General features: G+C 46.6%; 2 protein-coding genes, 1 long non-coding RNA gene and 1 pseudogene across 5 annotated transcripts; 2 read left to right on the top strand and 2 right to left on the bottom strand.

The window, feature by feature from the left end:
- The first annotated feature begins 5,139 nt into the window (after nucleotides 1-5,139).
- Nucleotides 5,140-9,701, top strand: LOC136520953 (heterogeneous nuclear ribonucleoprotein 1-like). Of its 3 annotated transcripts, XR_010775451.1 has the most exons (5): nucleotides 5,140-5,464; nucleotides 5,620-6,889; nucleotides 7,587-7,655; nucleotides 7,736-7,786; nucleotides 9,313-9,701. XR_010775451.1 is itself a non-coding variant. In XM_066514654.1 (2 exons), the coding sequence occupies exons 1-2, from the start codon at nucleotides 5,243-5,245 to the stop codon at nucleotides 6,751-6,753; spliced, it is 1,356 nt and encodes a 451-aa protein (XP_066370751.1). In that variant the 5' UTR covers nucleotides 5,140-5,242; the 3' UTR covers nucleotides 6,754-7,208. The 3 variants fall into 3 exon arrangements, 1 of the variants encoding a protein (XP_066370751.1); XR_010775452.1 differs by lacking the exon at nucleotides 7,736-7,786; XM_066514654.1 differs by lacking the exons at nucleotides 7,587-7,655; nucleotides 7,736-7,786; nucleotides 9,313-9,701 and having other exon boundaries at nucleotides 5,620-7,208.
- Nucleotides 9,702-34,081: 24,380 nt separating this feature from the next.
- Nucleotides 34,082-43,926, bottom strand: LOC136520948 (uncharacterized). The gene is made up of 4 exons (XR_010775450.1): nucleotides 43,678-43,926; nucleotides 35,638-35,775; nucleotides 34,878-34,972; nucleotides 34,082-34,491 (listed from the first exon to the last, which is right to left on the bottom strand). It is a non-coding gene; the product is annotated as an uncharacterized lncRNA (long non-coding RNA).
- Nucleotides 43,927-44,443: 517 nt separating this feature from the next.
- On the top strand, nucleotides 44,444-48,108 carry LOC136538325 (protein unc-13 homolog; annotated as a pseudogene).
- A 3,056-nt stretch (nucleotides 48,109-51,164) lies between these two features.
- On the bottom strand, nucleotides 51,165-58,807 carry LOC136520940 (very-long-chain aldehyde decarbonylase GL1-5). Its single transcript, XM_066514634.1, has 9 exons — nucleotides 58,649-58,807; nucleotides 57,648-58,104; nucleotides 53,921-54,140; nucleotides 53,391-53,766; nucleotides 53,146-53,253; nucleotides 52,143-52,343; nucleotides 51,952-52,050; nucleotides 51,659-51,835; nucleotides 51,165-51,573 (listed from the first exon to the last, which is right to left on the bottom strand). Exons 1-9 carry the CDS (start codon nucleotides 58,706-58,708, stop codon nucleotides 51,412-51,414), a joined length of 1,860 nt encoding a protein of 619 aa, XP_066370731.1. The 5' UTR covers nucleotides 58,709-58,807; the 3' UTR covers nucleotides 51,165-51,411.
- Between the last annotated feature and the right edge of the window lie 12,717 nt (nucleotides 58,808-71,524).

Raw genomic sequence — 71,524 nt, 5'->3', positions numbered from 1 at the left:
ACAAGATTCATGCTTCATCTTTTAGTAGGCTCGGGGACTAAGTGGGCACACTTCACCTTGCGGTGAATGTGCTTGTTCTCATCTCGAGGCTATGCCCGGAGACTGGCTGTCTGCTCGACTGGTCTTCTACTTTCTGACCCTAGCACCACGCGACTACGTCACCTACTATCAGGCTCAGGGACTAGCTATGGGGGTATGGCCTCCGGTATCCACAAGACAAGACATGTGCCACACCATCAGAGGTGGCCCGACCCACAAGATCAAGGCGTGCACGGCGCTGCTTGGCATGCACCGCAAGCTATTGTATAGTACCAAATATGATACTTTACTTATAACCCTACCCCTCTAGAGTATATAAGAAGAGGCAGGGGTCCCCTAGTAGCAGTAGGCGTGCACCGCCTCTGCTAGAGCAATGAGCTCACTTAGTCTGTTAGTATCGTCCTCTGCCTCCTCCGCCTACAAGCCCGTCTCAGCAAGAGCGATGAGATCGCTCAACCTGACAGTGTCATCTTCATCCTCGTGCCCCTCATTAGACAACACAATCGGTGATTGAACGGTACGATCAGCTCACATTCTGTGCTCATCTAACTTTTTTTCCTCATACCTTGCATGAGCCACCTCTATGACATGGTCCTCGCTGCATCCAATCCCTTCATGTATAAAATGCAATTAGTTAGCAACACGATTATATACATTTAAAATCAGGCAACAAAAAAGGCTTTCAAGCACTCACTGGCACATAATGCAACAACAAGCTCGTTCAAGACCTACATCTGTACTCTTGTCTCCTCTGAAAGGTCCTTGTTTGGTTTTGGTAATTGAGTGACAACTTAGGTGGACTAATTGTGTTTATGTGAGATACACAGGTGATTAGTCCACAGGTACATGTGTGTGAGCAACATATGCCATGAAGGTGAAAATGGCTTGGAGATGTTGCAAAGCTCACACATGTGATGATGAAGGAGCTTAAATGCACATGAGACATGACATTGAGTCATGTGATCAAGGTGGAGAAGATCAAGACAAGACTTGGCTTGATGGACCGGTTGCAAGCGTGAAGGGCAAGTCGAAGGCTTTGGAGTGATGGACCGCGTGGCGGTGAAGCTTGAGCAAGACTTGGCGCCGATGGACGATGGCAATGGTGAAGAGCAAGTAAAGTCAAGATCGATGAACCAATATGATCATGTGATGATATGAAGTGGATCATATCATTGTTGATCGTGTTGGTGCATGTGTTGCATTGACATTGGAGGAGATGGAATGGAATGCACAAGGCAAAGGTATAACCTAGGGCATTTCATTTCACCGGTCATAGGTGTGTAGAGAAGTTTATGACCGGATTTAGGATAGATGGCCATACTATCAAGAGGGGCAAACTTGTTTGCATATCGGTCATCTAGTGCCACTCGAGTGATCTAACTTTGCATTGTCGCTAGGATCGAGTGGCGTAGCAAGTTGAGTGGCTAACATCCTTTGGGAAATGATTGTGAAAATGCTAACACACATACACATGGTGGTGTACACTTGGTGGTGTTGGCACATTTACAAAGGAGGTGGTGTTTGCAGGGGTGAGATGGGTTTTGGGTCCCTCTCTCCCTCCCGCCGAGCAAGCTCGGCGGGATTCGACGCTTTCGGGAAAATGGAATGCCTGTTTTCTATTGCGTCGGATGCAAATTCTTGGTGGTTATCTCATTGGAGCAAGGGTGAAGAGAATGGAGGAGATGCCAGCGTTGGTCAAGTGACCGGACGCTAGATCCAAAAGCACCGGACGCTGCCTGCCTGCGTCCGGTCGCGCTGACGTGGAGTGTAGCAGTAGCTGGAGAGTGACCAGACGCTGGTGCTGCGTCCGATCGCGTTTGACCGGACGCGTCCGGTCATGCTCGGGAGCTTACTGGAAATGACCGAATGCTGAGGGTCCAGCGTCCGGTCAATTGAAAGTTGCTGCGTCCGGTCACGTCAAGTGACCGTTGGAACCAGGACACATGGTCGTCTGTGAGCGACCGGACGCTGAGGTCCAGCGTCCGGTCAATACGACCGGAGCGTCCGGTCGGCCCGACCGTTGCCCAGTGAAGGGGTAACGGCTAGTTTAGCCCTTGAGGCTATAAATAGAAGTGGCCTTCGGCCATGGCTGGTGCTGAGCACCTTGGGGGACTTTGTGTCCATGCTTGAGAGTGCTTGGGAGCCCTCCATCACACATATACTTGATAGTGATCATTCGATTGTGTGAGTGAGCGATTCTAGTGCGATTGCATCGTGAGATTGCATCGAGTGGCACTAGGTGATCGAGTTGCAAGCCGGTGGTGCTTGTTACTCTTGGAGGTTGCCACCTCCTAGACGGCTTGGTGGTGGTCTCCGTCGAAGCGCGCAAGAAGCTTGTGCGGCGCTCCGGAGAAGTGCTTGTGAGGGGCATTGTGCTCGCCCCGTGGGAGCCACAAAGAGCAACTCTAGTAAAGCGTGTCATTGAGCTACCCTCACTCAAGGGGTAGGTTCTTGCGGCGCCCGACGTGCGGGCTTAGCGGGTGATGCTAATTAGCCGCCGAACCACCAAGTGAGCGGTCGACACAACGGGGACTAGCGTGTTGGCAAACACGTGAACCTCGGGAGAAAAATCATCGTGTCAACCTTGTTCTTCCCGTTGGTTTGCATCCCCGTTACACAAGCTTGCGTTTACTTTCATATACATTAAGCTTGTGTTGTTGCTTTTGTAATTAGTTAGCTTGTGTAGCTTGCTAGTTACCTTCATGCTTGTGTAGCATAGAAGTAGCTCCATTGCGTAGCTAATTTTGTTTGTGTAACCTTGTTAGTCACATTACTTAATTTGTGTAGCTAAGTAATTGCGCTCTCTAATTTGGCATTGGTCGCCTTGTTATTGAGCATTGCTAGTGAGCTTAGTTAACTTTGTGCTTTTGCTTACTAGCAAGTGTAGGAGCTCTCTTGTTGTTTAAAGTACTAGCGGCATAGGTTTGTGTGACCTTACTTCTAGAATTGGTTAGGAGAGCTCTAGCTAGCCCGGCACCTTTGTTGCATAATTGTTATCTTTGCAAGGTGCTAGCGAACATATATAGTGGGGTATAGTCTTGGCTAGATCGATAGTTTTAATTCCGCATTTGTATCGGTTAGCCGACGCGATTAATTTTAGAAAAGACTATTCACCCCCCCTCTAGTCCACCATCTCGACCCTTTATCCTCCCTTGCCTCCTTTCTTGCCCTCTCCTCCTCTAACATTATCTGTCTCTCTAATCCCTATTTGTCAAGCCCAACATCAATCGGATCATGAATACCGCGCTGTCTAGTAAACTCACGCATCTTATTTTAACGAATATGTTGACGTATAGGTTGACGTAGTCAGGTCCATATCTCCTCTTCCGTGCAATTACTTGCCTTCCCTTCAGTTTATCCAAGAACTTAGCTTGACCCTCATAACATTTTCTACCTGCATTTTCTAGTGCTCTGTTTAAATGAAAAATTATATCATATATGTCTTAGCAAAAGAAATAAAATATGATTTCATATTTACCATAAAAATAATCAACCTCATCATAGTCAACTATATGGCCGCAATAATGGACTATTCCAAACTTCGAAGGGACTAGACCATAGTTGGATTTAACACCATATTCACACTTGACTAGAGGTGCTTTGTAAATTAACCTTTCTTTCTTCTTTTCCTTTGCCTTTGGTGGCTCCGGCCATTGATTCTTAGGACCGTAGAGCCACTAATTAAAATAACACTTCGCAAATCCATAATGCTATAAGAGAATACATTAGTACACGCACACCTATAGAGATAAACATTTAAACAGATACACTTTTCACTTACTTCGTGTTTGTTCGGACACACAAACTCCAACGTATTCTTAGGGTTTATCACAGCTCGATCTCCGCATTCGCACAGAGAAGGTTTCTCGAGTCGTCTAACTACGGCTAGGTGCTTCTCCTTAGTCGTCATTGGCGGAGGGTTAGGGGGGTGGAACCCACCTCTTGAAGTGCTCACGTGGATGTCTCTATCTAGGGTCAAACTTGTCTGCACCGTCAATCCACTGAAAGAAAAAACACCTCTCATGGTTTTACACAATAAGATTCCAACAAAATATTAGTAGCCTACTTACACAAATAAAAAAAAAGATAGTGGAAATAATTACTTATATTGAAATGTCTGCATGTGTAGAAGCAACGCGCCGCGGTGTCTGGATGTCTCAATTGAAATACGTCGGCCGGGAAACCACAGCCACAGTTAGGGACAGGGAGGTTAGGAGGGACGGGGACATCTTTGCTAGACGCGTCGGGGTATAATTCTCGAGGACGACCCCGTTTTCGCCAAAACTCCTCCCGATACATTTCTTGCATCTAACAAAACAGTTGTAATTTAACAATCAAAAATCAAAACATCATAAATTAATGTCAATGAGAACAATAACTACAATACAACCAATTTTGTTCTATGACCCGAAAGCAATTAACATTAAACCCTAAACCTAGGGTTGTATAATACAAATATTAAAAATTGCATGAAACCCTAAGTAACGACGATTCTTAAGTTAAAAAATCCGACTAATATATAGCGAATCGATGCGAAAAAAATTAAGAGGAGAGTGAGGATACCTTACTCTCGAAGATCTATATATCAAATTAAAATTTTCAAGGTCCAATATGCGATTCGTGAGGTAGGGTGAAGTGGGGAGAGAAAAAACCCGAGAGGGAGGAGAAAGAAGAGTAAAAAGGCTCGGACAGGAAGGTTGGGGCCGAAGTTAAAACACCACCTCGGCGCCATAGATCATGGCGCCAAGCTCGGCGTAAGATCTATGGCGCCAAGCTTGGCGCCGAGATCTATGGCGTCAAGCTGCCTATCAAGTCATCGTCACGTCTGCGTCGAGCTCAAGACCTCAGCGCTAGCAACGATGACGTTGAGCCTGACGTCGAGCTAAGGGTCTAGATTTTGAAATCTTTAACTCTATGGATATATTTATGATTTTTTTTTAAAAAGCTAAAAAATAAAAAATTCGTGTAGGTGTAAAAACTTGTCCAAAGTCCAACCGGAAAAGCCCACGAAAACCCTCCGGGCCGCGGCTCCTTCCGCCTCCCGTCCCCACCACGCGCCGGACCTAAAATATCCCCCCCCAAACCACCCTACCTGCCCCCAAACCCAAATCGGCACCCCGGAATCCCCAATTCCGCTCTCTCCCTCTCTCCTCTCCCCTACCGCAGCAGCAGGCGAGCGCGAGGCGGAGGCGGAGGAGGAGAGATGGAATCGGACCAGGGCAAGCTCTTCATCGGCGGCATCTCCTGGGAAACGACGGAGGAGAAGCTGAGCGAGCACTTCTCCGCATACGGCGAGGTTACGCAGGCGGCCGTCATGCGCGACAAGATCACCGGCCGCCCCCGCGGCTTCGGGTTCGTTGTCTTCGCCGACCCCGCCGTCGTCGACCGAGCGCTGCAGGACCCCCACACCCTCGACGGCCGCACGGTATGGCAACCCCACCTCTTCGCCTGACGCGAAACCCTAGGTCGAATATTCGCAAACCAGCGCGGAATATTCGCCCCGGTCGTCTTCTGATCTGCCCCACCGTCCGAGCTTGACCAGGATTTCTCTCGGTTTTGCTGGTAATTTTGTTGCCTCAGGTCGATGTGAAGCGGGCACTCTCGCGGGAGGAGCAGCAGGCCTCCAAGGCCACGAACCCTAGTGGTGGGAGGAACACTGGTGGTGGTGGAGGAGGAGGCGGTGGCGGCGATGCAAGTGGTGCTCGGACCAAGAAGATCTTTGTGGGCGGGCTGCCCTCTACTCTGACTGAGGATGGGTTTCGGCAGTACTTCCAGACCTTCGGCAGCGTCACTGACGTTGTTGTCATGTATGACCAGAACACGCAGCGCCCGCGTGGTTTCGGATTCATCACCTTTGACTCTGAGGATGCGGTTGACCGCGTGCTGCACAAGACCTTCCATGATCTTGGTGGGAAGCTGGTTGAGGTGAAGCGTGCATTGCCCCGTGAGGCGAACCCTGGTGGCTCTAGTGGTGGGCGTTCTGGGGGAAGTGGGGGTTATCAGAGCAACAATGGCCATAACACCAGCTCAGGTAGCTATGATGGTAGAAGTGATGGTGGCAGGTACGGGCAGGCACAGCAGGGTAGTGGTGGCTATCCTGGCTACGGTGCAGGAGGCTATGGTGCTGGGGCAGCTGGATACGGATATGGTGCTAACCCTGCAGTTGGATATGGAAATTATGGGGCTGGAGGATATGGAGGTGTTCCTGCTGCTTATGGTGGACATTATGGAAACCCCGGCGCAGCTGGTTCTGGTTACCAAGGTGGACCTCCAGGCTCCAATAGAGGACCTTGGGGCAGTCAAGCTCCATCTGCATATGGAACTGGAGGGTACGGTGGTAGTGCTGGCTATAGTGCTTGGAACAACTCTTCTGCTGGTGGCAATGCTCCCAGTAGTCAAGCCCCTGGTGGACCTGCAGGCTATGGAAGCCAGGGCTATGGGTATGGTGGATATGGAGGTGATCCATCGTACGCTAGTCATGGAGGATATGGGGCTTATGGAGCACGCAGTGATGGTGCTGGCAATCCTGCTACTGGTGGAGCATCTGGATACAGTGCAGGCTATGGAAGTGGGGGTGCCAACTCTGGCTATTCAAGTGCTTGGAGTGATCCTTCGCATGGTGGTGGATTTGGCAGTTCAGTCAATGGAAGTGCTGAAGGGCAATCAAATTATGGCACTGGCTATGGCAGTGTGCAGCCCAGGGTTGCTCAGTAAAAAGAGGCATTTTGAGTGTCTGAAATGAACCAGCACATCTGGGCAGTCTATGTATTGATTTGTCATTCCAGTCTCTCTGATTGCTCTCAGCATTCTGAAGATTGTCCATTTGCTGGTTAAATCAGTATTTCTCCGGGTTGGAATGCTTGATCCTTTAGTGGCTTACTACTAGAACTTCTAGTCAATAAGTAGCTATAATGTGGAGTAGCAGTATCTTGCAGAATGCTTTTATTAATTTTTACATTTAGCTTTATACATCTGTGTGCTTTGCCGTGAGTGGAGTTCAGCTTGCTTCATCTCTAGTTATAAGCTAGAGTAGCTTGACTGCTTATGGACAAAATTATCTAGTTGTACCTCTATTCTAAAGATCATATATTTGTGTTTGATGGTAGTATTTATGCTGGATCTTGCTCTACCTATATTCTGGAATGTTCTATATTTGGTGGTTGTATTGATATGTGGTATTATCAACATTGATGGTTTGAAACAGGTGCAAACCCTGAAATATGCAGTAATAGTTGCTTGATGCTGTAGCTGCTTCTAACAGTATGTTCAACTGTAGTGCAAGTGTTTTTATGTAGCTGGAATGGTACATTCTTCAAGTATATCATCAAGCTATGAATTCCATCCATTTGGCCCTAGATTTCGATATTTTCCAAGCAGCAGTAAGCTTATTAGCAGCAAGATTGTAGCGCCAAGTTTCCTGAGGTAGTATAGATAACCGGGTTATCTGTGAAGCTACTTGAATGTTTAGGTGTAGAATTGTATTGTAGAACAGTCAAGGCTCGGCAAGTAAAGTAATTCTCCTTCCTCCTACCTTCCTTTATGTACAGGTTGAATGGGATGACATTCCTTTTTAGAGATGCCCAAGCAAGGTCTATGAAATCAGGCATCTGAATAAGGTATGTGACACTGTGATTTACATGACGAGCTGGTGAAAAGTTTCAATATCGGGGTGCTGACAGAATGCATGATATACCAGCTTAAGTGCTTCATTTTCTGAAGGGTCTTGTGCTGTGCTACAAGATAGTGGGTATGTGGAATCAAAGATTCTATATTCATGTTTTGTCTGGCAAAATCTTTTTGACTCTGGTACTTGTCAAAGTGAAACTCTAGATGATTCTTAGCTTCGTTCATTCAGATTTACTGTGTGCCATATCCATCGGTGACAGGAAAATTGACTGTAAACGTGCCAGTTTTAACTTTTGAGCAATAATATTGCGCTACACATTTAGATTGACCACACAAACAATGTTCAATGTATTTATCATGAAAAGTATTATATTTGTTTTCCTTATTACAATTTTTGCAAAATTATTGATTTTTAAGTAAAGAAACTTGACGAATGAGGTAGTGTGATTAGGAGGGTTAACTTTGCTTGTTTATTTCTTAATAATAAGGCTGTGTTTGGTTCGCCTTCTGGAAAGTGCTTGGCTACCAAAAAAAAACCCTGCTTTTCTGGAAGCAGCTTTCTGCTTTTTCCAAATGGGTGGAAATAGAGACGTTTTACAACTGTTTCAAGGGAGATAAGAGGGGGGGGGGGGGGGGGGGGGGGGGGGGGGTAGGTTTCATACTTGTTTTACCAAACAGACCCTTATCGCTGCTTATAATCAGGCATACACAGATGGGCTCAGCATCATAATTATTTTCCCTTTGCTCTGTTTACTTTGTTGATGACCAGTTGACCTCTGATTTAAGTTAAGTTGTTATGAAGTGCATACTTTTTTTTTCTTTTTTTTTGTAATAATGATGCCTTTTATCACTTACCTTGTGCCCAGTGGTATATTATAATATAAAATATGGTTATATCCCTTGACACGGAATCTTATTCACATACGTATATAGGTTGCTGATCTTCTCCCCTTGAATGTCAGATGAGCATTGTGAATTGTTGAAACAACTTATTGCTATGTACTATAGAGGCCTGGGTTAATTACTTAATTTGCATGAGCACTTGTCTCAAGCACCTAGATCTAGTGCGATACTAGATCATGTTGTAGAGACGACTGATCTAGTACCCATAATCAAAACTCTGAGATGCTCAATAAAAAAGTTGAGAAAACTTCAAATGTGATGAATTGCTACAATCTGAATCAATATTTTTTTATCCCACTGTGCTTTTTATGTTTCTGATACCAGAATGCATCATGTAACTCTTTTCCATAGTAGGGGAAATGATCTTGCATCCCTATTTATTAGATGTGTGTTTCCCCTAAAACTTGACATTCAGGGATACATTGGTTGGATTCTTTCAGCATATCTAGCACAGGTTCGTGAATTTGAGTCTTCTCTTGGAAATAGGTATAGGTATATGATGGTTCTTGCCATCATTAATAAGTTGAAGATTAGTTATCCTATTGTTTTTTTCCTTCAGGTTTTGCTAAGTTAAACTAGGATCTTGAAACAAATGTGTTATAGCTTTATGTGCATGTGGTACCTTTCTTGGTGTGATCTAGTTCAGATTTGTGGTTAGATGTTAAACTTAAATTTGAGTTTTAGGTGCAAGCTTACACTCCCTTCCCAAAGTGGATGTTTTAATGGCAAAACTTATGTCAGCAGACTCAGTGCTGGAGCCACTATGGCTTGGTCTGGGGGAGCATGGGCAAGGTTTCGGCTGTGCGGCGCAAGGGGTGGCTTGTCTGCATACTGGTGATCGTGGATGCTTGTGATATAGCAATGCCCCAATGTATAGGTAACTTTTAGTGCTAGAGGCTTCCTTTTGTTGCCATGATGTGTATGCCCTATAAGTAGTTGCATAACACATAGTATACTCAATATAGTTCTACCCCTTGGTGCGGAAGCCATTGGCGCTTTTCTTTTTGTTTAGCATTAATGCCATACAATTGTACATTGAGTTGACTATTCAGTTATTGCTAAATCACACTCCAGTGAATTCTGTAAATGGAATGGAATGAAATGAAATGCTTATATATAACTCCGATTACTCACACCGTCGTGATTGGAGAGTTCTGATATCTCTGATTTGGTTCAATTTCATGTAAAATAAACACCGGATGGTTTGTTTGACTTGTTTCTTATAGTGAGCAGCTTTGCTGCTCGCTGTTTGTGCGTTTCCCTTCTCTGGTGACCTCTAGCTTCTCCGGTGCCTCTGGCGTTGGAGCGAAGGGGAACCAGGATCTGGTGGCTGGTGTATATCATCTTTCTAGCATCCTACATCTAGGTTGGTTTGATTAGTTTCTTCCTCGTTCTGGTGTAGATTGGGGCTTTTGGCTTCCGCTGAATCCTCTCCGAATATGGTGCCTGGTGCTACTGCTCCTTATGGTGAGGATTTTACTTCTGACTTGAAACTGAACCGGCGCTGATGAAGGGGTCGTTTTTCCTTTTTCTTTTTGAAAAAAAAAACTGATGAAGCGGTCTCTGGTGACGGGTTTGTGGGATATCTGGTCTACCTTGCTGCGAAGCGTGGGGATCAGAAGCTGTCCTCGTCTATAGGTTGAGCTTTCGGGCCATCCGATTCTTTGCCAAGAGATGCAGAAGTTGTTTATGGTTCATCACAATTGGTTGAGCTTAGGAGGATGGTGTCAGAGATGTATTTCCTCTATTGAATCGGCTGGGAAGGCTGCCAATGTTTCCCAATGTCGACCGAACCAAACTCTGGTTCGGTCCCCACGAGAATCTTCGAGCGAAAGGCCAGAAAGAGCACCTTCGGCCCCCTTCCCTTATCTCGTGCTAGATATGCTGAAAGAGAACCTCCGGCAATAGATAATACGTAGACCGACGACAGGGCCGGTGCCGAGGGGAGGCGGCCCGGCCCTGTCATCGGTCTACGTATTATCTATTGCCTAGTAGTAGATCTACCAGCTTCGAGTAGTCCCGTCGTCTTCACCTCATCGTTCTCGTCAACGGCGGCGAGGTTAGTACAATAATCTCTCTCGTTAGCCTGTGGATGTTTCCTCCTGCTGTTTGGGTCGATCTGGTTCTCCCTTCCTTAGTTTTGGCCCCTCCGACGGCCGATTTGAGGGATTGGAAATCGTTTCAGCCTCTATAGTTGGAGGATCTGTTTCTCATGTCTCGTTTGGAGACGGGGAACGGAGCTGGTTTCTTTGGTTTTGCAGCTCGGTGCCAAGTTTCTTCAACTGCATCAAGCCATGGTAGCCGTTTTCTTCGTTGGTCCGGCGGTTTTGTCTCCACTGTGGGTTCCGAGGGGAGCCTACTTTGTGTACTCCATCGGCAGTCCAAGATTCATCTGAGGTCCGCTGGAGAAGTTCGACATCAAGGTCCCCCTGCCCCTGCTTTACCGACGCTCAGCGCGGTCAGTCCATCTGGGACCATGCGTCCATGACGCCTCTGGTCCCCCTCGTCGGTGTTATGCTCTTCTCCGGCGTTGACAACGGCGATTCTTTGGCTCTAGTACACATGCCTTCTGTTGGTGTTTCAAGTAAATACCAATGAGTAAATTTGTGTTATTGCGCGTCTGACCCGGATGGTGTGCTAAAAAGACATAAGGCTTATACTGGATCGGGCTGAATGTCTCTACGTCCATTTCATGACTGCTGCTCGTGTTATTAGCACTGAAAGTTCGTAGTAGGGGTTACGGACGAGAGAGGGACAGATCTCAAGTCTCTGATGGAAAGGTCGAATGGGTGTGAGAGTTTGATTGCTGCTCAGCTATGTGTGATGTGATGTGTGATGTGTTTTTTCGATCCTCTTGATAGGGTGACATGCTTTCTCTTTTATAAGCCAAGGGGGAGCAGTGATTATAGATGGGAGAAAGAAGAAAAACTAGAGGCAAAGGATGTCCTTCAAAGATGCCAGGTCTTCATTTTCCTCTGTGCGAGCCCAGCTGACATGGCAGGCGGTGCCAGGGATAGCCCCACGCTGGGTGCATGTCTGCTGATCCTGATAGGGCTGCGCTCGGCGTCTGTCCGCTGATGATGCCATGTCCTGGTATTGTTAGCAAGTTGTTACGTCCCGTCCCATCTCGGTGGGCGGCGCGGTAGACCAGGGTGCTGATCCGCGGCCCTACGGGGAGCAGACGACGCAGTGACCGCACGTCCGCTAGTGTAGGTGATGCGATTTTCCTCCTAGACCATATTTGTTGTCGTGTGCTTCTGTCAGGATCCATGCCCGAGGGCAAATGGCGGCGCCCACAACACTGTAAGACAAATGTCGGCGCCTACAACACTGTTTGGGCTCTGACATGCCTGGAAGGTCTTAAAGCGTCCGTCTTGTCATATCATGACGGTACTTTTCTGCAGGCATGCAGGGTATGGTCCTCGATATTGCAGTTGACTTGAGTGCCCTGCTTTATCTGCGCGCGTCGTTAGGAAGGAGTCACGTGCAGACGTCGGGCTAGGCAGAGCCACCCCTCGAGAGTCGGGCGAGGCGGAGCCAACCCTTGGGAGTCGGGCGAGGCGGAGACAGCCTTCAGACATCGGGCGAGGCGGAGCCACCCCTCGGGAGTCTGGCGAGGCAGAGCCATCCCTCTGACGTCGGGCGAGGCGGAGCCAACCCTCGGGGGTCGGGCGAGGTAGAGGCAGTCCTCAGACGTCGGGCGAGGTGGAGCCATCCTTCATACGTTGGCGAGGCGGAGCCAACCCTCAGGGGTCGGGCGAGGCGGAGCCAGTCCTCAGACGTCGGACGAGGCGGAGCCATCCTTTAGACGTCGGGCGAGGCAAAGCCAACCCTCGGGGTTCGAGCGAGGTGGAGCCAGCTCTCAGGCGTCGGGCGAGGCGGAGCCATCCCTCTGGAGTCAGCCTGAGGCGTTCCCAACCCTCGGGGGTCGGACGATCGGACGAAACAAAGCATGCGGCCTTGGTGGTTTGGACGAGGTGGGGCCCACTAGGAAATGTAGTCGCGTTCTTGATCGCTCTGACGAATTAGCCTTGATGGGTATCAACTCTTCTTCGGGTACCCTAGTATTGGTCCCTGACACCTTCTGACTACGGTCCTCATGTGACGCGTGGAGGTGTACGTGTTCGATGCTCGACCGGGGGTATTGATGTGGTCCAACCTTCTCTCGAGGGTTGTTTTGTAATTTAGCTGCTTTCTTAATATATATATTTGAGTAGTTGTCAAAAAAATGTTTTCCAATGTCAGACTCCTCTTGATGCGTTCGAGGCGCTGGTTCTTGTGGCATTAAGGTCTATTTGGAAGGAAGGAATTGAAAACCAGTAATTAGAGAAAATACAGGGATAAGAAAGGAATGTAGTAGTAAAAAACAGGAATGAGAAAACACAAGAATTTTATGAATGAGCGTTTGGAATGGAGGAATGAGATAGTAGAAGAATCTCATTTTGTTTAGACTAATGATGTGCATGTTTTGCTAAACTTGGTAGCTTGAGATTAGCTTGGGTAGACAAATGATGTGAATAAATAAAAAAATGTTTCTTTGACTCTTGCCTCTTTTCTCACCGATGCTATAATAGAAGTTCACGACAATATTGTTGGCTAGCTCAGACAACAATGCATCATGTCATAGGAAGAATTCCTTTAGCAACAATGCATTATGTCATAGGAAGAATTCCTTTAGCTTAGAATGGATGGTTCTTTTCCTTCAAAATGCATGGATGAGGAAACTTTCCACAGGAGACGTGCATGCTTCGTTCCTAAAGGTTTTATTTTTTAGCCCTTTTTTCGAAAAATATTCACAAATAGACCTCTAGTGGTTTGATTTTTGTTTATGGACCCTGACCTCGACGCCATGGATTTTGGCGCCGAGGAAACATGTCTCGGCGCCATGGCCAATGGCGCCGAGGTCTTGACGAGGCGTCGGATGTGGCGGTGACCTGGCGTCGACGTGGACAAGGCCTTGGCACCATAGATCTTGGCGCCGAGTTCGACGCCGTAGATCTTGACGCCCCCGAGCCTGTGGAGGAGTAGAATACTCCTTCGGAGTTTTTTTCGACTTGTCAACGGTTGCGCGCGAGCGCACCCGGTGGCTGTAGCCCTCGAGCCTGCGGAGGAGTAGAATACTCCTTCGGAGGGTTTTTTCGAAAGGGAGGACTCTGTGGGCCTTGGCTTTCTCTTGTCGCCCACGGCGTGCCCTGGGGATGGCGATTCCCTTTTTGCCGAGGTCGGACCCTTCGTGGGTGTGGTCGTGAGTTTTGATGGTTGTTTAGCTGGATAGTTTGATTGGGGTCCCGGTATCCCGTTTGCGGGGATCCGGTTAGGGTAAGCCTGGCTGAGACTCAATCGTGGGCCGATATGCCCGTGGCGCTCGTGCTCCTGGGCGCTGGGCGCTTGCGGGGCCCAACTCTTCCCACCCTTTGTCGTAGGGGTGTTTGGAGCGGCTGTTGGACCCGTTAATGGGCCAACCATCAGACTCCTAGGCCTAGACGGGCCGTAGATGCGCTTTTGATCCATATTCCTCTTACTCGTAACGAGTCCCAGTCCAACCGGGGAGGCGAAACGTCCGGCGAGTTTCCCGAAGGAAAGGATAGGGATTGCGTGCGCGTATCCCGCGACGTGACATTGTGGTAGATCGTGGGAGGCGTGGAGATCTAGGCGGATGGTTGGTTTCCTCGCATCCGTCGCCCCTATAAAACCAAAAGGTTCGCCCCCAGGATTTCATACTTTGCCTCTTTGCCTTCGCATTTGCCACCTTCGCCACCAATCACCTAAGATCCCTGCATCCACGTCTTAGCCGTCGTCAAGTTCGCATCCACCCACCCCCATCTTCCAATGGAGCTGTGGTGCCGCTCTGAAATCACCCTCTAGCGCTTGGAGGGCCTTGTCCGCCGCGGTCTTCTCTGCGTGTGGACCACTGTCAAGGAGTGGCGGCTGCCCGGCGAGGAGGACGTGCCATCGCCGCCCGACGGCTATGTCATCTCGTTTGCGCGCTTCCGTGAGCGCAGGCTCGCCACCCCCACCCACAGATTCCTTCGAGGATTGATGTTCTATCACAAGATAGAGCTGCAGCACCTCAACCCCAATAGGATCCAACACATGGCGATGTTCGTCGCCCTGTGTGAGGGATACCTGGGGATCAGTCCCCACTTCGATCTATGGCGGCACTTCTTCGCCGTCACCCTCCAGAAGAAGAGGGAGAAGAGGCAGGAGCTGAATATGCCAATGGGATGCACCGACATCCAGCTTCGAAATAACCGGGTCGGCGACTACCCGGCGATGCGGCTGTCGACCTCCAATAAGGAGTGGCATTCGCATTGGTTTTATCTCAAGAAGGATGCCGCTGCCCCCTTGTCGAAGTTTACCGAGTGCTTAATCGAAGAGGCCCTAGATTCTTGGAGGAAGTGGGGTATCCTAGAGAAGGACAAGAAGAGGATCTAGGCCCATCTCGCCGCCATCCACTTTTTAAAGGAGAAGGGGCTGAAGGGGTCGGGAATCATCGGCGCCTACCATGCAACGAGGGTGGCGCCACTGATGAGGCGTGCGCTTCCCCTGTACGCGATGGAGCCAGGGCGTCATTCGACGGGACGGAGCTTGCCGAGGAGGAGCTCTCCCCATATGAAGTCGCGCAGCGCATCGAGGCGATGGAGCCTTCTCGGGACAGCGCGGGCGCCCTTCTTGATTTTGTGTACCCAATGCCAGGGCATCCCCCGATGCGGCCAGAACCAGGGTACATTGTCCTTCTAAGTTTTCTCCTCATCGTGCCTTCTTCTTCAATTGAACTTTCGACCCCTTAATAGTAACATTGAGATTGGGGGACCAGCCGAGGGACCTCATCCTCATGGATCTCCCGGCTCCATTGCCGAGGGATCCATCCGTGAGGGCGGCGAACCGCACCGAGGCTGAGCGGTAGAGGAAAGCAAAGGAGGACAAGAGGAAGAAGAAACAACAGAAATTGCGTGCGTGGGAGCGAGGGGAGGAAACTGAAAGTGACGACGACGGCGACGAGGAAGAAGATGATGAGGTAGTTGATGACACCGAGCATGATGGCCTAGAGAGCGAGGACATGTTGATAGGCACCCACTCATCCTTGCAGGGGTCAGGACCTTTCTTGTTTCATGGAGGGGAAAGCGCATCTGCGAGGCCGGCGGAGACGGGTTGGACCATCGGCCTTCCCTTAGAACCAACATGGGTGGGCAGATCTATCACCGCGCCTGAGGTGCCAGCGGAGGGGGGTGTCCCTGCTGTCGCGCCTCACGAGCCAGCAGGGGCGGGTGGATCTGCCGCCGTGCCCGAGGTGCCGATGGAGGGGGTGGCCCTGCCGCCGTGCCCCAAGAGCCAATAGGGGCGAGCGGGCTTGTCGTTGCGTCCGAGGCGCCAGCTAAGGGGGGTGGCTCCACCGTCGCGCCCCAAGACTCAAGAGAGGCAAGCCCCTCTGTCCAGGAGCAGGGGGAGGGCTCGAAATGGCCCCGCCCTGACGAGGTGGAGCAGGAACCTAGGGGTTCGTCCCCCAAGCGTATCCACCACCCAACAACGCAAATGTAAGTCACCAACTCCTCTATTTTTTCTCCGCTTTCGGCGTGACTTATGCCTTTTGTTTCTTGCAGCGTCTTAAGGCGGGGCCACTTTTTAGCGCTGGCACCCAAAAAGAGCGTCGCCCTTCAGGTGAGGCGGCGGCCATCGGTCGATGTTGCTCCTGTTTCAGGTGGGAGCAGCACCGATGTTACTGCCTCGTCGGTCGATCAGGTGGCGCCCGTGCCCTCGGCGGGACAAGCAGACATGGGGGTCGAAGGAACACCCTCGGAGGTTGCTGAACAGCCAGCGACGGAGGTGATTCCGCTGCCGACATCGGGGCAGATAGATCTGCCGCTTGCGCTTGTGGCACCGACCGCTATGGGCACGTCTCGCCGGTCGAGGCCCTGTCGATGCAAGCGAAGGCGGTGGCGGCTGTGATGGTCGAGACAGTCTGGTGCCGTTGTGGCGGTGCTCAAGGCAGCAGCGCTATCCGCACCTCCGATGGTACAAGTGACGGTGCCCGACGTGGGCCGGACGGAGGGGGACGCGACTGAGGGGTCCCCGGGCGTTGTGGTGGTGGCAGAGTGAACCTATGGTGAATCATCCATGGGCTTGACATCGAGGGGCAGCCATTCGCCCACACGGGGCGAGCCCCTGCTCCAGTGGATGAACCCGCAAGACCCGACGTCGACACTCTTTGCTCTCGACGATGCTACTGAGAGCATGGAGCGAGAGAGTCTTGACAAGGGGATTACGACCGCGCTAAAAGCCTTGGTCCATGCTAGGGGCGCCCTGCGCGAAGTCATTGTTCCCATTGGTCGGGTATTCACTCGATCTTACCTCTCGTCCTCCTTTTTCTTCATGTATTTTTATGTTCTTACCATCATCTTTTTTCAGTCCCTTATCGCTCGTAGCCGAGAGAAATATCGGTTCCTTTGTGAGTGGAAGGAGAGTTGGGACCGCCTCGTCGAAGAGGCCCGGCTGCGCGGGGATGTGGCCACCTAGCTTGCTACCGCCCAACAGAGGGTGGCCGAGCTGACTCCTCTGGTCGAAGAGGCGGCCAGTTTCTGGCTGTGGGAGGCCAAGGCCCGTCGGCATGAGGAGGAAACTGAGAAGGCATTCCAGGCCCTGTCGGCGAGGGTACGACAAGATGAGGAGGAGGCCGCCAGAGTCAGGAGGGAGCAGGACTAGCTGCTCTAGAGGGACGCTGAGATCCGCCAGCGGATCCTCGACCTCCTGGCTAAGGCTGAGAAGGAACGGGACCTGAAGCTAGTTGCCGAGGAGATGCTCGTAGCTCTAGAGCGGAGGGCGAGGCAGGATGCCGAGGCGGTCGCCCAGCTACGCAAGGACCGAGACGAGCTACTCCAGACCACGGGGAGGCTCTGCTCAGAGCGTGGCAAGGCCCATGAGGAGCGCGACTAGGCCGTTCGAGAGCGCGATGAGGCGCAGCAGAGGATCGGCTCCCTCTAGGCCGAGCTCGGAACCGTGACGACCCGGAGGCTGGAGGCCGAGAGAGTCTCCATTGGGTTGGCCATGGAGCTCGCTGAGGCGCGAAGGAACCTTCAAGCGGAGAGCAACGAGCACTATCTCCTGAGCACTGCCCTTGGAGTGGTCTGCGGTGACCTAGAGGTGGTACGGTCGGAGGGGACCAGCTCGCTTATGGCTCATGCCGTAGATATCACGGCGTGGGTGTGCCAGCTCGAGAGGGAAGCTCTTCGCACCGGGATCACCCAAGCGTTCGCGATTGCTCGTCGCATTATGCGGATAGCATCGACTTGATTCTTGTCCCAGACCACGTGTATGTACTCGATGCCATAGAACCTGCCTTCCAGCTTTCTGATCGATTTGCAGTATGCATCCATCTTTTCGTTGGTCGTGTCCCAGTCCTTGTTGAGTTGGTTGATGACCAGAGCCGAGTCTCTGTATACATAGAGACGTTTAACGCCAAGCTCGACCGCAATGCGCAAACCATGTAGGCATGCTTCGTACTCGGTGGCATTATTAGATGATGGGAAATAAATCCTGAGGACGTACCGGAGCTGCTCCTTGGATGGTGACATGAAAGGACTCCTGCTCCCGCACCGTCAATGTTGAGAGAGCCGTCGAAGTAATCGTCCAATACTCGTCGGATCCCGGGGAGGCAGGCGTGCTTAAGTCTGTCCACTCGACGATGAAATCGACGAGTGCCTAAGACTTGATTGTAGTATGGCTTGCAAATTCCAAGGAGAAGGGGCATAGCTCCATTGCCCATTTAACGATGCGCCCGTTCACATCCTTGTTGCTAATGATGTCTCGCAGAGGGTACTCAGTCATGACCACCACACGATATCCATTGAAGTAGTGTTTCAACTTTCGGGATGTTATCAGTATGGCGTAGATCAACTTCTGAATCTGTGGGTACCTGGTCTTGGACTCATTGAGTACCTCACTGATGAAATAGATTGGTCACTGTACCTTGTAGACGTGGCCGGGCTCGTCGCGCTCGACCACCATGGCCGTGGAGACCACTCGATTAGTAGCCGCAATGTAAAGCAGGAGTGTTTCGTCTTCTCTAGGAGCAGTGAGGACCGGAGGTGACGTAAGGTATTGTTTCAGCTATGTGAAGGCAGCATCTGCTTTCTCCGACCACTCAAACTTTTCGGATGCTTTGAGCAGTTTAAAGAACGGTAATCCTTTTTCGCCTAATCTTGATATGAAACGGCTGAGGGCGGTCATGCATCTAGTAAGCTTCTGAACATCCTTCACCTTTTTTGGGCGGCTTCATGTCCAAGATAGCTTTGACTTTCTCCGGGTTAGGGCGTATGCCGTCGTGGCTGACGACGTTGCCAAGTAGTATGCCAGAAGGAACACCAAAGATGCACTTTCTTGGGTTTAATTTTCACTGGAATGTGTTAAGGGCTGCAAAGGTGCGTTCTAGGTTGTTAACAAGGGTATGCGCTTCCTTGGTTTTGACAACTATATCATCAACATAAGCCTCGATGAGGCCGTCTTTTATCTCGTCGTTGAGACAGGCCTATATAGCACGTTGGTAGGTAGCCCCGGCGTTCTTGAGCCCGAATGACATAGTCGTGTAGCAGTAGGCGTCGAAAGGCGTGATGAAAGATGTCTTGATCTGATCATCCTTTTTGAGAGCGATCTGGTGATAACCAGAGTAGCAATCGAGAAAGGAAAGTAGCTCGCAACCGGCGGTTGAGTCTACGACCTCGTCTATGCGAGGTAAGCCAAAGGGGTCCTTAGGGCAGTGTTTGTTGAGATCAGTGTAATCAATGCACATTCTCCATTCATTATTCTTTTTGTGTACAAGAACCGGGTTGGCTAACCACTCCGGATGATACACTTGTTTGATAAATCTGGCTGCCAAAAGCCGTGTAACTTCTACCCTAATCGTCTCCTTTTTGTCGCGAGCGAACCGTCGTAGCTTCTGCTTGATAGGTTTGGCCTTGCCGTTGACATTCAAGGAGTGCTCGATCAAGTTCCGAGGTACACCGGGCATGTCAGCAGGTTTCCATGCGAACACATCCACGTTGCTCCTCAAGAACCTGACAAGCGCGTCTTCCTATTTGGGATCCAGATTGGCCCCGATAAGGGCCGTTCTGCTGAGATCACCGTCGACCAGCTGGATCACCTTGTGCTCCTTGGACTTGATGTTCTTACGTGGAGCCTCGAGCTCTGGGATCTTCAGATGGTTGGCTGAGGTCTTCTTGGCGTCGAGCATGGTCTTGGCCATGCGAATAGAGAGGTCGTGAGCCTCTGCTATTTTGAAACTGTCGTCCTCGCAGGTATAAGCTGCGTACACGTTGCCTCGGAGGGTTAGAACTCCTTTCTCGGTAGGCATCTTGAGCACTAGATACCTGTAATTAGGTATGGCCATGAACTTGGTGAGCGATGGTCGACCAAGAATAGCATGGTAGGTGCCGTCAAAGTCAGCGACCACGAAGTTGACGTAGTCGGTGCGGAAGTGGTCTGGAGTCCCAAATTACACAGGTAACGTGATCTGCCCGAGAGGTGTAGAGCTCTGTCCGGGGAGAACACCCCAGAACTATGCCTCGTACGGCTTGAGGTCCGCCTGGGCTATTTTCAGGGCGGGCAGACTGTTCTTGAACAGTATGTCGATGGAGCTGCCGCCGTCGATCAGTACTCTGTCGAACTGAACCTTGTTGATACAAGGATCGAGGACCAGGGGAAAACATCCTGGCTCAGGTATTGCGGCCCATTGGTCCTTTCTGCTGAAGGAGATTTCGCGGTGAGACCACGGAGGGAGCCGTGGATCGGTGAGGAGGTTGTCGGTGTTGGCCACGTTCAAGCAAGCGCGGGCGAGCAGCTTGCGTTCTCGCTTGGTCTCGATGGACACTTTGCCTCCGATGATGGTGTGCATGTGATCGGTTGGCTTGACATACTTATGACGAGGGTCTGCATCGTCGTCGTCGTTATCCTCGTTGCGCTATTCCCCTACGTCGTTAGGCTTGTTGGATGTATCCGTAGCCTGTTGACGCGTGTAGATAGACTTGAGAACGCGGCAATTCTCCATGGTATGGTTTGACTTAGGATGGAGCTGGCAGGGCCCTTTCAATGCTTTGGCGTAGTCATCTTCGTAGTTACGATGTCCGCCACCCTTTTTAACGGTGTTGACCTCGCCGTCGTCTTCCCGAGCACGCTTGCTCCTGTAATCGTTACGGCGGTTATGCCGCTGATTACGTTGGTCACGGTGGTCGCGGGAGTCGTTGCGCTGGTTGCGGCGGTCAAAATTGTCGTTCCGACCACGGTTGCCGTGATAGTCGTCGCGGTGTGGGGGGTGGTCGGAGCATGGAACCCTTGCTGCTTCTTCAATAATTATCTTTTTAGCGTCGTCGGCGTCTGCATATTTCTTAGTGGTGGCCAGGAGCATTGAAACCGATTCGGGCCTCTTGCGCAAGAGCTTGTCCCTTAGGGCGTCGTGGAAGCGGAGGCCAGTGATGAAAGCCTCGATTGCCTCGTTGTCGAAGATTGACAGGACCTTGATGCGCATCTCTGAGAAACGCCGGACATACTCGCGCAGTGGCTCATCTTTCCGATCTCGAATCCGTTGCAGATCATATTTGTTTCCCGGTTGCTCGCAAGTTGCAATGAAATTGTCAATGAAAGCCTGCTTGAGCTCTTGCCAAGAATCAAAGTAGTTCGCCGGCAAGCTGACCAGCCATTGGTGACCTGCATGGCCAATAGCGATTGGGAAGTAGTTAGACATGACGTGCTCGTCAGCCATGGCTGATCTGCATGCAGTTTCGTAGAGCATGACCCATAATTCGGGGTTCTCCTTGCCGTCGTATTTCTGAAGTTTCTCGAGCTTGAAGTTCTTGGGCCATATGACTTGGCGAACGTGTGGAGTAAACTGCTTCAGACCCGGCAGGTCGTGGGCAGTGTCATATTCCATACGGCGATAACTTTCTTGGGATGCTCGATCGTTGGCTCTCTGGTTGATGCGATCGCGCAAATCGCGTTCCCCGAGGTAGCGGCGGAGATCGTTATTGCCATCACGGCGATCCCGGTTGCCATCCTGATTAACCCTGCGACCACGGCAATTATCGCGGTTATCTCGGCGGTTATCATCCCGAACGTCGCGGCGGTTGTCCTCCCAACGGCGGTTGTCGTCCCGACCACCATCATGACCGCCGTTTCCGCCTTGACGGTTATCTGATGGGTCGTTGTTGCGCGAGCCATGTTGGTTGAGTGGCTGTGAGCGACTTGAGTATTAGCGGCTGTGGCTTGATTCGACTGAAACGGATGGAGCCCGGGCTTGATTCACCATCTCTACGGTCTGAGCCATAGCAGCCGTCAGATAAGCTTGTATGTCATCGCGAACTGCCTAGGTTTCCGGGGTGTTGGGTAGCCGTTGCATTGTCACCATGGCGACGGCTACGTTGGCGCTTGGAGTCCTGAAGACCTATTTGTCCCCCACCCTATCGAAAGCATTGTTGAGGTCGCGTGGCTAGACCCTTATGCGTCGTGCCTCCTCTTCTGCTTCAGCTTCGATTTGTTGGCGATTAAACCGGTCAATATTGCGTGTCTCGCGTGCAATCCTTTCTTGTTCTGTTTCGCCAACCGCTGGCGGTTCGTCATTGCTAACAACATTGATCAAACCCCCTCGCCTTGGTGGGAAAGAACGGAATTGCGGGAAACCCGGGGCGTGGTCTGGGATATCCCGATCGTATTCAACGCCTTCATCGTCGTGATGCTGGGGCTTGGTGTGGACGGAGGCATTAGATGTGATGCCAGACGAGGAGCTAGAGTCACCCTCTCGGACCGTGTGGACGGATCCTTCTTGATAATCCTCAATCCGGATCATGTTGACGAAGTTGCTTGGCCTCGGCCGAGGCTGGTGCAAAAAACACAGATCCAAGCGGCGTTGTAGGTTATACGCGTAGCTGGAGGCAGCGTTTTGCAGGCCGTAGGGCTAGACCTGGTGGTTCTCCATCGAGGCTTCATACTCGGAGAGCCGGAGACCCGTCGCGAAGGCTGGCCGGCGACGAGCGGAGCGCCCTTTAGGAGTAGATATGACCACGAGATCTGTACCAAGTCATGTAGGACGACTGGTCCGAGCTGGTCGGGTAGATCTGTTGTGGGGAGCGGTTACCTGCTCATTAGGTTGACTTTGAATCGTACTTACCAGAGCTAGGGTTTCAGCGAGTTTGGTGCCGACCCGATCGATGGAGTCGAGCAGGTCGGTATTGTCGATCTGCTTCCCTTTGTAGCGGGGAAGCGGATGACGGGTTGTCGGCGTGGCTGAAGATGATGCAGGCATGGTCGGAGCCAGATGTACCGTGGTCGGAGCCAGATCCATAGTGGTCGGAGCCATATCCGTCGTGGTCGAAGCCGTATCCACCGTGGTCGAAGCCGTATCCGCCATGGTCGGAGCCGTAGCCGATGCAGGTGAAGCAGTGGTCGGCGCAGACTGAATCCATGCCTCCTCCGGGGTCATGGCGATGAAGTCGTCGGAGCCGGTGGTCCAGGTGATCTGGCCAACGGTGAACGTGAGGCCGTTCGGCGTAGCCATGGAGCCGTGGATGATGACCATCTTGTTTTCTTGGAGAGCAGTACGCACACCCCCTACCTGGCGTGCCACTGTCGATGAAATATGGTCGGCAGTCTACCTAGGGGTATGCCCAAGGTAGTAGATTGTCGGTAGACAGATGCGCAAGCCACAAACAAGACGGTGACGCAAGACAGACACGAGGTTTTATCCAGGTTCGGCCGCCAAGAAGGCGTAATACCTACGTCATGCGTCTGATTTGTATTGCTGTATGTCAATGAGAGATGTTTTTTAGAGGGGTCCCCTGCCCGCCTTATATAGTCGGGGGGTAGGGTTACAGATCTGGAAACTAATCCTAGACAGTTACAATTGCCATATGTGGCCGGATAAGGATTCCTATTCTAACCGACCAGGATCTTGCTTGATCGCCAAATCTGCCTTGACTCCTTGCGCAGGACTCCGATCAGGTTGGCCGGGCTGTGCGTCATCTTTTGGTGGACCGGACCCACTGATCCGGGCTGGCCCAAGCCTAGCCGTAAGGGTATAGGGGTTAATACCCCCACATAGACCCAAGCAAGGTGCAGGACGCGTAAAATTAGAAATATCCCAAGTCAGTGCATTAGATTCGTTGGTTCCTTGGTCTTGCTGGTTATTATCGACGCTTCAATCCTGACTTCTCCAAAATAGCCCAACCCATGACCAGGTTGCTCCAAAAGGATGTCAAGTTTGTATGGAGTCCGGCTTGTGAAGAAGCTTTCCAAGCTCTGAAGAAATTTCTTACCACTGCTCCTGTTCTTGCCCAACTAGATATTGACAGGCCATTTGATGTGTATTGTGATGCCTCAAGGATTGGATTGGGATGCGTGCTTATGCAGGATAGGCGTGTGATAGCTTATGCTTCATGCTAGCTAAAAAGTACAAGGTGAATTATCCCACCCATGATTTAGAGCTGTCCGCTATGGTGCACGCTCTAAAAATTTGGAGGCATTATTTGTTGAGAAATAAAGTACACATTTTTACTGATCACGAGAGCCTCAAATATATTTTCACTCAGTCCGAGCTAAACATGAGGCAACGGAGATGGCTAGAGCTAATCAAGGATTACAATTTAGAAGTTCATTATCATCCTAAAAAAGCTAATGAGGTAGCTGATGCTTTGAGCCGGAAGTTGTATCAAGTTGAAGAAACACCCTTGTCTCTCAACCATACTGAGGTGCTAGCCCATATTGCTCTAGTCTCAGATTTACTTGAGCAAATTATTATAGAGCAAAGGCATGATGTTTTAGAAATCCAGCATATCAAGAAGTTAATTGTTGAATGGCGTGGTCCTCATTTTAGGGATTCTGATCAAGGTGTAGTGAGGTTCAAGAACAGATTGGTTGTTCCCTCAAGTGATGAGCTTAGAAGAAAGATTTTGGATGAAGATCATCATTCCAAGTTGTCCATCCACCCAGGAAATAACAAGATGTACCATGATTTGCGCCACTTGTATTGGTGGTCAAATATGAAGCAGGATATCACCAAGTACGTCATGGAATGCGACACTTGTGGATGAGTTAAGGCAGACCATATGCATACACCAGGATTTTTGTAGCCCTTGCCTATTCTTGCATGAAAATGGGAGGATATTGCCATGAACTTTGTTGTGGGTTTGCCCCGCACGACAAAGGGGTATGACTGTATTTGGGTCATTGTGGATCGCCTTACTAAGTCCACTCATTTTCTCCCAGTAGATACCAAATATTCAGCCAAGAAGTATGCAAGTTGTATTTTGACCGGATTGTGATCCTGCATGGAGTTCCTCTTACCATCATCTCTGATAGAGGGTCAATCTTTGTCTCTCATTTTTTGGATCAACTTCAGGAATGTCTTAGTACTAGTCTCCTCAAAAGTTCAGCTTATCATCCACAAACTGACGATAAGACAGAAAGAGTCAATCAGATACTTGAGGATATGTTGAGGGCTTATGCCATTTCTTTTCCTAAAAAGTAGGACAATTGCTTGACTCTAGCTGAGTTTTCTTATAACAATAGCTATCAAGAAAGCATTCGTATGGCACCTTTTGAGGCCCTCTATGGTAAGAAATATAGAACACCTCTTAACTAGGATGAGGTGGGTGGTCGTGGATATTTTGGGTCTGATTTTATCAAAGAAGCTCGAGAGCAAGTCAGTATTATTCAGATCCATTTGAAGGCAGCGCAAAATCATCAGAAAACTTATGAGGACAAGCGAAGAAGGCCCTTGCAATTTGAAGTTGGTGATCATGTGTATCTCAAGGTATCCCCTATGAGAGGTGTACATCGATTTGGTGTCCGTGGGAAGCTAGCCCTCGCTATGTTGGACCTTACAAGATTTTGGCCCAGTGTGATTCTGTTGCCTATCGTATCCAGCTCCCGGATATTTTATCAGTAGTACATAATGTCTTCTATGTTTCCTAGTTAAAGAAGTGTTTGTGGGTCCCTGATGAAGCTGTGGAAATTGAAGGACTTCCTCTCCAGCCTAACTTATATTGAGCATCCTGTTAAGATCTTAGATGAAAAAGAAAGAGTGACTAAAAACAATGTGGTGATGTTTTATAAAGTTCAGTGGCAAAATCACTCAGAGGACGAAGCAACGTGGGAGCAAGAAAGCTATATCGTGAAGCATTATCCCCACCTTCTTTCTTGTTCACCGAGGTAATTGTTTAAATCAGAATTTATTTCTTATCTCTTTTCCCCGCACTAGGCACATGAAATCTCAGGATGAGATTTTGTTTAAGGGAGGTAGATTTGTAACACCCTCGGTGTTATACCGTAAATCACTTACTAAAACATGTCATAAGCATCATGTTTAAATGTTATTTCATGTGATAATATGAACAAGTAAAGCATTGTGATTTAAACTAAAAGTCATTTTGCGACTGAGGAAATTAGCAAGTAAGGATATTCACAAATTTTTATTGAACAAGAACACTAGAACATGTAGGTGACACTGAAATAAAGTTGGGAGTGCAAACTTTGTAGAGGGAGATGAAATACTTGCTATTGAAAAACGATATGGCTAAGTGGTATTTCTAATAGCTTAGAAATGCAAGCTGAAATAGAGTTGATTCAAGACTTAGAGAAAATCACGTTGGGAACAGCTTGACATAACCATGTTTGTCAATTTATTTAGGAGAATTGGGTTAGGGAGTGAAGGGGTGTTTTAGCTTGGCTTAGTAGACCTATGTGCCAACTTGGGGGTGGCAGAGGTGGTTTGGAGGTAGGAGTAACGGTTTAGGATTTTTTGCACTTTAAAAACTGTGCATGCATTGTTCTCGGCCGTCGCCTTTGTCTGAGTACGGTCACTGGGCCAGGCGAGATCAACGTCGTGGCCCTGGCGCAGCTGGCGCATGCACTCGCGCTGCCACGCGTGGCTAGCCATCGCTGCTGTTGCCCTCATGCCAGCTATCGCGCCCATGTGTCCCTGCGCCCACTGCCCCGACGTCGCGGCGCTGGTGCATGGCCGCCTGCTGCATGCCCATCGCTGCCGCTGCCGTCACATCCCCTTGTTGCGTGCTGCCCTGCACCGCACCATGTGCTTCCACACGTTGCACTATTGTGTGCTAATCGCTGTGCCATGGCCCTGCTCAGCGCTGCGTTTCTGGCTCGCCTAGGCTCTGCACGTGTGCAGCCGAGCCACCGTTGCCTCATCATTAATGGCGTTGAGGCGCGCGGGCCGCACCAGCTGTGGGGGTGTGCCCATCGGCTTGTGCTTGGTCGCGTAGTGTTCCCATCGCGCCATCAGCGTCACGCTAAGCCACGTTGAGTCATGGCTACGTTCCCACTGCCGTCCATTCCCTCTCTGCCCGTACCCCGCCCCCGCCGTTGTTGTGTCATGCCTGTGCGCCTAGGGCAAGATGTCCCATCCCACCATTCATTACGCCACTGCTTCACCACCACACCATCTCCTATCGCCCCACTTGCTTTGATTGTGGCTCTATCGATCCCCAATTTGGAGCGGCGCCCGCCACCACGCCGTTAAGACCCAACCCCCCCCCCAATGTCGTGGTTAGCCGCCGCACTGAGCCCCGGTAAAATTGACTGCACCTTTAGCTCCGCCCTGAGCCTCTTTATGCCATGCGCACGCTAGCCGTAGCCCTAGGTTGTCTCCTCGTCATGGACACGGCTGTGCCATTGCGGCCGTCGGTCACCCCCGCCTTGCGCACATGGCCAGCTTCGCTCAGGTTGGCTCCAGCCAAGCCACCACCCCGAATAGGTCTCAAGTGAGTCTTCATTGCTCGCCTGCCCACCAATCACCTTGTGGTTGTGGCGGCTCACCGAAATGCCTTTGTCGTTGCCGTAGGATTCGCGTCGACATGGCCAGGCCATGCTACGGCGTCCCGGCCCATGCTTTCACCACCCATCGATTCGCGTCGACGTCTAGGTGAGCACTGGTCCCTTAGATAGGGCGGGGAAGGTCCTGGTTGGTCGGCGGGGGTCGCCAGCGCCATCGGCTGCCGCGCCGGGGTGTGCAGCCAGGGCAAGGACCTCTCCGTTGCGAAGGAGAGAAGGAGCGAGGGTTTTGTTGCAAAGTCATAGTCTGTTGAAATAGTGCATATAGTGTTAGTAGTATTATCAAAGAACGTGAGGGCATTTTTGCAAGTTGGTCGGCGCGCGTAGGCTCCCCCGTCGTGGGCCTTTTTCGCACGCGGGCCGAGTTTGGCCACGCGGGAGGGAATCTTTTTGCTTTTTAAGGATTAGAAATAGCTTATTATTTTATGTTGTAAGTACAACTTTGAAAACTAATATCATTTCGCATAGATGTCCAAAAATTATGAAATAAATTTTGTTTAGTTCCTAGAAATGTTGTCTATCTGATGGCATAGTTAGTTTATGCATGTCTAAGTTGATACTGAGGCCTATTAAATCAATTGCGAGTGTTTAGTATTATTTAGGTTAATATTTGTAGGAATTTTTGTGGCAAATGGGTAATAGTTTTGTCCAAGAGATTTTTACAATAGGTTCATTGTATTATTATGTGCTCACTGTAATTTTTGTAGCCTTAAAATAGATTGATAAATAGGGCAGCTAAGTACTCCTTGTTTTAGTATATATGAAATCGTAAATAAAGTAAGAAATGCATTTTTGGTTGCTAAGATAATACTTGAATGTTTCATACCTATTTAGTGGAAAGGATGGGTAACTTAGCATCTTAGTCATTAGAGTTAGCTTAGTAGCCTGGTAGATGCATTGTTATTTTAAGAGCTGTTGTTGCTAAAATGCTAAGTGTTGCATCATCATTGCATGCATGTAGAGAACGCGTTGGTGGAGTTCGTGACTGCTAGAGAGCAGGAATACGAGGAGGTGATTGATGAGTACGAGGAGGAGGTCTTCGTACAGGAGGAAGCCTCGGAGCCACCGATGACTGACATAGCTGACCACCTGCCTGCGCAAGGCATGCCCCGGTGCATAACCCTTATTTTGAATGATCACTGGATATATACATGTGATGTGCATTTATGTTACAGATATTTTATGGAAACTACATGCATAGATAACCTACCTATGAGTCCTACTAGCATAGGACAAGTAGCTGCTATGCTTAGGCTATCAGTAGCATGAGTAACCTGCCATTACTCACAATATGTGATTATTATTATTATCACTCATGATAAAATGGTGAAAGAAAATGGAGACTGGGCAGAGATATGATATGGGTATTAGTGGGTGTAAGAGGTTGTGTCCTACGGCCAACGGGGCATAGCTTGATTACACTGTTTTCCCTATCCATGTTAGTTAAGGACCGGCCATTGCATTGGATTCTAGTCAGGTCACAGACTTATTATCTTGAGCACATACTTGTTTATGGGAGCAGGGAAGGCTCGTTGCTCTCTTGTCGTGGATTCTGGCTCTTTCCAGACCGACTGATTGGAGACAGAGATGGTGGAGGTCTAAGCACCACACTGAGTCCGGGACTCAGGTGTGGGGGCTTGGAGTCCAAGTTTGGATGAGGACCTGGACCCCTTGACAGGAGAGTGATGGGTTGGTCCTACTTGTGCCTGGGGTACAAGCAGGGCATGTGTTTCAGGGTACCTCGCTGGGCACATTGATTTGCGAATCGCCGGATAATCTGATATGACTTGTCTATGATCTAGCATCATAGTAAGAACTGGAAGATGAAAGATGGTGAAATGGATCTGATTGCTCAACTCTTGCTTGAAAGTATTATAGGTGCTTACATAGAATGGTTAGCTAGTAAACTAATCATGACTGCTAACAAAACACATACATAAGGATTCACTACTAGTATTGCTTTTTTCAAAAAAAACCCAGCAAGCCATAAAGCTTATCATATCCTTCGGAGTCAGAAAATTATTTCCACTAGTCGGGTAAGTCTTGCGAGTACATTGTGTACTCAGGGTTTATTCACCCTTGTTGCATGTGCAACTTGAAGAGTAGCTGTTGTGTGGAGGATTCTTCTAGTGGGCACAGGATGGATCCTTGTATTCTATCGTTAGATGTTTATTGTAATTCCACTGTTTAAATTCTACACTCTGAACTTAGTATTGTAATAATGTATTTCTAAGAATTCTTGTTGTATGAAATGGACTAAGTATTGTAAACTCGTTCTCATTATTGGATCCTGGTGAAAAAATGTGGATTATTCGAGTTCTCCCTTGGGGTGTGCTCGACGAAATCCGTCTGATGTAGCTTTCTTTTGGGGTGCTTAGTGTCTGGTGGAAGACGAATGCCTCCGAAGGTGTGTTATTTTGGGCGATTCTGCCACAAGGTTGAAATGGATTCCTATGGTTTTACGGTCTAAGGATAGATAAACACGACTCCTACTTGCTCACTCCGGGCGCCAGCTTACACTTGTTTTGCCAAGCGATACCAGCCTTCGCTCTACGTCGAACCTAGACATGGGGGAGTATGAAAGACGGACAGGGGCTATCACCACCTGAACTTAGTATTGTAATAATGTATTTCTAAGAACTCTTGTTGTATAAAATGGACTAAGTATTGTAAACTTGTTCTCATTATTGGATCCTGGTGGAAAAATGTGGATTATTCGAGTTCTCCCTTGGGGTGTGCTCGACGGAATCCATCCGATGTAGCTTTCTATTGGGGTGCTTAGTGTCTAGTGGAAGACGAACGCCTTCGAAGGTGTGTTATTTCGGGCGATTCTGCCACAAGGTTGAAATGGATTCCTATGGTTTTATGGTCTAAGGATAGATAAACACGACTCCTACTTGCTCACTCCAGGCGCCAGCTTATACCTGTTTTGCCAAGCGATACCGGCCTTCGCTCTACGTCGAACCTAGACATGGGGGAGTATGAGAGATAGACAGGGCTATCACCACCTGCCGCCTACCCCTCAACCATGGGGAACAAAGCAAACGAAGATAGCTTCTAGCCTAGACACCATGTCTACGCTATCAACTAATACTCTAGCGTGCATGTAAGGGTTATCCGTCTCTATCAGGGCCCTTCTACTAGAGTACCCGCCACAAGGACGGACGACGAACCTGTGAACAAATAAGAGTATAGCTTAACTAGTCAAAGACTTTATACCAAAGGAACCATGAACACTCACTTAGCAGGAGAACCCATTGAAGTAAAGTTGCTCGTCGAGGTACAAGTTGTGGAGACACCGACAAGCCTGGCTCTTCCTCGAACTCTCCCTTACATCTCTCCCTTACTACTCTACTAGCTACTAGGGCCTTAGCCCTTTGGAGTGTTGCTCAAAAGTGGAGAAGCTCTTTGCCTTGTGGTGTGTGGAATGAGGAGGGGGAGGCCTCCTTTTATAGGTGGAGTAAGGTGGTGTGTGCGTCTATATTCAGCGTGAAGCCTGTTCTCCACCGCCTCTGCATGGCGCCATGTGACCGCCATTCGAAGAAGCGACAGAGGCGCCCGTGGGGGGGTCAGGCGCCCCTTGGGGTCGGCTACCCCCTGACTAGGCCCTCTCGCCACCACCTTCACGTGGTGGGCCTCTGGCGGTGTATAGGCCATGTCCGTGAAGTTTTACGCCAATTGGAGATCATTTGATTTGGGTTTGGGGTCTCTTTCTCCACATGGTTGGGCCCTAATTTGGCTTGGTAGTGGGTCTTCTTCTTCTGGGCTCTTTTTACTTTGCACAATACCGTGTCATACTTTGCTTCTTTACACATTTTGAATATATTTTTCTATGTATTCCATGAATGCACTCCTGCAAATGGTCAAACACCAAAACTTGTGGAGATTGCTAGTTCTAAAACCCTATGTCTAAACTTGTTGTTTATTTCAGCAGTTTTTATATGATAGTTGGCGGTTAGAAATGTGAGCTAAGCACCGCCAACAACCACCACTTCTATTTATAGCCTCAAGGCCAAATAGAAAAGATACCACTTCACTGGGCTGACTGCGCAGTGACCGGATGCGCCTCTAGACATTATCGGACGCGTCCGATCCTACGTCTGATCATGGTAACACCGCCATGTGACACTAGCCATTTGAAAGTAGCCATTGCCGCCAATGGCAAGCTCACTCACGCGCTCAACACCAACTGACCAGACTCAATGGTCCCTTGACCGGACGCACCACGCTCTAGAGTCTGATCACAAACAGAGAGCTCCCAGAGCTACCAAAATAGACAGACTGACGAGCCACCGCGTTCGCTCGCACACTGCCTGCTATCTTGGCTGAGGAACAGTAGCAGAGTCGCGTTCGGTCGCTCCTAGGAGGCAGCATCCTGTCGCAACACACTGTTGCGCGCTCTCTGCTTGTCATGACCGAACTCGCTAGCCAGCGTCTGGTCCCTGCACTGAGTAGAGTCTTGTCCTGCTACCGAAGCAGGCCGAGACCAAGGGTTAGTGACTGGCGCGTTTGGTCCTCACGAGGACAGCATCCAGTCATCCAGTGACCTTCTCCTCGCCTCCTTTTCTTCACCAAGTTGATCCAAATCGACTCGAACAACTTTTCCTTTGTAAATGTGCCAACACCACCAAGTGTACAACAACATGTGCTTGTGTGTTAGCATTTTCGCAATAATTTTTTAAATGATTAGTCACTTATTTCACCACGCCACTTGATCCTAGTAACGTCGCAAAATTTAATCGCTCAAGTGGCACTAGATGACCGATATGCAAACAAGTTTGCCCCTATTGATAGTACGGCCATCTATCCTAAATCCGGTCATAAACTTCTCTACACACATATGACCGATGAAATGAAATGCATTATATGTTATACCTTTTGCCTTGGGCATTCTATTCTATCTCCTCCGATGTTGATGCAACTCATGCACCAACCATATCATAAATGATATGATCTACTTTATATCATCACGTGACCTTGTTGGTTCATTGATCTTGACCTCACTTGTTTTTCACCACCACGCGGTCCATCGCTCCAAAGCCTCCAACTTGCCCTTCATGCTTGTAACCGGTCCATCAAGCCAAGTCTTGTCTTGATCTTCTCCACCTTAGTCAAATGACTCAATGTCATGTCTCATATGCAATGAGCTCCTTCATCACATGTGTGAACCTTGCAATATGTCCAAGCCAATTCACCTCCACGGCGTGGTTGCTCACACATGATGTACTTGTGGACTAATCACATGTGTATCTCACTTAAACACATATTAGTCCATCTAAGGTTGTCACTCAATTACTAAAACCGAACAAGGACCTTTTAGCGGGGGTGACCACGACAACCATACATGAGTGCGGGTGCAATGGTCACGACGTGGCCCCGACAGCCCTGATGGGCGGCTCATTCCCTTGGCAGATGCAGCGGTGACGAGAGAATGAGGAAAAAAGAAAGAACAAACCGTTATTTGGGGTGTGTAATGAGTGGCGTGGTAAATAGTTTTCTCCAACTCCATAAAATCAAAGTTTTTTGAGCATCCCTAGAGTTGCTCCTTGAAATCCATAGATATGGAAGCTAGATCCATATTTTAGTGGATCTGGAGCTGATGGAGTTAGAGGTGTTTTGCTAGAAAAAGACCAGAGTGAAGCTATTTTTTAAGGATCTAGAGGTGCTGGAGCTCTCCCAAATAATCCCTAAATAGCGTTCGAGATGTTTTCTGTCAATTGAAAATACTCTCCACTTTTTTTATTGAAAACCCAGCTAGAGATTTGCTGTGTAAATTTATTTGAAGGGGAAACAAAATACCTTTTCCATTGAAGCAGGTGTTTTTGACATAGAACTATGCTATTCCTTACCTAAGTTATGCGTTTAGTTCTCCATCAATGCATGCTTATAGAACTGTGGACTGTAAATTATATGTTGCCTGTCCCTTTAATCCAGGTGCTTTTTAAGACCGTCAATCTACACTTCTGGAAACACTGTTGTTGAAATCCAAATGGATCTGTCTATTTGGAATTTGGTGATTTGACCCATCTGAACACTCAAGCAATTTGAGAGGAAACAAATGACACAAATGATAAAAAAACAAAATTTGAGTGATCCAAGCCTAATGCTCACACGAGTAATCCTACAACACAAATCACACAAATAACCAAAAAAATTCGAGTGAAACATACCTAAATTTCACACGAATTACCAAAGAACAGTATCCACCTCCACGTAATGAACACTACAAACATTAGAACAAAAAATAAATTAAAATAAAAACAAAAAATAGAAATTTTCTATCAAATGCAAAAACACAAAAATTCTGAGAGAACCGCCTAAACCATAAAGACCAAACAACATAATTTCAAAAATCGAAAAACAAAAATTTTCTATAAAATGCAAAATCCCAAATTCTGAGAGAACTGTCTGAACCAAACAGATTGAAGAACAGAAATACACAAACCAAAAACCAGAAATTTTCTATGAAGTGCAAAATCGAAAAGATTTTGAGGTAATAACCTGAAAAAAAATATACCAAAAAACTAAATTTAAAAAAAAAAGAAAAACCAAAAAATTTCTATGAATGCAAAATCACAAAAAATAATTGGAGGGAACTACCGGAAAACAAACATACCAAATAATAGAAATATAAAATTTAAAAATTTTAAAAATAATATAAATAAGTAATGAACTTCTAGCACTGAGAACTAGTTACATAAATAATACCTATAAATTACACAAGATGAACAACTATAAGTAAAGTTGAACTACACTATAACTAGTATACCTATACCTATAAATTACACAATGCAATATGTGCTGGATTGAAAATACACATATTGCATTGCATTAGATAAATATCTAAGAACAAAATAGGCGTTCACAAGGTCAAATACTCAAACTTAATACATGGTTCAATTTCTCTGGACTAAAATATGTCAATTGCAATAGCATAGGGTAAGTAACAATGTTACAAGTATTTCAAGTTTGTATAAGGAAAAGTTACGGAGCACCCAGAAAAACAAAACAAATCTTGTAGAAGGAACGGACACCCTCATTTGCAAGCATGTTTCTCGTGACCTAACCAGCAGAGCCCTCACCCAACTGGATCCTCACCTGAAACCAAAACAATAATAAGAATTAGTACAAGATGGGCTCCACCTGCAAAGAGCCCTAGAGTATAAAGCTCCAAAAAGGCATGCCATCAAAACTTTTGACAGTGACATCTACTAAGCCAATTTTCAAATTGGAACAAAAGTTTAAAGCCCGGCTCCCTTTACCTATGACCTAAGGTTCTTTTAGGGGCAAGCATCAACAAACATCGGCAGGGGGCATGTCACTGAAAGAATGTTTCTTATATGATTCCTATTAGTCCTGTGCGGTTATAAGTTCAGTAAAAAGCATGATCACAGATATGTTTGTCATTTTTAAGAAACAAGCAAATTTGCCATGAACTACATGAATTATTTTTTTAAAAGACAGGTAATTGGAAAAACACATACCACACTATATAACTTCAGAAAAAAGCATCATCCTCAAATAGGTTGCTGCTCTTATAAGAGTTCCACCTCTGAGGGTGAACTTCGTCCATTGGTAACTGAAAAAACACATTGAAACAGAAATTGCTAACTAAAATTGCATACTGGAATTGCAAACTGAAATTTCAAACTGAAAGCACATAATTAGAAGCAAACTGAAATTACAAACTAAAATTGGTAACTGAAACTTGCTAAGTGAAAGCACATAATTAGAACTGAAAGCACATAATTCAGTTTAAAGCAGGAAAAAACATTTCACAGCAGGGCAATAATTTCAGAACTGAAATAACACTATTCAAGAATATAAGACTGCTCTACTGAATACTTTCACAGTAGCATTTTTATTAACTGAACAGAACAAGCTAAAAATTCAGTCATCAAAAGAGATCTGGCACAGCTTGAACAACACAAAAATAGATTATGCAAATAAAATTCAATGTTCTGGTACTTTATTGAAGGACATGCTCCTTTTCAGAATAAGAAACATGTTTTTAGCAATGCTACTTCATCTAAGCAATGAAAGAAAAATTGAACAGAATCGCATATGAGATTTCAACAATGCTACTTCATCTAAGCAAAACTTTCTTTAGAAACAAAAGTGAGCACAAACATATTTTTAGAACCAAAATTGCTCATATTTCTATGTAGGAGTGCTTGCCAAATGTAAATTCACAAAAGTGCATGCACATGGCTAGATCTATTCAGTGAGGACAAATAGACTTACCAGCTATTCAAAATGTCTGTCATTTAAGGGTCGGCTGCAAGGAGATGGCAACTCAACTTGGACAAATCTGAGATTGACAGTTGGGCCTCATGCAAATATAGGTAATAGGCCAGGACAATGCTTCCCCTTTCTCACCTTCTGTACAAATAGCAGCCTGAATCAGAGGGAGAACTAACCAAATAGTACTTCATTGAGGCCGGTAGGAGATGAACTCAGATAGTTGCATCAGATAAGATGGAGCGAACGTAATTTTTGTACCATACAGCAAGAACCAAGTGGCAAAAGGTGCTGATTAACATTAAGAACAACCATTGAGCACTATCACATTAAGCAATGACAGAAAACAACTATATTAAGACACAACAGGTAGCAATGACAACTATATTAAGTGAAACAAAAAGATTAAGACTGCATTAAAAGAACAACTAGCTGGACAAAACTATACAAAGAAATCGCTAATGCTTGTAACAGAACTAGATCTAACAGCCAAAGAGAGGAGCCATGACGTGAAAAGTACCAACATATAGATGGAGCAAGATTTCAAAGAATACCTAAAGCTAAGAAGCCAATATTTCGGAAGCTGGAATTTTTTTTAAAAAATAACAAGCAAAAGCATGATAAAAATTCAAAGAAAAAGTAACAAACTACAAATATAAAAAAATTTCTATGAATTGCAAAAATCATAAACTATCTCAGGCCATTTGGTGAACCAAACAGATCAAGAAAACAAATAACAAACTACAAAAATCAAAATTTTCTATGGAATGCAAAAAACGAAAACTATCTGCAGTCATTTGATGAACCAAACATATCAGAAACCAAAAAAACTCTATGAAAAGGCAGATCAAATAAAAGTCATAATCCACTAAAGAAATTCACAAATCCTGATAAACTTAGTACTAGTTACATCGAAAATGCCTATGAATCAATGTTTACAAGTCGTCCGATTAATCGCGATTAATTATCCTAATCGGTCCCTAGTGCTCGATTAGGAGGTTCGACTCGATTAGCTCAACCAGAAAGTTGGTTGTCCGACTAGGCTATGGACGACCAGGGTGGCTGCTCTGTTTTTTTGGGCCAGGCCTATGTGTGGCCTATTGTGCTTCCAATTTGGCCTGTTAGGGTTAGAATAGACACAGAAAGCAGGAGGCACGCAGGCACACGCGACCGACCACGCCTCCAGTCTCCCCCACGTGCCTCCAGTCTTCCCCGCACGGTCTTCCCCGCGCGCCTCAGTCTTCCCCGCATGCCTCTAGTCTTCCCCTTGCGCCTCCAGTCGCCGCTCTTTGTGATGAGCTGCTCCGACGACGGTATGTGCCTTTTCCCTCTCCATCTTCTTCCCTCCTCCCCCATCCCTCACTCTGCAGCCTCTCTGGCTCTCTACTAAACTGCTAGGTTGCTTGCTGTGATGTACTGTTGTCCCTCTGCTATTCTCTGGCTCTCCATCGTCCATCCTAAGAAGTTGTTCTTCTGCAGATGTGGACTGACAATGTGCAAATGTGGAAGTGTACATGCCTCCGCCTGACCTTGAAGGAGGTGTTCCAGATTCATCAGTTGGGTCAGATCCTGCTGCCACGGCTTCCTCATCTACACTGGAAGATATTCCTTCCCTAATTGAGAGGGCTATAGCAAAACTACCTCCAAATCTTGCTGCCCAAGCTGTTGACAAAAAAAGAAAGGCAAGATCTCAAGACCCAGGATGGAAGTATGGGTGGTGGCTAGATCTTTCCAAGAAGGACTTTGTGCAGTGCATATTTTGCAGGAAGGTAGTCCCAGCCGGAATATGCAGATTCAAGCAGCACCTTGCTGGGGGTATGGAGATGCAATAAAATGTCCTAATACTTCAGCAATAGTTAGGAAGGAGATAGTTGTTTACCTGAAAAAGAGTTCAAGGACTATTCTTGTGGACGTACCTGCAAAAGATGAAGATGAACAAGATGCTGCTGGTGCAGAAGAACCTGCAGCTGTACCAGTACCAAGTCCTAGAACAAAAGTTAAGCAAGCCAAGAAGAAGATTGCTCAGGCTGCCATCACTTCTTTCACTATGTGTACTGAACTTGAACACTTTAGCTTATGTAGTTATGTGTACTGAACTTGTTTGCTAAATGCTAGTTATTTGCTACTACAACAGTGCTTGCTAATGCAGCAGTGCTGCTGTTGAGCTGTGTCAAGATCAAGACTACATTAGTATTGCTAATTATGGTCTTCTTTGGTATTTTAGGCTTCCAGCAGCAAGTCAGCAAAGAAATAGAGTTTGGGACAGGAATATGGACCTCTGGACATGGCAGAAAAGAGAAGAAAACAACTCCCACAAGTAAGTCACCAGCTAAACACTTTAGCTTATGTGTACTGAACACTTTAGCTTAGTGATGCTTGCTTTATTGTGTATACTATATAGTATATATAGGTATATATATCCTGATATATAGGACGACCAGGGGTCGACTAGGTTCGACTAATCGACCTGGTCGATGACTAATCATGATTAGTCTCCTGGTCGGTCCCATGGTGACCGGGTTCGACTGGACGACTTGAAAACATTACTATGAATTACACCTGATGAACAACTGTAAGTGAAGTTGAAGTCCACTGTAACTACAAAATTAATCCAAAATAAATGGATAAGTGTAGAAGAGAAACTATGACATGAAAGCAAAAATCGATAATAGTCAAACATCTTCAAAACACTTATATATAGGAGCCTAATGATCACTCAAGTAATCATAAAAAACATCTTCAGAAAAGAAAAAAAATATTTTCATCAGAGCCTAATGATCAGCCAAGCAATCATAAAAAAAGATAGTTCATTACAAATATTTGCCATGGCTATCTAACTTTTTAGACAAATAACTAGTTACATCAATGATACCTATAAATTACATCTGATCAACAACAATGAGTACAATTGAACTCTACTGTAACTACAAAATTAATCAGTAGTAACAAGATACTAAAAACTAAGTTATCTAGAACCAGGAAACCAATATTTAAAGCTAGAGCAGTAGCACAGATTCTGGAATATAACAAAAAAACAAAGAAGAAAAACCAATGACACATAAAGACCATCAGCAACCGTCCCCCCCCATCTCAGCCTCTGCCTGAACATCTCCACAACTCAAATATCAACACAGGAAGAAGAAAAACAGTGACTACATAGAATCAGATCAATATCAACCATAAGAACAAAATCTAACCAAAAAATGAAAACTCACTGTCGATGTTTCACCACCGATAGCCTGCCACGGGGGTACCTAGGGCAGTTTGTTTGGACTTCAGCGTATGCAGAACTCGACGGTAAACGCAAGAGACAGTCGATTTATCCTAGTTCGGGCCCTCGACCGTGATCGAGTAATAGCCCTATGTCCAGTCGGTGTTAGCCTTTGCGTTGGATTGATTGTCCAGTGTTCTCTCTCTAGGAACTCCGCCCTCCTTTATATAGTCAGGAGGCCAGAGTCCTAATCGGTTTACAATGAGAGTTCCTAGTAGGATTACAGAATAATACTACTACTAAGATTACATGAAAAGAATCCTAGTTAGACTAGATCTTCTCCCTTCCTTAAGGGGTATCTAGTGGGTCCCGCATCGACAAGCCCCCGAGCACTTCATGGTTGAGCTCTGGAAGCCTCGTCTTGTTCCTTCAGGTCTTGCCGAGTAGGAACAAGCATCGTCCGAGTGCTTTCTTGAGTGAAACTATGTAGCGCTTCTTGGGATCTTCGAGTGGTGTGTGCTTTTTTGAAGAAAAAAGTACTCCCATCTTGGTGTAGCCCCCGAGCCTCTTGCTATTTGGAACAAGGAGCTAGAGGGTCTTGTCTTGAAATTGCTCTGATTCTTCGTCGAAGGGCTCCCGAGCATATACCCGGGTTCTTTATCAAAAAGAACTCGGATATAGCTCGGTCCGGGTTCTTTTTGTCTTGAGGCCTTGAAGTGGTCTTGTCTTGAAGAAGTCTTCGTGCGCTTTTTCGAAGAAAAAAGTGCACTCATTGAGTGTAGCCCCCGAGCCTCTTGCTATTTGGAACAAAAAGTTGGAGGGTCTTGAATCTTCTGTTTTTTGAAAACTCCTATCTTGAAGAATTCTTCTGAGTGATGTGCGCTTTTTTGAAGAAAAAGTGCACTCACTGAGTGTAGCCCCCGAGCCTCTTGCTATTTGAAACAAAAAGTTGGAGGGTCTTGAATCTGAATTGTTCAAAGAACTAAAAATCTCTCCTGTTGTAGCCCCTGAGCATATATCTGGGTTCTTTTGTTCAAAAAGAACTGGATCTTGGCATATTCTCTAGTAGTCTGCTGTTGTCAGATGTAGTTGTATGGTGGTGATTGAGTGTAAATGTTGTTTATTCACGAGTTGTACAGTGTTGGTATATTCTTCCGAATATGCTTGCTCTTGAGTAATGTTCCTTCATGCCCGAGTCCTTTTTCATTGAATTATGTCTTTTCACTGTGTCCTTTGTTAGGTTTGTTCCGTTGGTGCTCCCGGTCCATGTGCACCGCTTCTTTGGTCTATAAATACCCTCCTGGTGTGCCGTTTTGATTCATCGAGCATTTTGTTGCGTGGTCTGAAATCTCCGTGGTCATGAATATGATAGTTTCTGAAGTACAGCAGCCCCCGGGCGTATTTTGTAGTTCTTGTATATCTTGTCGTAGCTGGAGGGAGTCTTGTGATAGGGATTAGAGGTAGACTAATCTCGCAGCGGCATTGTACCAGGAAATACGTGGTGGTAGTTGGAGGAAGTCTTGTGATGTGGGATACGGTCCTTCATCCAGCAATTCTGGGTAGATCCCCCTTGTCTGCCTGTGACTGTCCGGTGCAGATCAACGCCTGATCTAGCGTCACATCGGTCTTGGGTAGATAGATGCATGCAGGCCTTCCCAGGTCCATGTTGTCCCATCGTGTTGCTGACTTCCGCCTTGGATGCACTGCGTTCGTCCTTTGAAGAAAACAGTGTAGCCGAGTGTGGTTTGTTCTACCGAGTAGCAATTTGGAACACGTAGTCGTTACAGAGCCTAGTTGTGTCCGGGTTCCTTTTTGCTACCTTGCTCGTCGTAGTACCGAGTTCATTGGGTCTGATAAGATGTGTAATCTTGTATTTTTTGAAGTCATTTATAATGGAAAGAATCTTGTCTTCTGAGTTGTCATTCTTTTTTCTGCTGATGTTCTGGTTGTTTATGAGATTCCCGAGTTCTTTCTATAAGAACCGAGTTCTTGTGTTCCTTTTGAGGTGACCCTTCGTTGCTTCCTGGTTGATGAGTTCTTTTTGTAGTAATATGATAACTCTGCCGTGGTGCTGGATGGATAAGTCTGAAATCTGTCCGTTGAACTATACCTTTGTGTAGAAGTGTGCCGTCCGTCATTTCAGCTGTGTCAGTTGTGTTGGGAAATGGATCGTTGTGTTCTCATGCCGTGTTTAAACGAGCCTGGTGGGCTACATTTTTATTGTTGTAAAGATCTATTTAAAGGCCTTTCTCCTTCTTTTTCTTTGCTGCCCTGCTTTTGCCTTGAAACCCTAGTCTTCAAAACTCCGCCGTCGCCATTGTCGCCGTCATCTGAGCGCCGCCGTCTGAGCATCATCACTTCTTAGTGCTTTATTGCTTTCGCTAGTATATGGGTAGGAAGAAATCAGCGAGCAAGTCCCAGGCAACCTTTGTAGACGAGGAGGCATCGCTTTCTGTGATTGAAAATCAAGAATTCATGGCCATGAGGGCTGCTCAGAAGATCTGGCCGGCTCCGACTACGACTGAGGATCAGTTGCGTGAGCTTGTCAGTGATGGTCTGATACCCGGGGCAGTTTGTTCGGACTTCAGCGTATGCATAACTCAATAGTAAACGCAAGAGACAGTCGATTTATCCTGATTCGGGCCCTCGACCGTGATCGAGTAATAGTCCTATGTCCAGTCGGCGTTAGCCTTTGCGTTGGATTGATTGTCCAGTGTTCTCTCTCTAGAAACTCCGCCCTCCTTTATATAGTCAAGAAGCCAGAGTCCTATTCGATTTACAATGAGAGTTCCTAGTAGGATTACAGAATAATAATACTACTAAGATTACATGAAAAGAATCCTAGTTAGACTCGATCTTCTTCCTTCCTTAAGGGGTATCCCATGGGTCCCGCATCGACACTCACCAATGATAAGAAATCAACACTAAAAAATACAACACCTCCAACTCCAACTACAAATACCAAAATAACAAAAAAATAGAAAACACAACCAATTAACAAACAGTAAGTATAGTTGAAGTCTACTATTAGTTAAATCAATAATACCTAGCAAATACACCACATCTAACTGTATCAGTAAAGTTCAACTCTAATGTAACAACAAAATTAATTCATAGCAACATGAGAGAATTTGTGAGGGCATTATCATGACAGGGAATAACATCTTACTGATCTAAATTCATAAATACAGAAATAAGTAGAAAGCAAAAAAAACTAGGGAAACTGAGGGCATTGCATCAACTAAAAACAAGAACTCAATGAAAATACTCTCGAAAAAGCAAATCAACGCTAGAAATGAATTCGCATCATCCTGCTCAGAGCATTGCATGAAGCAAAAAAGCAAAGTAAATATATAGAAAAGCAAAACCAGAAAAGTTTCTATGGATTGCAGAAAAGAATACTTTGGGAGGGATAAACAAAATACAAAAAACAAAAATATTCTATGAAGTGCAAATACCACCAAAAAATTCTGAGGACATTAGAGTAAGGAAACAGATCAGATAAAAGCAAAAATAGAGAATCAAAAAGCAGAATTTGCCAAATGGCCTGAGAATATTTCTTCCTTAAACTGGCAATGAACTAAAAGCCACTAGGTAAGCAAATAGATGAACTAAAAGCAACATCTTTGCCACATTTGCCAAAGAATAGAAGACATAATCCACTAAAAAATATACAAGGACTGTTAACTTAAAATTAGTACTAGTTACATAAAAAAATGCCTATGAATTACACATGATGAACAACTGTAAGTGAAGTTGAAGTCTACTGTAACTATAAAATAAATAAAAAATAAATAGATAATTGTATCAAAGAAATTATGACATGAAAGCAAAAAAGGATAATTGTCAAACATGTCCAAAATATTGTATTTAGCAGTAGATCAGTACCTCAAATTATGAAATATCACCAAATAAACATTAACACCGTCAGGAACCCACCTCCATCTCATGCTCTATGCTACACTGGAAACATTCCACATCCACCTCCTCCACCACATCCAGCTCCAGCTCAAATAAAAAAAATTCAGATAGCCGACAAACCTTCACTAGTGCAACCAAATTCAAACCTTCACTAGAGATTGGAGACAAACAATGTCGGATAAAAATGTTAATAGCAGAATGAAAGCACATAAATAAAAACAAATTGAAATTCCTAACTGAAACTACTATCTCATATTGCAAATTGCAAGCAAAGTGAAAGCACATAACTGATAAAACAGTTGGAAGCTAACTGAAAGCACATAAATAGAAGCAAAATAAAATTCCTAAACTGAAATTACTCTGATATTGCAAATTGCAAGCATACAGAAAGCACAGACCTGATAAAAACGATGATTGCAAACTGAAATCAAATAAATAGAAGCAAAATGGGATTCCAGACTAGAATTACTATGTGGTATAGCAAACTGCAAGCAAACACAAAGCAACCGACGAAACATGCAGTGTAGTTCTAGCGAGTATACTACCACCGGAGCCGGACTACTAGCTAGCTCACTCGAAGTTGATGTCATGTTCAACTGAATAACAGAGCAACCAAGACAATAACTAGCATACAAGAGAAGAGATCCAAATCGACGCCAGAAAAAACTACGAATCCAACTCAAACCAGGAGTACGCCTCCGCCTACAACTCCGGCTTCAACTACGCCTCGACCTCCGCCTCACCCTCTACCTAGGCCTCGGATTCAGGCTAAACCTCATCCACAGCCTCACAATCCGCCTCAACAAATAACATGAGCGGAGAGAACACCAGAATGACTAAAATCCAACCATAAGCACCAAATAAACAACATATACTACAACATCTAATCATGAACTACAACGAAAACTCACCAATGAAGGCAAAATTGACGACGATGAGACCCTCCGCCTCGACCTCGAACTCTGCCTCCACAAAACAAAAGAACAAACAGAACATCAAAACGGCGAAAATCCAACCAAAACCACCTCTACACCGACGGGGTCTACAACATTTGAAGAAGAAATGGAAGGGAAACAAATCAACGATGGCAAATCGACGACGGAGAGCCCCCTCCACCTCGGGCTCCGCCTCTACCACCGCCTGCGAAGAGGGGGAGATGAAACAAAACGGGGGAAAGGAAATTAACAGTTCAAAGAGATAAATGGCGCGTTTCCCCAAAACAAGCTGACAAGTGGGGCTCATACGCCATCAGAAAAAGAAAGACCAAAGGACGAAGCAAAAGAGGGCGCGCGACACGGACGACGAACATCAGAAGAAGACGACATCGGACGGCCAAAAAAAAATTTGTGTGACAAAGCCAAATGGATCAGTCAGGCAAAGGATAGCTTTTGTGTTTCTTTTTGAAATTGTTGAAATCCAGATGTTGATACAGATACCTGGCATTTTGGTAGAATATGCAGCTTGTATATTTCCGAGGAGCGGTCATAAATTTCGAAAAGTAGCAGCTATCGCAGGTTTTTATCGTGACTTTTTTCTCCTTTTTTCCTTCCTCTTCCTTTTTCCTGGTGCAAAGCATGCAGCAGGATGAAATTCTGTCCAACCTACCCCTTGGTTACCCTGCAAACGCGGCGCGGAAATAGTTGGCTCAATTTGGGCGCGGCATGCACCAGGCGTCTCTGCCCTTGCAATTTTTTATCACTTCTCCCCCGAGTCCTCGCGCGTCACCTCCCAAAATCCCGATCGGGCGCGAGCCCCGGCTGTCTCTCTCGGTGGCTGGGCCGTGCCGGGACGAGATGGGGGGCCACCAGCGCTCGCGCTCCGCCTCCGCGAGCTCCACGGCGACGCGGTCCGACATCACCGAGCTCGACTTCGCTGCGGTCGGCCTCGACTGCCCCTTCGGCCGCGTCGATGCACTCGGCCCCGTCGAGCTCCGCGAGACCGCGTACGAGATCTTCTTCATGTCCTGCCGCTCGTCCGGCCCGGCGGTATCCAGCAGGGGCGCCGCGGCGGAAGGGGAGGTGTCGTCGCCCGTTGCCGGCGCTGGCGCGAGGAGTGGCACCGGGGGCGGCGTCATGGGCAGCCGAGTCAAGAAGGCCCTCGGACTCAGGCCACGGCGGCCGTCGTCGGGGGCGCATCCGATGATGGCCCGCACGCTGAGCCAGACGTCGGGCCCGGCGTCCCCTGGCCGCGTGCGGCGGCCGATGACGTCGGCGGAGATCATGCGGCAGCAGATGCGGGTCACCGACCAGAGTGACGCGCGCCTGCGCCGCACCCTCATGCGCACCGTCCTCGGTCAGGTCGGCGCCCATGGCGGCATTGATCGTTTTCGTTTACATCTTTTCCTTGACAAGTCTGGTTTTCACAGGTGGGCAGGACGGCGGAGACGATTGTTCTCCCGCTGGAACTCCTCGGGCAGCTCAAGCCTGCAGAGTTCGCCGACGCCGAGGAGTACCACCAGTGGCAGTTCCGGCAGATCAAGCTCCTGGAGGCAGGACTCATCCTGCACCCTTCCCTCCCCCTCGATCGCCTCCATGCCGCCGTGCTCCGGTTCCGCGAGGTCATGCGCGCAACCGAGATTCGCGCCATCGACACCGGCAAGAACTCTGACGTCATGCGCGCCCTCACCAACGCCGTGCACGCGCTCTCGTGGCGCTCCGGCACCGCCGGTGCCGCTGTAGAAGCTTGCCACTGGGCCGACGGGTACCCGCTCAACGTGCTCCTCTACTGCTCCCTCCTCCAGACCATCTTTGACCTGAGGGAGTGCACCGTCGTGCTCGACGAGGTCGACGAGCTCCTAGAGCTCATCAAGAAGACGTGGCCGACGCTTGGCATCAACAGGATCTTGCACAACGTGTGCTTGGCGTGGGTCTTCTTCCAGCAGTACGTGATCACAGGCCAGGTCGAGCCAGACCTCGTCGCCGCGGCGCTCACCGTGCTTGTTGACGTGGCAGCCGACACCAAGCAGGGGAGCCGTGACCCGCTGTACGTCAAGGTGCTCCTGAGCGCGCTCGGTGGGATGCAGGAGTGGTCGGAGAAGCGCCTCCTGGATTACCACGACAGCTACGAGAAGGGCATCGGTGGCGCTGCGACGGAAGGCATGGAGATCCTGCTGTCCCTGGCGCTTGCCGCGGGCAAGATCATCGCTGACCGGGAAGGCGCCGGCGACGGCAACTTTGCTGGAGACCGCGTCGATTATTACGTCAGGTGTTCGATGAAGAGCGCCTTCACCAACGTAATAAGTTCATGTTTCTTCTGTATCATGGCAACTGCCGGCAACTGGTACAGACTATTCCTCTGTTCATCCATGACCATTTCGCTTTTGATCCGGTTGCAGATACTTGAGAACGGACTCGGCGAGGTTGACAGCGTGATCACCGACCGCGACAGCGACCCTGGTTCCGTCCTGATGCAGCTCGCCAGGGACACGGAGCAGCTGGCCATGTTCGAGCGCAGGAACTTCAGCCCGGTGCTGAGGCGGTGGCACCCCGCGCCGGTGGCGGTGGCCGCGGTCACCCTGCACGGCTGCTTCGGCGTCGTGCTGAGGCAGTACCTCGCCAAGGTGACCATCCTCACCGAGGAGCTCGTCCGCGTGCTCCACTCGGCAAGCAGGCTGGAGAAGGCCCTGGCGCAGATGACGGCTGAGGACGCGGCGGACTGCGACGACGGCCGAGCCAAGGCCGTCGTGGGCGACATGGAGCCCTTCGAGGTGGAGTCCGTCGTGATGGGACTGCTCAAGGCCTAGATGGACGACAAGCTTGGGCTTGCCAGGGGCTGCCTCCTCAGAGCCAGAGACACTGAGGTACATACACTTGGACGGCAGAGCTCGAATTTTTGACTGACAAAGAACTTACTGATCCCTGCTCTGCTCTGCTGCGTGTTTTCTAGAGCTGGATACCCAAGTCCAAGGAAGAACCGTTTGCCGGGTCCGCAATGGAGCTGATGAAGCTGGCTAGGTTTACCATCGATGAATTCTCCGAGATCCCAGCGAGCGCGAAAGACGAGGTGGTTCACGATCTCGTCGACGGCCTGGAGTCCATCTTCCAGGACTACATCTCCTTTGTGGCGTCTTGCGGTAAGCTTCAGGTTGTTCTGTGCATCGAGTGCCAGAGAAGTTTGTTTCTTATTGGAACGTACGTGGTTGATGCAATGGCACGATAGGTTCAAAACAAAACTACGTCCCTCCGCTGCCGCCGCTGACGAGGTGCAACCAAGACTCGGGCTTCTTCCGGCTCTGGAAGAAGGCGGCGCTGCCGACGTGCCAGGCGCCGGAGGGCAGCCCGCGCGGCGGCGGTTCGCACCACATCCCGCGGCCGTCCATCAGCCGGGGCACGCAGCGGCTCTACGTCCGCCTCAACACGCTCCACTACGTGCTCACCCACGTCGAGGCCCTGGACACCTCGCTGTCGTGCTCCTTGCCGTCCCAACTGGGCCTCGCGCGCGCCGCGGCGCAGTCGTCGATCTCGACGGTCGCCGAGGTCGCCGCGCACCGGCTCATCTTCCTGGACTCCCGCCACTCCTTCTACCAGGGCCTGTACGCCCGCAGCGTGGCGGACGCCCGCATCCGCCCCGCGCTCCGCCTGCTGAAGCAGAACCTGTCGTTCCTGGTGTCCGTGCTGGCGGACCGCGCGCAGCCCGTGGCGGTGCGGGAGGTGATGCGGGCCTCCTTCGAGGCCTTCCTCATGGTGCTCCTGGCGGGCGGCAACGAGCGGAGCTTCGCGCGCGCCGACCAGGCCACGGTGGAGGAGGACTTCCGGAGCCTGAAGCGCGCCTTCTCCACGTGCGGGGAAGGGCTGGTCCCCGAGGACGTGGTGGCGCGGGAGGCGGAGACGGCCGAGGCCGTCGTGGACCTCATGGCGCGCTCCACGGACTACCTCATCGACGCCTTCAGCGTCGCGACGTGCGACTCCATCGGTGGGGCCGGTGGCGAGGACGACGGCGGCGGAGGAGGCGGCGGGTGCACGCCGCTGCCGCCCACGACGCGGAGGTGGGATCCCGCCGACCCGAACACGATCCTCCGGGTGCTCTGCCACCGCGACAACGAGGCCGCCAACCAGTTCTTGAAGCGCACGTTCCAGCTCGGCAGGAGACGGTGAGGCCATGGCCATAGCTTCGAGGAGCACTAGAGGGTGTGACGGCCGGTGTGTGGTGTTTTCGCATTTTCTTGCTGAAAAATCGCATAAAACAGTGTTGCTCGCGTTCGAGGGGAGGCGGCGGCGTCGCATGTTACACTTGTTTCTGTACGGTGCGACAGCAGAGGAGTTTTGCAGTTCAATCACAGGAACCGGATCAATCAACCTCCGAAATGAATTCCTGTGATTTTTCTTCAACGCTGGCCGCTCCGCAGAAGTTGAGAAGAGAGCTGACCGAAACTCCAAATATTGTGCAGCACTACTTCAGCAATATTTTTAGCGAATAAATAATGTTTTTTCTCTCACAGCAAATCAGTATAAATCAAATTTCAACGAAACGAACAGGACCATACACAGGAAAATGCAAAAAGAAAATAAACAATTAAGGCCCAGAAACACAGAGGCCCATCAGCCCATTCACTTCTAAATCTAGGTATAGGGCGTGCACACGACCGGTCGTCTGTTAGATTTTGCGCTAAGTATAGTCGCATCTCATGGGTTGAAGGATCGGAATGACAATGGACAAGGCGTCCTGTGCGGTGGCGACACCAAACTATGTGATCTGACCGGCTCTAGGGCTGTGACTCTAGGCTTATATCGGGCCTCTCGCTGTGGTTGCTCCAGCTCAATAGAGCACACAAGAACATGCGCCACTTCACTACCAGGTCCAAGAGGAGGTTGTTGGTGCGATGGTCTAGGACATCGTTGATGTTGCACGTCGTTGTGCTATCCTAGAGCTAGATCACTGCCTTGCGGAGCGGAGCGAAGCGGTGTGCCTCGCACAAAGTCAACACGAAGAAGCCGAGGGGACCTTGAGGGCCTTGGTCAGGCGAAGCTAAGGGGGCGCCAGGGGGCATATGTCTTAAAATAGAAGTCATTCTCGCTTTCTGAAAAGCCATTTTTTTAACTTTAACCAATTATATATAAAAAAATATTAATATTTATAATAAATAATTAGTATCATTAGATAGATCGTTGAATATATTTTTATAATAAACTTATTTGGAGATATAAATGTTGCACGTATTTTCTACAAACCTAATCAAAGTTGAGAAAGTTTAGTCTGCACTTTTCCCACAACGTCCTTCTTTTTGGGACAAAGGGAGTACAACCCATCAATGATATGATCTAAGGTACATACGTGAGAAATAGATGATCATATCCCTCAGTTTCAAGTCCAAGAAGCACTCCTTTTATATACAACGTGTAATTGAACAATCTTACATGATCCAATAGCAAGTATATGGTAAAATGCCTACACATATGAAAAGGATGGTGGTAAGGTAGCCTCTTTATGTTATCTATATTGCAGATTTTGGCATGGTTGCTTACTTTACAAGTTACATATGACATATATGTATGTACCACTGTATATACAAACAATAATGGAACCAAATAGGCAAAAAATAAATAAATCAATAACACTAACCTTGTATTGAATGATACTACCACTTTGATTCCTAGAAATTTAGGTATTTTCATATTTAATTTAATCTAGAAAATAAATAGCAATCATAGTGAAAAAGATATTGAATTTAACAAATTCAAGAATAGAATTATATCCAGCGGAGGGACCCATGCTCAAGGCACCGCCAGCTCCACGCACACTAGTCGACATAGTGCGTTGCTCAATGTCACGGACCACAGTCGATGCAGGATGATGTTCGCAGTGCAGTCCCTCGAATGTCACCAGGAAGAGGGGATGGGGGATCATGGGATTGGAAGGAGGAGATGGGGGACGTGAGCAGGTGGAGGCGCACCTGATCCACCCCGCCGCCGCCGGTCACGCTTGTCGAGCGGGAACGGAGCGGAGCGTCGCAGCATCGGCGTCAAGCACTCGAGCGTGAGTCATTCCCAGGAGTGGAGCGGAGCGAGCACGGCGACGAGCATGAGTCGTTCCCGACCACGAGTGGAGATGCGCGAGACCCACAAGGTTTGAGGGGGGATTGAGTTGGATTCGCTCCCATCCACGTCTTTTCCAAGTGTGAATTTTGCACTCAGGCCTTGTTTGGATGCACGTGTATTAACTTTAATTCACATGTGTTAGAGTCGAATGTAATTAAACTTAGTTTAATTTACTCCAATCCACTTCAACGCATATAAATTGAGACTAATACATGCGCCCTCGGATTGCCCACCCAGCGTGGATGGGATCCACCGGTGGCGGGGTTTGGCCCCCCAATCTAGGCTAATCCCGCCCTATCAAACGAAGCCTTAGGCCCCCATTTGGTTAGCACTGTTCCCGTCCGTTTCGAGCCGAAACGTTTCCCATGCTTCGTAAATTATAGAAGGAAGCCGGAGAGTGGAATTGTTCCCTACCCAACTGAACGTGGCCTTAGTAGTACCAGTCTCCATAATCTGAGCCGCCCAATGATGATCCAACGTCTCACGTGGACGGAATAGGACGTCACGTGCGTGCACGCGCACACATCCGGGCCCTCTCGACCGCAAGCAGCCTGGGCCAGGCCCGGCGGCCGCTGGCGGCGGCCACCTTGGAGGAGGGGAGATGCCGTGCATCGACAGTTGCCCTCCTCGGCTTCCGTTTCCGGCATCTAGGGCGCCGCTCGTAGAATCCTTCGAGCCGTCTGCGCGGCCTTGCCTGCTCCGCCCGTCGCTGCCGTACACAGTGAGATGTTTTCGCTCTCGGCATTCTCTGTTTTTTTTTCCTGCTATGAGCGAGTTTGTTTGGTCTACTTCTATTAGCTTCACTTCCTCCTTATGAGAAAACCCGAGAAGTACAGCAAGTTCCGATTCAGAAATTTGCTGTGGCAAGGAGAACAGAAAATGACGAAAATTTTAATGTGGAATTTGACAAGGATGAAACGGTAGGGATTTGGAGTGGTCTGTTCGGCTGCTATTAAAGCCGGCTGATAAGCCGGCTGAAGCTGTTTTGTTGTGAGAGAAAAATACTGTAGATTCTAGCTGATAAGCCGGCTGAAGCTTTGCGAGAGAAAAATACTGTATATATGTTGGTCATGGTTTATTGCATTTTGTCCTGGGCAATATGGGGTCACTATTTCTGAATATATTATGTGAAAAAGTTGCTACATGCCATCTCTACTTTCTCTGGATCATGAACAAAAGGAAGCATTGAACCGGATCTTTCATCCACATCTCTACATGGAGAGTGAACAACATTTCCCATACCTGTTTCTTGTTGAAATATGCATTGATGCATGGAGAAATATGGATGCAGAATTAATTCATCATTGGTCTTTGAGCGTAGGGCTTGAATAAAGTAGTAAACAGCTAGCAGTAGATCAGAACACTTATATGCTACATCCCATCCCTGCTTATCATTATAGAGATGCAGTTTTTTTTATCCTGCTTCCACAGAATGCTTTTACACGAAAGGAGTTCATCTTAAATTTTAGATAGCGAATGTCTTAAGTGATAAGAGGCAGAGCATGGAGAATAGAACATCAACATACTACTATATCTGTAGCATAGTTCTCGTGAGCATATGGCATAACTTTCAAGAACTTATTGCGCTGCCTTGCAATTGCAACCGGAGAATCAAACTTGAGCCACAGGGTGGAATCCATGCAGAAGAGCACCAGACCACACTTTCTCCATGTCTAGCACGATGTCCCCACACTCATGCTCGTTCCATCCCTCCAATGCATGAACCATTCCAGCAATGCGCCATGCACTCATGACCCTCCTTGGCAGCCAATTCTGCAAAGTTTTCAAATTGGTAGACTCAATGAGATCATGCATTAAAGTGCCTGCAGAGTTACAAGTTCAGTGGGACCTCATTTACCTCACAGGAGTGCACATTCTGTAGTGTTTTAGGCACAGACATTGCAGGAGTTATCGAGTAGGTGCAGGTGTCCTTGCGTGCCATTGTTGGTGGAAACTGTGAATATGGGATAAACTGGGTCCCTTTCTGTGCCTTAAACTGCTCAGAAGCATCTAGACCTTCCCCAATTAACCACACCTACAAAATTTGAGGCCAACAGGTGATTTATTTGACAATTGGATTTGATGGCCTTTTATATGACATCTCCTATCCATTTCTTAAGAAAATGTATGACAGTCAGAAGTCTCTTTAACCTTTGCAGTAACTGTCTTTGAAAACAAAAGGTTCTCAGCTGCATCTTCTGCCATGTTGGGCTTAAGGAAATGATAATCCTGCTTGTTGGTCATTACTACCTGAGCAATATGCGTTGGGATTACATATTAGTGCAAAGTTTATTTATGCAGGTGATTAGCATGAAGCAAGTGTGCAATTTTTTATTTATTACCTTGATATTCTTCCTACACAATGCTGCAGCAACAGCACGAGCAACTTTTGAAATATTTCCTGCGAGAACAACTTGATCTGTGCCTTGAGGAACACTATTCATAACCACTGCAGCAGCTAAGCTGGTGCCATCTACTAGTCTGACCCCCAACTTTGGGTACTTCTGAAGATAAAGTTCTCCATTTCCATTGAGGTCATGTGCCTGTCGGCAGATATATTATTGTTAATTATTATTTCTATTCTGCAGTCTGTTGCTAGTATAACTCATTACTTGCCTTGCATGTCGATGGTAATTACACTGAATGAGCACTACCATGAGCAAGTGAACAAATGATAAAGAGATTTCATGAGTTTGTGACTCAGATGAATGTTCGTTTAGACTTTAGACTTGAGATAACTATGAGACCATGCTATGCTATTTCTATATAGTTCATTAGCATGTAAGCACCATTGGAATAAGTGCCTATTACCACCTTTCTGATAATTTTCTTATGGAAAATCATATGGCGCCCTCGTTAGCTAAAGGACTAAAGTACCATGTTACAATGTTTAAAAAAATCATGTATGCACTACACCTAAAGTTAAGTGTAGCCGCAACAATTCAGATTCAGAATGTCAGTGTCAGCACATGATGAACAATGCCAGGTTCATTCCTTGTCTATTTTGTTTCTTGGCATCTAAGATCAATTTCAAATTGAATTGTTGAGGCAATACTTAACTTTATGTATGCTATACATGATTTTTGTGATGATTTTTGAAACATTGCAACATGGTATTTTAGCTAACGAGGGTGCCAGCCCCCCTGGGCACCCAATCTGCACTCTTTTCTTATTGTTAGGTTTTTGCCTATTTCAGCGCATACAACTAAACCATTTTTGTCCAGTTACACTAATAATTTTCTTTCCATACTTCCAGATTAATAATGCATATTCATGCGACTTTCATATAAATGAGAGATCATCTTTTTGAGCTGTCTACTTCTAATAACCGAATAAATGGCATACCTGATTAAGGAGTCCGAGGCTAACAACTTTAGCTCCTTTCTTGTCAGCTTCACATATCGCCTTCTCAACCAGGCTATTGATTGCTTCCTTCTCCCAAGTCAATCCATACTGCAGAACATAAAAAGTTGGTGATTCTGTTAGATTCTTTTGTGAAACAAGATGATTTAGTTGACACTGGAGATCCTACTCATTGTTATGAGAAATATCAAGCAAATATTGTATATTGAGTTAACCATGATTCTTACATGGAAACTGTATCTTGGGATGGCCCATGATTGCATTTTGAGTTTCTTCATGACGTTCCTCTCAAGAGTAAATGAAGAACCATATGTCCATGTCAGAACCATGGAAAGCCATGACATGGGCCACATCATCCGCACATACCACTTGGGAGCGTAAGGTCTAGAAGCGTATTCTGCAAACCCGGGCCTCATATGATAGATGGAGTGCAGGCTAGTAAGATGGGTAAGATGAACCACATCTACTGTTTCTTCTTTGCCCTTGAGTGACTTCTCATACAACGTATCTGATGACTTGTCCATGGTGTTATATATGTAGTCATAGAATGGCATGAACAGGGAGTAGTTTGTCCTGAACTGAGTGTGGTGAAGAGAATGAAACCTAAGTCGCAAAAGTTTATTTATATACTCAGAACAACATATGGAATCATGGAAATAACTCAATTTACAAAATATAATTTATTGAGTCAACCCTGCTTGCATTGGTTAACAAATCATATCAATTGTGGAGAACAACAGTTATATGGGATACTTACGAGGGTGTGTACATGAGATACTTGAGAGGAGGGAACCATTTGAAGAGCCAATTGGGTACCAATTCAAAGTTGCAGTGACCCATGTTGTTCATGAAGTCGATGTAGATCACGTAGATCTCAAATGCAAGAATGGAAGCAGTTCCATTCAAGGCGCACACAATCAATGGGATCCCGAACAGTAGTTCATATGCCACGAGCTCAGCAAATGGATGGATGACAGCTGCAAAAGAGAACAATATTTGATCTTAATATGCCCTAGTTGCTCCAAAGGGAATAAAAAAGCACCATTAGATGTGCATAAGAGGGCTGTCTGATAATTATTGTAAGGAAATGATCTGTGATATATGATAATGTTTCAAGGTTTAAGTTATTTTTATTGTTGCAGTCTTTCTGCTTTCTAAGGTCAGGGATTATGTATCTTGCTTGGAGAAGGATCATGAACCAGGTCAGGTATATTCCCTCAGAAAACTGTCGATCTCTAAGTCTGACAATGTTTTTATTTGCCATGTGGATCGCTCTAGTCTCCTGTTTGTATGCTGCAGACGTATCTCTCTGTTTTTACATTTCTTTGAGGTGCAGATGCATGCTGTAAGTATGACCTTGTTTGAATTACAGCTTTTCTGTATCAGTTTATCTTACTGCTTATGGAAACCAATGGAGATGGGAAGAAGAAAAACAGGCTAATATTCATTATTACCTAATAGACTGTGAGTTCTTGTGACATCATTTCCATGGCTAAGGCATGTCTAGTGCAAGTACTTTTCTCTGTTTTTGCACCTTTGAATGAGTGCCATAATAATAGTTTGCAAAACTACTCTGCCATTAATTCTGGTTTACCTACTGTTTCCCTTCAAAGTTCCATCTCTGATAGTTTGAACTACTCAGAAGGCAGAACTTAGAAGTACTATTATTTAGGTACTTCTTTTTAAAGAATCATGTGGTGTTTAAATCCAGGGGCTAAAATTTAGGTGTGTCACATCAGGATGTCACATAGGAATGTTTGGACAGTAATAATAAAACAAATTACAGAAGTCCTCAGTACTCCGCGAGACGAATTTATCAAGCCTAATTAATCCGTCACTGGCACATGTTTGGCGTAGCTTTACTGTAGCACTACGTTGTCAAATCATGGACCAACTAGGCTTAAAAAATTCGTGTCGCAAATTAGTCGTAATCTGTGTAATTAGTTATTTTTTAGTCTATATTTAATACTCTATGCATGTGTCCAAATATTCGATGGAATAGGGACTAAACTTTAGGGTGAGTAACTAAACAAGGGCTTCAGGTGCTCTCACTATGCTGGTTACAAAGACCAACATGAGTTCTCCGATCAGAGCGCCTGTACATATGGTTGAATTCACTATGCTTACAGCTGTTGAAGCCTAGCTGCATGCAGAGCTCTGCCACTATACTGAAGGTACACACAGCACTCCCAGCTTAACCATATGTACGCTCTATATTTCTAGATTTTACATGAGAACTAAGAAGCTTCTCTTATATTTCATTCTTTTTTAAAAAGAATTGAACTCCTATTTTATGAGTGAAGATATTGTTTTACATTCTTTTTTTATTGGAATCAAGACTGACAATTACATCAGAAAGCGATGGTGTCCCTAGAACATATTTTAAGAATATTGGTTTCCTTGCTGACAATCTAGAAATGTTACCCAGTGTAGTACTGCACTAGAGGTCGGTTTTGTGTGTAAAGAAAAAGATTTAACATGTACGGGTTGTAGAACTGTACTGTGGGGGTTCTATCTGTCCGATGGAGATAGTGATTCGGTGGTAATAAGTACGTGTACGTGGTGACCGGCAATGAACTCGATCATGTTTCGATTCTGTTCGGTTACGGAAGCTGGTATGCAGCAACTGTGCAGCATGGCTTTCGCATGGTCCCGGATTTGCTCGTCCTTAATCGGCCAGTGGTCGCTCTCCAGGGCTCAAATTCGGCGTCAAGACGACAGGAGACGTGATGTCGATTGGCAGTGCCGTCTCTGGTCAGTAAAAGTCCTTTGACAGGGAAAGCGCATGTTTTTACTGTCCTTTATTTGGAAAGGTCTTTGTTCCAAGCAGGCACCAGACTGGAATGTGACAGTGATGAAAGAAAGAACCAACTTACATGCATGCAAATCTGGATGTCGATGTCCGGGAGGACCGGGACCATGCCAAAGCCATGTTAAGCTCCTAGAACTAGACTCTTTAAAAAATTGTCTACAGGACAGTGATTTTTCATAAAATGTTCTGTAGGACAGGGAAAAAAAACTCTTTGTTGTAGTAAAAATGTCCCTATACTTACTACTCCCTCCGCACTAAGGCCGTGTTTAGTTCCGAAAATTTTTGGCTTTTGGCTACTGTAGCATTTTTGTTTGTATTTGGCAAAAATTGTTCAATTATGGACTATTTAGGCTTAAAAGATTCGTCTCGCCAATTACAGGCAAACTGTGCAATTAGTTATTCTTTTTACCTACATTTAATGCTCCATGCATGTGCCGCAAGATTTGATGTGACGGGGAATCTTGAAATTTTTTTGTTTTTGGCTTGCATCTAAACGGGGCCTAAAAAGAATACAATTCTAACATAGTACTAAGTTAAATCATTATATTAAAAATTTGACTAAGTTTATATTTATGAAAAATTATCATTTATATTTATCATGTAATATATTTTAATAGCATATTTATTCATTTGATGTTATAAGGAGCTATTTTATATCAAACAGGGTAAAATAAAATAGCGTCACGTGAACGGGCCTCCAGCCTAGTGGTTGGAGCTTCTCGGTAGCACCCCAGCATGCTAGGTTCGAATCCTCATGGAGACGAATTTCTAGGCTAGGATAAAAAATAAAAAAAAATAGGTAGGGAGCTCCCTTGCCAACGGTTCAAAAGATAGCTTCACCTAAGAAGCTTCTTAAAACATGTTCTTACAAGGGAGGATGAAAAATGAAGCTGAAAATAGTAGCTTCTTCTAGCTCCCACTCCTAGTGGGCCTTGCGCGGGTTTCTGTGAGAGTATGTTTTAAGAAGCTACACATGTACAGTTGTTCTACCAAATGTTAGCTTCAGATTCACCGGTAGAGTTGCTCGTGGAGTTGAAGCGAAAAAACTTCACTAGTGAAGTGGAGATGTGTCAAGTAGGGCCTAAGTATTGGTGCTCTTTTATATAAAATTTATTTAAACTTCTGATGTTTGACTAAGGATGCATCCTTTTCAGGATGGAGGTAGTATAAAGTTTGTAAGTCAAAATAGAATGATTTTAACCTTCTTTGTTTCGTTCAGAATGTAATGTAAATGAGATAATTCACTCCAACACCGTACGTGTACTACTCGTCTTGGAGCAGGAGCTCGCTCTACCAAGGGTCAGTTTGGATGCCAAATTTGTTGGCAAAACACTACTGTAGCATTTTCGTTGTTATTTGGCAATTAGTGTCCAATCATAGTCTACTTAGGCTTAAAAGATTCGTCTCGTGGATTTCGTCTAAACTGTGTAATTAATTTTATTTTTTATTTATATTTAATGCTTCATGCATACGTCCAAAGATTCGATGTGACGCGAAATCTTGAAAAATTTGACGTTTTGGAGGGGAACTAAACAGGCCCCAAGGAACCTAGAGACGAAATCCAGGCAGAGTCTGCCACCAGCAAATTTGCCAACTTGCATATGCACGATTACTGGCAGCAAATTTGCCGGCGTATTGAAAGTGAGAGGGCGGCGGCTGGCTTGTAGCTTACAGGTGATTGGCTCGGTGACGATGGAGGCGTGGTGGTGGGAGTGGTAGCGGGTGTAGAGGAAGTGGTGGTGCAGCGCGCGGTGGAACCAGTAGTAGATGAGCTCCACGGGGCCGGCGTGCAGCAGCGCGATGAGCACGGCGCCGTCCGTGCGCCACAGCGGCAGGTGCTGCCCGCCGGGCAGGTACATGGAGCCCAGGTACAGGAGGATGCCGCTGAGGAGGATCTGGTCGTCCCAGTTGCGCTCGCGGTCCACCTGCTCGAACTCGATGCCCCGGTCCACGATCTGCCGCCGGCTGCGCGCGTTCTGGAGCCGGGACACGGTGATCCACACCTGGTTGTGCAGCATCCGGAGGAGCAGCGACGGGAAGATGGCCATGTACCCCAGGTCGGCCGCCTTCCACCCCTTGGTCGCCGCGAGGTAGACGCCGTGCGCCACCCACGGCGCCACCAACAGGTACTGCATGCACCAACAGCGTCAACAACGTGCATGATGCACAAACAAGCGTCAGCCAGCATGACACTGCTTGATCTTGATCTTAGTTAACTGTATTCCTAGAAGTAAAAAGAGAGAGAGAGAGAGAGGGTATATAGAAAACGAGGCATCATTCTTAATGAAATACGTGTGAGGTCGTGTTCTCGAAAAAAAAAGAAAACGAAACGGCGTCGGTGGATGATACAGTGGCTTCCATGCTCATGAGTCGGCCGGAACATGAAACGCACAGCAGCATAAAACTGTAGGATGCATGGTCTCACAGGTGCATGTATAGCAAGTCCACGCACGCATGCATGTTCCGACACAGTGCATGAACATGGCCATGCATGGCATGGCACGCCGGTGAACAGAGAATGAACTGAACTAGTACTTGCTAATTTTGCTTGAGCTGCCGCTCTGTGTGCGCGACTGTGCCATCCATGCACGCATCAGCCAAGGACGTTTGCTTGAGCTAGCAACGGGAGTGCGTGAACCGTAAGCAGGATATGGAGATGGGTCGGGGAGCTACCTTGAAGTTGCCGAGCTTCTTCCATGGCCACTCGGTGAAGAGGCCGGGGTTCGTCGCCATTGCGAGCTACCACTACCACTGCTTCCTTGTGATTTGTGAACTAGTCCCAGCCACCAGTGAACTGAACGGTACGTCGTCCTTGGATAAGCTCAATTTATAGAGCTGCACGCGCTTGTGTGAATATGGGGAGGGAGAGAAGAGTGCCCCTCTGGAAAGTACAATAACTACTACCACACCGTCATAACCTTCGGCTTATCAATTCTCTCTTGCATGCCCTTCAGAAATAATTCGGGGGAAAAAACGCGCGCACACACAGAATTCAGTCTTATCATATCGGTACAATCATTCGACTTCATTAGGTTGACAACGACTGTGTGTGGTGATGAGGTGTGTGTGCTACGTGTCCTACTCCCTCGAAAAAAAAGTCATTCCCGCTTCAAAAAAAAGTCAGTAACTTTTAACTTTGATAAAATATATTTAATAAAATATTAATATTTATGGTACATAATTAATATTATTAGATAGATCGTTGAATATGCTTTCATAATAAACTTATTTAGATATAAATATTGCAAATATTTTCTACAAACCTAATTAAAATTGAGAAAGTTTGACCAGCACGATTGTACTCTATTTTTTAGACGGAGGAAGTACTTTTGTGACGTGTCGGTCAGACAATAACGCCAAAGACTTGCATTGCACACTGCAGTGTCGTAGGACCATGGGGGGGGGGGGGGGGGGGGGGGAGGGGAGAGAGAGAGAGAGAGAGGTCATGAAATGAGCATCCATGTGAGTGGATGTATAGCACGTTTGGAGAGAGAGGAGCTGCCATGAGATGTGTGTAACATATCAATGTGAATGGATGTATAGCACGTATAGAGAGGACATACCACTAGTCGGCAAAAAACGGCTTCGAGGTGAGATGAAAATGGATTGCAGCTATATATTCACGATCATACTTCATTGTGCGCGATGGTAAAGGCTCTAATCGCAAACGAAGGTAGCAGTTGTTCTTTTTTGAGGACCCATCGGGAGCATTTCTTTTTCATACGACCTCTCACTTTTTTTAATTAAACAATATACAGCCTGTTCGTTTGGTCGTAAACGATCGTAAATTTTTAACTAGAACAGTATTTTTCTCTCACACTAAACCAGCCAGCAGTAATAATCCACGATCGTATCAGCACCAGCCGAACAGGTTGATAACAGAACCTTGACTCTGAGAGCAGTAGCAGTGATACAGTCATACAGAGACGTCGTAGTAACTCCAGCGAGATCGTGCAGGAGTAGTTGCGACGCAGTGCTGCAATGGCAGGTCTTTATCCTAGCCCCAGCAGCACGGGACTACGGGAGAGAGACAGGGAGAGTCCATGCCTCTTTTCGGTGCGTCCGTCCAGCGTAAATTCACTGGTCTGTGGAAACACCATAAATGAACAAGAGAAATAGTACTGTCAGATGAAAAAGAAAGTACATCTCGTCGTCTAATTCCGACACCAGCCTATTCGGCTGGCTGGGCTGAATCGTGAATTATTTACTGTTGACTAATTTTGCTGGTTTAATATGAAAGAAAAATATTATTCTAACTTATAATCCACGATCATATTTGATCGTTTACGGCCTGCCGAACAAGCTGACAACACACAATCAGCAACCGTGACTCTTCCAAAGCGCTTACATTACCGCCACGAATATCATGCATCATCACAAAGCAGGTGGCAGATTCTGGGCACATAAATGAGCTGCTTCGTACGCGGACTCCCTTCGATGCGAGTTTGTCCTATCTATGACATGCACTTGTTCTGTATTACTGTATGGTGCAGCAGCTAAGACAGCAATGATCGATATTAGTTGGACAGCTTTCAGGTACATGTCAAATTAATGAACCTTCAATGGCTAGTGCCATGTTGTTTGTCCTCCGTTGCTTGCCCATCAGCATCTTAGCTAAATAAAAGGCATGTCTTTATCATTCTAACTCCCACCGAAGTCCCTGTGCCGTATCTGAGTTTAAGGTTTTGAGGTACGAGCAAGTGTAAATTGTTCCAATCTTCTCATCCATGGTGTCTTTTTTTTTTTGCGAATTAACGCACGCATACTCACCTCACGCATGCACACCTACCCCTATGAGCATCTTTGAAATATTTGAAGACTGAGCTGGTAAATTCTCGAGATTGACGAAGTCACCACACTTAACGTCATCAAGTTAGCCCTTGCAAATATTAGCTTGATCCTTAGACTTAAGTGGTTATATCCACAACTCCAGATCCTTGGATCATTGTCGGGTCCAAACCCAGCATCACTGCTGGAATCAGGCTAAGCAAAGTGTTATCGACAGATGACACCATTGTGCTTCCTTATCACTATTGGTTCTCAGACCCGGCAGTGATAGGAGGATATCCGTGCCAGGTCAAGGCTAGACCATGCATTGTTAGGATAAAGGTCACTATCGAGTCAAGCTTCTATCCGGCAATGAGAGTATGATACTTGCTGTCGGATCGGTGCCTTCAACTTGACCATGACCTGAATTTCCCAATTTGTGTTGATGTATTTTATTATGCATTTCAACAAATGTTACTATCTAATATTTTATATTATTAATACATCACATATATCTCACTGCCATCAAGATATATTACAATTACAACTTTGACTCTCCATCACATGATTTGATAATGTATATATAGACTATTATTGCCGGGCTGTGACTTGATCTAGCAGTAATAGTATCATGCCGATCACTGCCAGTTGAAACCACGAACCGAGAATGATAGTCCACCTATAACTGCTGGTTGTCCTATCACTACCAGTTAAAGCCATGAACCGGCAGTGATACTCTATCATTATGGGTTCAAAACAACCGGTAGTAGTTTGGCTTGGGAACATCTCCCCTGCTACCTTGGGAACATCTCCATATATTGCTACATCTCACTTGATAAGTGTCTAGCTTCCATATATTGGTACATCCCGCTTTAATTTGACACCCACATTAACCCTAGCAAATGAAAGGTCCTAAATGGCTAGAGGCGGTGAATAGCCTATAAATTTTTTTACAATAACACTTAAACCAAGTGGTTAGACAACTAAATGGAGTAAAACAAGTTTTACGCTAGCCTACTAAAATACAAACCACCTATCCACAATTCTAATTGCTATGATCACTATATCACTCAAAGTCTAGGTCATTACTTGCTAAGTTAGTGAGTTCTCAAAGACTAACTAAAGAGCCTCACTAACCAAACTAACAAGACACAAGCTAGCTCTCAAAACTAGTTACACTAAAGAGCTTAGCTACACTAGAATGTAAATACAAGAGAGGTAGTGAGGGTTATACCGCCGTGGCAAGTGACAATCAAACAATCACAATTAATACCAAATGAATTCCTCAGAGTCAAGATGACACAATGATTTTTACCAAGGTTCACTTGCTTGCTGGCAAGCTAGTGTGGCAGAACCGCCTAGAATAACACACTTTTGGAGGCGCTCGCCTTCCACTAGACACTAAGCGCCCTAAAAATGGGCTAAAACAGGCAGTTCCGTCGAGCACACCCCAAGGGAGAACTCGAAACAATCCACGTTTTACACCTAGAATCAATAATGAGTACGAGCTTACAATGCTTAGTCTATTTCATATAACATAGAGTCTTGAAATTATTTATTATAATACTAGAGTTTAGAGTGCGATAATTAAACAGCGGAATGTAATAATCATCTAGCGGAAACGATACACAGATCTATCTGTGCCCACCAGAAGAATACTCCACACAAGAGCAAACTCCTCAAGTTGCACCTACAATAGGGTAAAATAAACCCTGAGTACACAATGTACTCGCAAGATTTACCCGACTAGTGGGAATAAGTTCCCGACTCTCATGGATATGATAGGCAATATGGTTTGCTGGGTTCTTTTATTTGCGGAAAGCATTACTAGTAGTTCATCCTTAAGACCAAGTTTTTATTAGCATATAGGATTACTTCATTAGCTAACCATTCTAGGTAGGCACCTGTTCTACTTTCAAGCAAGGGTTGAGCAATCAGAACCATTTTATCATCTTTCATATTCTAGTTCTTACAACGGTGCTAGACCATAGCCAAGTCATATTGTCTCATGGAAACGACGATTCATGAACCAATGTATCCCAGCTAGGTACCCCGAAACATATGCCCTGCTTGTACCCCAGGCACAAATGAGACCAACCCATTCCACTCCCGTCGAGGGGTCCAGGTCTCCGTCCAAACTTGGACTCCAAGCCCTCACACTTTAGCCCCAGTCTCATTGTGGTGCTTAGACCTCCACCTTTCCCCGTCTCCAACCAGTCGATCCAGAAAGAACCGAAATCCACGACAAGAGTGCAACGAGCCTTTCCGCTCCCATATGCAAGTATGTGCTCAGGATAATAAGTTTGTGACCTGACTAACATCCACAACAACGGACGGTCCTCAATCGACTCGAATAGGGAAAATAGTGTAACCAAGCTAAGCCCCGTGGCTGCGGGACACAACTTGCTACACCCACTAATAACCCATGCCATATCCTTGCCCGGTCTCCATTTTCTTTTCATCATTTTATTATGAAAGTAGTAATAATAACCTATTGTGAGTAACAGCAGGTTACTCATGCTACCGACAACCTAAGCATAGCAGTTACTCGAACCTGCACTAGTAGGACTCATAAGTTAGATATATATCTACATGTGGTTTCCATAAAACTCCTGCAACGTAAATGCACAACACACACATATATATACGATGGATATGAAAAATAGAGGTTATGCACCAGGGCTTGTCTTCAGCAGGCGCGGTGTCAATTGCGCCAGTTAGTGGCGGCTTCGGGACCTCCTCCTGCACGAGAATCTCCTCCTCGTACTCCTCAACAATCTCCTCGAACTCGTACTCGCCGTTGGTCATGATCTCCTCCGACTCGTTCTCTATATGCATGCGATGATGATGATGCAGCTATTTAGTATTTAGGCAACAACAATTCTTAAAATAAGGACACATATGCCATACTAACAAGCTAGCTCTAATGACTAAGATATTAAGCTAACCATCAGCTCTATCAAATCAAGTGTCAAGCTCATCCTAATAAGTGCTTAATTTCATAAGTCAATATTATTCTTTTATTCATATTAAAGGTTTAATGGATATTTAGCTACCCTAATAAACAAGCTATATTAGTGCTACAAAAATTACAGTAAGCACATAATAATACAATGAAGCTACTGTAAAAATTTTGGATTAAAGCTATCACCAATTTACCACAAAAATTCCTATAATATTTATCCTACTAATATTAAGTACTTTCAAATGATTTGATAGGCCTTAGCATCAACATAGATATGCATGAACTAACTACACTATCAGGTAGACAATGATTTTAGGAACCTAACAAAATTAGTTTCACCATTTTTAGACACTTATACGATTTTATATTAATTATACAAATCTAGCTCATAAATTAAAATAGAAAACTATTACTAATTCCTTAAGAAAAAGAAAAATGAATTCAACCGTGCGGCCCACAAATGCAGGCCCACACGGGCGCGACCCACGATGGGGGAGCCCACGTGCAACGGCGCTTTTGTAGAAATGTCCCCACGCTATCCGAGATTAACGTGACCGCTTTAAGCACATCTAACGAAACTTAAGGGTAGATGGACGCAATAAACACAACAAAATAACAAAATGCATCTTCCAACGGTCTTATATGGGTACATCATATATGCATCTAGCCTCCCATTCATGACACAACATTCACCTACAATCGGACGATCTCAACAACTACGAACGAAGAACAATGGCAAGAGTACAATACCGTAGGACAGCGACGAAAAGCACTACTACTATGGGTACAACATCCCAAGGCAACTAATCTACTCTGGACTATGCATCTTCATTCTTGGGCTCGGCGGATTCTTCCACCGCCTTGGCTCTGGATCTGCCTCATCTCTTGGCAATGGCTCAGTGAGAGGAACCAAGGATTTGATTTCTAACACGTCCAAGGGTAGAGGTGCTGGCGGTACTGCAACACCGGTTCTCCTTCTTTCTGGTGTGTGGACAGGGAACCCCTCCAAGATCGAGGAATCCTTCCCTTCAGCAGCCAGCGTCCTCTGCTTAGCCCTAGTGAACATATAGGCCTCTCCCAACTGATGAACATGCCGATCTTCAGCCTACTTCAGAGCTTTCAACATGGTAGTCTCCTAACTCTCTACAGCTGTCGCACTAGCATGCGCTTCAGCAAGCTGCATCTAGAGCATCTGGGTGAAGATCTCGGCTTCCTCAGCTCATCGGAGACACTTCCTCATCTCTGAGGCTTGCTAGACATACTGCTCATCCAGAGCAAGCATGTATGCGATCAGGTGCACCATGGTAGGACTATCTTCTTGCACATCTCGCCCTTACAAAGCCTCCATGCGAGCTATCCATGCCCGTCGATTCTTGTCCAAAGGTAGAAAGAACCTCATGAGGGTACGGGCAATGGGCTCTTCATAGATCTGGCAGAGGTCTACAAGGCTTTGCGGGACATAACCTGGTAGGTGTCAATGAAGTGAAACCCAGTTGCGGTCACATGCCAGACTTCAGCGAGGTTGGGGAACTCTTCACTGTTCCCAATGTATATGGTAACCTCACACCGCTCGGTGCCATGCTTCTCATACTCACGGCCCTCATACTCGGGATGATCTTTGACTCCGAGCCTTTGCAGGGTGACATGCAGGATTATAGGAAAACCCTCAATGTTCAGGCAGTAACTACTAACCCAGGCTCCTGCCATTCCTAGCGGTGGTGGTCAGGAAGGACTGAGCAAAAAGCGTGCTCAAAGGAAAAGCTAGGCTAGCTAAAGTGCGCTGAGTGGTGGTACCAATGGCTAAGCTAGGCCCTACTTATAAAGGCAGAGTGTTCAGTGGTCCTGGCGTAGTCCACCAGGGTTCATGCACGGGATCGCTTACAAATGAATCAACCAAAATTCTGCGCGTTTGAGGCGAGCGATGTCTGAGGCCATTACTGACTAGTACGACTATAGGGCAAGGGTCCGACAAGAGCATAGAAGAGGGGTATGGGGAGACATGGGTCACGACAGGTGCGAACCATGGTGAATGCGGAGCACGAAGCCATAGTGCAGAAATAACTCCAGAACAGGAACGGGTTAGTCGTGCACAATACGACACACGTGACACCTCTAGATGGCATATCTATAATTAATACGAGTGCTACAATGCACAAGCAGGATATGCATGAATGCACATCCTATACGTCCTTTCACTGTTGCCAACATATAGGGCAACCGTTCTCAGATTTTTTGGCACATCGTTCTCTCCCTGTAGCTAGTCGATACTATTAGACTATGCTCGGGGTCAGTGTACTTGTAGAAAAATTGATTAAGCCTACCTAAGTTAGCAGAGTGCCATCTATCCTGGATACATAACCATAGTAATAGGGTTACTTATATAACTTCGCAGTCGAACGCCCTATTTTTTTACAAAAATGGGTTGTCAAATTTTATTTTAGAACAGGTTTTCGAAGCTTTATTTCCTCATTTATTCTCTGATTCCACCTATGGCAGAACCGCCTAATCCAATGCCTCCTAGGAGTGTTTGTCTTCTATTAGACACTAAGTACTCAAGGGAAAACACTAAATTACTCGGTTCTGTCGGGCACACCCAGGGGAACCCAAAAATCCACATTTTTCCATCAGGATCACAAATGAGAGAATAAAGCTTACATCATTCTTAACCATTTCTTACATCACTTTTAATACAACATCAGAGTATAATATTTATTATTATAACAACGGAATATGATCATATTATTAGAGTTATGAATAATTTAATGTAATAGCGGAATATAAACATGTTATCAGAATTACAGCGGAAATAAATATCTAGTCATGACATGATGAAGCATTGATAAATAAACTATGACAACAGATTATAAAACTTTTATTTATAAAAATATTTAGTGAGAGTTATAAATAAAAACTATGATCGCAGCGTAAAGAAAATCCTCTCTGAGCCCATCAGGAGGAATCCACACACAAGGGTCAACTCTAGCATCCACCTATCACCTGCAATAGGGGGTATAAAACCCTGAGTACTCAATTGTACTCAGCAAGACTTACCTGACAGAAGGAAAGAAAAGACTCCAAGAATATGCAAGGCTATCTGGCTGGTGGGTTTATTGCATTTGCAGGAGCATTACTAAAAATGCGTCCTTATATTTGATTTTTATTAGCAGTGCATTAGTTCATTAACTAACTATTCTATGTAAGCACCTGTGCTACTTTCAAGTAGGTGGTAAGCAATCAGATGTCCTTTTTCCATCTTTCATCTTCCAGTTCTTACTATGGTGCTAGACCACTGACAAGCCATACCAGATCGTCCTATGATTTGCGAATCAATGCCCCCAGCTGGGTACCCCAAAAACACATGCCCTGCTTGTACCCAAGGCACAAGCAGGACCAACCTATCACTCTCCTATCATGGGGTCCAGTTCCCGTCCAAACTTAGACTCTAAGCTCCTGCTCCTAAGTCCTAGACTTAGTGCGGTGCAAGGACCTTCACCATCCCCGCCTCTAATCAGTTGGTCTGAAAAGAGCCAGAACCCATGATAAGAGAGCAACAAGTCTTACATGCGCCCATACCCAAGTATGTCCTCGGAATAATAAATATGTGACTTGCCTAGAGCCTTATGCATTGGCCGGTCCTTAACCGACATAGACAGGGAAATCAGTGTAACCAATCTATGCCCCATGGTCACAGGACACATCCTCTTACACCCACCAATACCCAAATCATATCCCTGCCTAGTCACCATTTTTCTTTTCCACCATTTTTATTTTCCAAGTGATAATAATGCAGTAATATATTTCCTATATCTCGCGAGTGACAGGCAATCACTCGACTTCTACCGGAGTCCTATAGCATAGCAATCTACATAATCCTATCATACTAGTAAGATATATATATATATATATATATATATATATATATATATATATATATATATATGCAAGTGGGTTTCATTCAACTCCTTAAAACTTAATGAACAAATATAATTTAAAGTGCAGAAAAATAGGGGTTAAGCACCGGGGCTTGCCTGAGTAAGATATATACAAAAAAGTTAGTATCTGCATCTTCAGATCATCCACCATCAACTGAATAGAAAGCCCATTGCATCCTCTCCTAGAGAGAATACCATTACACCATCTTTGGATTCCCAATCATCCTTCAATTGATCCGTTGACCCATCATCGTACCTATATGATATGCATTGATGCAAATGCATAGATGTAAATAATCAACGACAGCCAAAATGCTTAGAAATCCGATCATGACTCACAAGCTAACGAGATAGCTCTAACGCTGGTCTACGTATCCATGTTGTCGAATAAGACGTTATTTCCCAATAATTATTTTAGTTATATAAACCCAAGTTGTTTCTTTATTTCATTCTATTGATTTAATCATTATTCAAAATAGGGCATCATTATCTATCTAGCAAACTAATTATTTTGGAGCTACAACAATTTTAATGAGTACCTAATATTGCTAGGAACCTACTGTAGAAATTTCAGATGCAACACTATTACCGATTTACCATAACAATTCCTACAAGTTTACATTTTCATAATATTAAGCATTCTAAATCAATTAGAGCAACCCTAGAAACATCTTAAAACTAGGTGAACAAATTATACTAACAAGTAGATCCTATTTTTAGAAACCTAATAAAATTAGTTTCACAATTTTTGGACAACTACACAGATTTATATTGATTTTACAAATTTGCCTTATAAGATAAATTAGAAATTGCTTTAGAAAAATAAATGGGCCAGCGACCACCTACTCGGCCCAGTAGCCCAAGGCAGGGGTCCACGCACACGTGGCCTAGGCGTGGTGGTCGTCCTAGCAGTGTGGCTTGGCCCACGGCGTGTGCTGGCGCAAGTGGCCCAGTCACGGGCGGTGGTAGGCCGTCAGTGCGAGTAGGCCGATCCATGCGCGGATGAGCGTGGCCCGAGGCCCAGGCGGGGCACGCAGCTAGCGGCGACCAGCCGGCCCAACACACAGACGCAAGCAGTCCAACAAGCTGGCCCAGCGATTTATGCAAAAAAATACCCTGTGTTCTTCTTAAATCCACCCGCAGGACATAAACACTATTCACTTAAGTCATGTATTTTGTAATAAGAACCCTGTATCAAATTTCTACTTCATTTCTTACCCTACTCTTCATCCTCAAAATTAGAGGATAGGCAACGAGCACCGGCCGGTGGTTGGAACGGCGCATCAAGTCGAGGTGGCTGCGCAACGGCGGCGCGCACGCGTGAGGAGTAGTGTGTGGCCGGGCGGTGGCGACCACAGCGCAGCAAGCTCCTCGGCACCAGACGACATGGCATGCACCCTGCCGGGGCGGTGCCTTGGAGGCTGAGATGGTGAAACGGCAAGGGGCATCGGCGGCAAGGTGCTGTGGGCACACGGGGAGGAGGCGCGGCAACACGGGTCCAGGCGCACGGCTGAAGGCACGCACGCGCATCGCGAGTAGGGGAAAAGGGCCGGCAATGACGGCGTGACCACAGGCGCCTCTAGGTGGCTGTGGGGCATGCCAGGAGCCATGGTGCGAGGAGGAGCGAGGCGAGGTAGATCCGTGGTCTAGCGTTGCGGTTCGGTCGGGTACAGCGGCACGAGCGTGCCGAGGGCTCTGTAAGGCCAGCAGAGGGAGAGACCAGCGATGGTCAGTAGGAGGCGAGGCTAAGGTGATGGCACGATTTGGGAAAATAGCACTGCGGAGATGGGGGTCCAGCGCAGAAGGACGGCGTAGACCAGAGAAGGGGTGAGCAGGAGCTAGGGTAGCGACTCCGGCGCGGGGCAAGGAAACTCGCGCACGCTCGCCTGCCCACGCGAAGGGGGTAGGACACGATAGGCACGGTCAAGGCACGTGCTGCGAGGCAGCAGACTAGCGTGGGCTAGGGGCTCGCTCATGGGGAAAGAAGAAGGAGGGGCGCCGCTGTGTGTGGAGGAGAGGAGGTGAGGCAGAGCCACGTGCACACGCGAAGGGAAAAGGGCAAACGACAGACTATGAGGCTACCGCAGTGGTGCTCCAGGGCTCGGATGCGCTCGCAAGGAAGAAAAAGGGTAGCGCTGTGGAGCGGGAGCAGTAGTTGTGACACGGAGGTGACCTGGCCTAACCTTGTCTTGGCGTGTCGACTTGGAGTTTTTGCTCGCCAGCCATAGCAGACAGCTAAGGTAGGCAAGGATGAGCAGGGGCTAACAAAAGCAATCAAGGTAGACATAGACGAGTAAGACAGACAGAGGTAGCAGAGGCTTTCATGGTGCCGTAGAGTGAAGCGACAAACAAGCAGACGAACAGTGACACTTAGCGGGGTGTGGCACAACAGAGCCATGCACTCATTAAAATTCAGACAAGATGTTGGCGAGGAGAGAAAGACAATGGCGCAGGCAAACAGGCACGCCAGGGTGTAGAGCCAAGACGGGAGACGAGCGGTGCATAATTGCAAAGCAAGGCGAGTATGCCATACGCCGTGCCAGGAAAAGTAAATGAAGCTGATGCGCTATCTCTCGTCGGTTACGTGCTTTCACACTAATCACGTTGAATTTATGAAGCGGCCAAATGGCAGCTATCATGAGTACGTTACCCATTATCATAGGGACAGAAATGAGTCTATACGTAAAAACATAAACGGGTCACTAGACCAAAGCTTTTCATCAGAGCGTGCTTATCAAAATAAACACGTGAGTATATATATACACACACACCTATAGATATTTCTATCGGTTTACTAATTTAGACAATTAGCAACATCTAGGTACAAAGGAGATTTTCAACAAAGCTCAAATTTAAATTAGATTCAAAAGCTATATATCTATCATTCTATTTAGTAATGGATTTTATTTTATTTATAAAAGTTACTTTTCATGCTTAATCTAATAGAACAAACCGTTCGCTATCTATTGGCTAGAATTGTCGTTCGACATTCATAAATATCTTTACGCATGGAGCAATTTAACTTGAGCGTTGATTTGTGTCCACAAAAGCTGAGTCACCAGATTCACTCATCGCATCAAGTACATTTTAAATCAAGAATCCGAGAAACTCATTTCAAAAACTTTACTTAGGCCTAAATTGCGGTGCTAAACAAGCTCGTAACACCAGAGGTGTTACACAAACCCACAACAAAATCCATAAAAATATCCTCCCATTTCCAAACAGGGATAGGCAAGGGTTGTAGAAAACCGGGTGCACGTATATGGCCCGCCTTAACCCTCCCACAAATGTCACATTCTGAGATGTATTTACTAATGTACTGCTTCATATTTGACCATCAATATAAGTGACGCAAATCATGATACATCTTGTTGCTTCCAGGGTGAATGGATAACTTGAAGTTGTGAGCTTCATCCAAAATTTTTCTCCTAAGCTCATCACTTGAGGGAACCACCAATCGGTTCTTGAACTTCACCACAGTTTGATCATCAATACTGAAATGAGAGCCACGCCCTTTGGCAATTAACTTCTTGATATGAGGAATTTCTGAAGCATCTTGCCTTTGCTCTATAATAATGTGCTCAAGTAAATCCGAGACTAAAGCAATATGGGCTAATACTTCAGAATGGGTGAGGGGCAAAGATTCTTCATCAACCTGATGTGACTTTCGACTCAAGGCATCAGCTATCACATTAGCTTTTCTAGGATGATAATGAACTTCTAAATTGTAATCCTTGATTAACTCAGGCCACGTCCATTGTCTCATATTCAATTGAGATTGAGTGAAAATATATCTAAAGCTCTTGTGATCCGTATAGATATGTAGTTTATTTCCCAACAGGTAACTCTAAATCATGGGTGGGGTAATTCATCTCGTGCTTTTTC

The sequence above is a fragment of the Miscanthus floridulus genome, chromosome 2 (genome assembly GCF_019320115.1).
Source record: "Miscanthus floridulus cultivar M001 chromosome 2, ASM1932011v1, whole genome shotgun sequence".
NCBI classification, from domain to species: Eukaryota; Viridiplantae; Streptophyta; class Magnoliopsida; order Poales; family Poaceae; genus Miscanthus; species Miscanthus floridulus.
Note: the sequence above shows the minus strand (reverse complement) of the source record. Positions and strands in the feature narration are given on the sequence as shown.

Excerpts from the sequence above, each read along its gene's own strand:
- LOC136520953 (XM_066514654.1), top strand. The coding sequence starts at position 5,243 with ATGGAATCGGACCAGGGCAAGCTCTTCATCGGCGGCATCTCCTGGGAA. Across the intron at positions 5,465-5,619 it reads ACACCCTCGACGGCCGCACG|GTCGATGTGAAGCGGGCACT; the intron begins GTATGGCAACCC and ends TTGTTGCCTCAG.
- LOC136520940 (XM_066514634.1), bottom strand. The coding sequence starts at position 58,708 with ATGGCGACGAACCCCGGCCTCTTCACCGAGTGGCCATGGAAGAAGCTC. Across the intron at positions 52,344-53,145 it reads GCCTCGGACTCCTTAATCAG|GCACATGACCTCAATGGAAA; the intron begins GTATGCCATTTA and ends ATCTGCCGACAG. Across the intron at positions 51,574-51,658 it reads AGAATGTGCACTCCTGTGAG|AATTGGCTGCCAAGGAGGGT; the intron begins GTAAATGAGGTC and ends AAAACTTTGCAG.